Genomic DNA, 72,089 nt, shown 5'->3' with positions numbered 1-72,089 from the left:
AACAAGTCCATTTATCTTTCACTTATATCTCAAGGGTTATAAGTATTTATCATAAAAGTCCTTTCAGTATATACAATCTGCTGTGTAAAATCTAATAACCTATGTTTTTTATGTTAGGCTTGTTAATCTTCACATATATCGCATATAGGGGTGTGTGTTCATATGTGTGTATATATATTTTTCTCTTTCAAGTATAGTATATATATATACATACAGCACATATAAAATTTATATATATATACAGCACATATAAAATTTATTTCCAAGCATCCCATCTTAACATGCTTTTATTTTTGTAAGTATGCATTTATTAGACTTGACTGATGCTCTCACTCAGGAGAGGATGTAGGGTAGCAAAGACCTTAAATACTTAACTCAATAGCAAAATTGCTAGGATGAGTCATTAACTCTAACAAAGAACATTTTTTTCTTTGCTTTTTATAATTTATCCATTCATGTAATAAATAACAGTCATAATAAAACTATAAAAATGATAATGATGATTTAGGTGCTTGTATAATTTCACACTTCCAGAAGGGCTAAAGCATATCCTACCCATGATCAGTCGTTTAAATTATATGTCTAAAAATGGCACTTGGTGTTTTAAAAAAGAAAATGTATTTTTGAAGAACTTAATCCTAAAAATAAATCTGCCTCAATTAGAAAGCTTGAGTCCTCATTCTCCTGCTCATTTAGCTTAATGAATGCCATTAGCATGGGCTGTTGATCATAATGGATAAGATGTGAGTTGCTTTCTCTCTCCCTTATGTTTTCTACTCCAGGAAAAAAATCTTCCATGCAAGCTGAGTTTTTATAAAGTTAGTCCTCCCTCATCACAGGGTAAGGATGATGAGACAAAAATTAATTTGAAGTTATCTTTGATAAGATCAAGGCTGTATTTAAATCCTTGCTTCCAAATTATCCACTGTGGAAATCCAAGTATATTGAAAAATGTGTATGATAATGCTTCATAAAAGTCTGGAAGATTAAAGATATTTAAATAATATATTAAATAACATTTATAATATGGCCATAACAATATAATATAGATTATCATTTACTCTGCCAAACTGATAAAGATATACACACATAAATGCATGTATATGTATATGTATGTGTGTGTATGAGAGTGTGTATTTATTTACGTATGTATGCACGTATAGCTACCAAGATATTGTAACTTCAAAGCTTAACTCCTTTTATTCTCAAAAAGGATAAATTCCCTTTAGGAAATAAAATAGTCTTCACAGAATGTTAAGAAAAACTGATAGTTGATCCATGGCAATATGCCAATGGAAGAGGGCTGGAGGACACTGGCTAGATGGTCAAAGTTAATATATACACCTTTTTATTTTTTTTTATTTTTTTATTTTTTTTTTACATAGGCTCCATACCCAACATGGAGCCCAACATGGGCCCCAGGTCTCCACCCTGAGATCAACAACTGAGCCTAGATCAAGAGTTGTATATCAACTGACTAAGCCACCCAGCCACCTCAACATATGCACTTTTAAGTGGCTTTCTTTTATTATCATTTTATTTATATAGTCAATTTTAAAGGAAAACTTATTCGTAAAAATTTCAGGCCTAGAAGCTGGTCCTATGGTAACACAGAAATGGTACATTATGTCTTGAAAAGGACTTCAAATCAAAGTGTATCTCTGAGATAAAATATGGCTCACAATTTTTGAAATTCCTTTTTTTTTTGCTGCAGAAAAATACTTTAAAAGATGATTCAGAAGTACTTTAGAGACAGAACTGGGGAAATTGTCAACTTGTTAGCAATGCCAAAAAAACAGGAGGGGTTTATAAACAATCTCTATCATGCAGAACCAGAAAAACAGAAATGGAAGCAAACAAGAAAATCATAAAAACAGCCACAAGAAGACTTAAATTTTAATCTTAACAGTAAAAGTGATGTCTGAATGTGGATGAGGGAATGAACCGAACAGATTACAGGAAGTTGAAACAAAAACAGTAAAATATAATACAAAACACAATTTACAAAGAACAGGAGAAATAGATCTATAAAGAAATAAAAGGAGAAAAAAGCAAAATGTCACATAAATGCAAACTTAGAGAAAAAAGAAATCAGGCACATTTGTATTTAGGCCCAACAACAGTTTTATGAAGTTAGCAATAGCTAGATGCTGAAATATTTGCTGTCCCCCCAAATAATATGTACAACCAGAACAGCTATTTTTCTCAAGTTATGAAACAAATATTCCAGCTGGACAGACCATCTGAGGCTTGCTGACTGTCATTTTGAGTTTAGTTGATCCTTTTGTAAACCTAGTTGGGATATTGTGTCTAAATCAAAAAGACACCCACTCCTTGGGAACTGCTGTTACAGTCTATCCCTGTGGCCCCCTGGAGCCAATTTTGGAGGATATTATGGGTAATAGCATAAAGTTCTAGAACCATGGTGTCTAGGATCAAATACTGACCTTGCCTCTTACTCCTGTGTCATCTTTGATAAACACTATAGGCTTTTTTTGTGTGTTCCCATAAAATTGATTTGTGAAAACTTCCTCCTCAATGTCACTGGATTAGGTGGTGGGGCCTTTGAGAAGTGATTAGGTACTGAGGGTGGGCCCTCATAAATGAGATTGATTTCCATATTAAAGAGACCCCAGAGGGCTCCTTTGTTCCTTCTGCCACAGGATAACACAGCAAGAAGTGGGCCATCTAAGAATCAGCAAATGGACCCTTTCCAGACACCAAATCCCCTGTGACTTGATCTTGGATTCTCCAGCCTCCAGGAACCTGAGAGATGCATTTTTATTGTTTATGAGTACCCAGTCTGTTAAAGAATACCCAAATGACTGAGACAATAGGTAACAGTAACTCTTGTGCCTTAATGTCCTCATCTACAAGAAAGGAGCAATAATGCTGTCTTGTAAGGTTGTTATGAGGATTAAATGTGTTCAGTCATGTGAAGTGCTGAGGGCGGTGCATATCGTATGCTAGGCACTATAGGCTTGCTAAAGGGGGAATAAATATTACATGTGCCGAAGAGAAATATTCTCTCATTGATTTAGTATGTACTTATTGAGGATCTGCTATTCACCAGGCACTGTTCTGGGTACTTTAGATTCTTTGTTAACAAAATAGACAAAAATCCTTATATTCTTGAAAATGACATTTTAAGACATGCATTCTAGCACAAATATTCAAGATAAAATGATGATGATAATATCTTGTTAGGCTCTATTCCAACCTCTTGGGATATATTATCAACCCTGACAAGTACATCCTATCTCTAACCCTTTTCACAGATAAAGAAGCTGAGTTACAGGAATATTACCTAAGATATCTAATACCTATATGTTTCTAAATACCTAATACCTATATGCTTCTTATTTATTTATTCACCTGTTCATTCATTCATTCAACATATAGTTATTATTATTTTCTGGCAGATCCTGAGTTCAAAGCCAGAGATTCTGGCTCCAGAATCCCTACTCTTTTTTTTTATTATTATTATTGTATTTTTTTGTATGTTTTTTTATTGGAGTTCGATTTGCCAACACCCAGTTAGCATACCGTTGCTATAGTATAACACCCAGTGTCAAGTGCCCCCCTCAGTGTCCGTCACCCAGTCACCCCAACCCCCCCTCCTACGTCCCTTCCACTACCCCTTGTTCATTTCCCAGAGTTAGGAGTCTTCCATGTTCTGTCTCCCTTTCTGATATTTCCCACTCATTTTCATTCCTTTCCCCTTTTATTCCCTTTCACTATTTTTTATATTCCCCAAATGAATGAGACCATATAATGTTTGTCCTTCTCCAATTGACTGGCTTCACTCAGCATAATACCCTTCAGGTCCATCCACGTTGAAGCAAATGGTGGGTATTGGCTGAGTAATATCCTATTGTATACATAGACCACAGCTTCTCTATCCATTCATCTTTCGATGGGCACCGAGGCTCCTTCCTCAGTTCGGCTATTGTGGACATTGCTGCTATAAACATCGGGGTGCAGGTGTCCTGGCATTTCACTGCATCTGTATCTTTGGGGTAAATCCCCAGTAGTGCAATTGCTGGGTCATAGGGCAGCTCTATTTTTAACTCTTTGAGGAACCTCCACACAGTTTTCCAGAGTGTCTGCACCAGTTCACATTCCCACCAACAGTGAAAGAGGGTTCCCCTTTCTCCACATTCTCTCCAACACTTGTTTCCTGCCTTGTTAATTTTCCCCATTCTCACTAGTGTGAGGTGGTGGCTCATTGTGGTTTTGATTTGTATTTCCCTGATGGCAAGTGATGCGGGGCATTTTCTTATGTGCGTGTTGGCCATGTCTAGGTCTTCCTCTGTGAGATTTCTGTTCATGCCTTTTACACATTTCATGATTGGATTGTTTGTTTCTTTGCAGTTGAGTTTAATAAGTTCTTTATAGATCTTGGATACTAGCCCTTTATCTGATGTGTCATTTGCAAATATCTTCTCCCATTCTGTAGGTTGTCTTTTAGTTTTGTTGACAGTTTCTTTTGCTGTGCAAAAGCTTCTTATCTTGATGAAGTCCCAATAATTCATTTTTGCTTCAGTTTCCCTTGCCTTCATGGATGTATCTTACAAGAATGGCTGTGACCAAGTTCAAACAGGGTGCTGCCCGTGTTCTCCTCTAAGACTTTGGTGGACAGAATCCCTGTTCTTACTCAATTTGTTTTGCTGCCTCAATTCACACTTTGGTAAAACTGGAAACAATTTCATCTGTGTTGAGGTTATTATAAACTTTTAATTCCCATTCAATTTCCAATTCAAGATTTTGAAATAGTTGAATAAATTGATATTATCTAAGTAATTTTCTCTATTCCCTAACATAACACATCAAAATAGTCACAATACCATGTCAACTTTACTTTCTAAATATTTCTTGAACACATTATTTCTGCCTAATTTCCAACCCTATTGCCTTAATTCATGTTCTTATTACTCTGACGTCAAGAGAAGTATGGTTAGATTATATTAATTTCTAAACCAGTTTCATTCTTTCCATATTTCCTTCATTATATTCCTCAAAAGCATATATCCTATTTTGTTTATCTTACACTTACAACTCTTTATGAACTCCTCAGCATGTATTAAATCCCAAACTCATTACATGGAGTACACAAACCCTTTCATTATTTGGCTCTCACCTAGTCCTCTAACAAGGCTCTTGGCTTGGAATGATATTGGTCCTTTAATATATTACCAGTATGTTTCCTTTATTACTTAGGGTTCTCAGGAGGAAAAAATATATATGCATAATTTATAATTAATATACTATACATAATTATATAATTAGCACATGATTTATTAAATATAACTTACTATTATATAGTATGTTATTATAAGTATAAGTTATTATATAACATATCCTATTCTGTCTCTAATATTTGTACGTATCTAAGTACCTATCTTTCCTCCATTTATCTAATTTTATTTATTATTTATTTCTTCACCTATTTATTTGTTCTACCTACAATGAGGTTCATGATATCTTGGAGGCTAACAAGTCCCACAATTGGCTGTCTACAAATTGGAGACCCAGAAAAACTGGTGGTGTACTTTGAAGATTTGAGAACAGGAAAATTAATGATGTAGATTCCAGTCAGAGTCCAAAGTCCTGAGAATCAGGAGCATTGAGGGCTGGAGATGATCAACATTCCAGCTCAACTGTCAGTTAGAGGGCAAAGCTCTGCTTCTTCCACCTGTTTTGCTATTCAGGCTTTCAATGGATTGAATGATACCCATCCATACTGTGGAGGACAATCTGCTTTATTCAGTTTACCATTTAAATGCTAATCTTTTCCGGAATGACTTTACACCCAGAAATAATATTTAACCAGATATCTGGGCATCCTGTGAACTACTCACATTGACATATAAATTAACTATCACATTAGCTCTTCAGAAAACCTTTCCTGGGGGATCCTGGGTGGCGCAGTGGTTTAGCGCCTGCCTTTAGCCCAGGGCGTGATCCTGGAGACCCGGGATCGAGTCCCACGTCGGGCTCCCTGCATGGAACCTGCTTCTCCCTCTGCCTGTGTCTCTGCCTCTCTCTCTCTCTCTCTCTCTGACTATCATAAATGAATAAAAAAAAGAAAAAAAAAAAAGAAAACCTTTCCTGGTTAACCCCTTATACATCCCTCACCGAAATGTACTTCTTTCTCTGGTCGATATTGGCAACTTGCATCTTTCTTAATTACTAAGTATTTAATATTTATTTGTTTATACATATGTCTCCCATATGAATCTAAAGTCCTATAGGGCAAGTTTTGTGCCTTATTCATTATTCTGTCCTTAGGCTGAGCACAACACTTGCCACGGACTAGTTCTTCAATAAATATTTGTTAAATTAAATTAAATAATGTCAAGTCAGGCATTAAGAGAAATTGACATTCTATTATCCAATTGTTCCATTAGCCATTTGCTCCTTTTACTTATTTGATCATCACTCATAATAAAAAATAAGTTGGTGTCAAAAAACAAAAAAAAAGCACTACTTTTCCTGTGAAGGGATTTAATTGCTTTGTTTTCTCAGATTGACAATATAACAAATGGGTATTTGGTAGATCTTCCCATCTGGCAGTTTTCAGACAAATAAATTAGAGAGCAACTGTATAAACTGAAGTCTCATCATCTTTGCCCATCTCACATTTATTTGAAAATTTTGATAACCAGAGCCAATTTATGGAACAAATAACTTTCAGGAAAGTATGTGTGATACTAAATATTGTTATCTCTAGGACTTCACATCCTGTAAAGAGCCCAATCAGGATACCACCTGATGTTATAATCAGAGGGTATTTAATGTAAGGACCTGGTTACACAGGTAATGAAAGAACTGAAACACAAAACAGGAAATCTGTAGGGGTGACTCAGAGATTAAAAACCAAAAAACTATTACCACATAGACCTAGGTCACAAATGCAAAAGGTGGTTCAAGGATCAGAATCAGCTGGGGGAAGTTGGAACCATGGAGGGCCTTTCTGGAGGCATCTGGAGGCTTGGAGGAAGAGGAGTTGTCATTGAAGACACCACATTAGACAGACAGAGATGGAGGCACATACCCTGGATTTTCCCTTTTCATTCATGGTCTACTTTCCTGCCAGTGTCTGCCATCGACCAAACCCAGATGGGAGGAAGCCAGGTGATGTGGAGTGTGAGAAATGCAGCCTGCAGTTATTAACCTTGTTGTGATACATAGCAGGGCACAGAAATTGTGAGTAACAATCTCAGGGCAAAGCTGTCCAGGAATATGATTGTCTATGGGATATGATTCCATTTGAATCTTATACTTCAAAGCTCAAATGACAGGCTATTTCTTTTGGGGCTACTATTTATTTTTAGAGCACGTTAGTAAACAGAATATGTAGCATGAAAATTCTGTGATTTAAAACTTATCACAATCCTTTATGATGGAGTCATGCATGGATCTGACCAAAAAGATAACTCTTTTTTAAGGAAACAGTGGTCACTTGAGAAAAAAGTAACCTTATTCATTTATCTGACCAATAAATCGATGCTTTAGGACCTAATTCTATATGATAGAGGTAATTTCATTAGAGAGATTTTAATAATCTAGGTGGAGGGGGAAAAGTCTAAATGATAAGGAAAAGGAGGGGGGAAGGAAGCCAAGGGAGAGGAGGACAAAAAGGGAAATGAGGACAACTGAAAAACACCTCATGTACTGCAAAATGTGGTCCAGAGCAGTTCCTAGGCGATTCTCAGACATGCTTTCTGTCTGGGCTTGGTGGCAACATCAGGTATTCTCTTTAGGAAGGAAAATCTAACAACAAAGCGTTGAGGGGAAACTGGAGTGCTTGTATGTAAACTATATTTGCATAACAAAATATAAATTCTGTTTATTTTAGTTTGGAACAGAGAATATTGGTGGAAACTGAACAAGGTCAAGAATCTTCTCCAAGTAAACTCTGGGCCCTGCTTCAATCTCTGTTTTTTATGTCTGCATATATAATGCCAAGTCTACATTGGTATATTTTTCCTCATTTGAACCAACTAGGCTTCTTCTTAAATCCATCTCTTATATTATCTTGTATATGTTACTTTTTTTCTAAAATAAAAAAAATTCAATGTTGTTTGTCAAACATCATTAATTTTTAAGGCCCTGATGCAATGCAGTGTAGAAAGGATGGCTTTCTTTTAAAAAATAATAAAAATGATTTAAAAAAATTTCTTACCTAAGCTTTTATGGTCTTTCTTTAATTTATACTCTCATCTGGGTAAATTTAATTTAAAGGTTAGGCATGGAGAAAATGGAAAAAAATAGATATTTATTAATATGTAGCATCTTGATCATGAAGATGAAATTTAATAGAGTACATGTTCATTTTGTATAATGGAAGTACATGGAAATGTATTAATCAAATCAACAAGTTCTAGAAGACAATATAAATACCATATTGCTTTGGTTGAAAATAGTATTGCGAAGAGGATTTCTTGTTCAGTTTGTTGCTGTTATTGAGGATATGAGAGGCTGGGATCTGGATAGGTAATACTGGTGGGGAATTATTTAAGATTCCAAAATGTCTTCTAAATACTCCTCCAATTGTAAACATACTGAAGCTAACAAGATTCCCTTCTAAAATGTAAACAACATATGGGACTATGAAGTCATTTTGCTATTTACACATCATGTAATGATTTTCTTCATGTAAGGTCTTTGGGTTGAAGATTGGAACTTTATTTAGCAGACTCAAGTAATATGAGATTTATGATAAGCATATCCACAAAGAGATGCATAGAAAGTGAACAATTGGGACACAGGAAGAGTAGTAAAGAGGATCCTAGTACAGGCAAATGGACATCTATTTTTTTGTGCTCTCCATTATTACTTACAATCTCTCTACTTTCTGTTTTTCTGTATATCTCGTAGATTTATCTAGCAGGATTGCTGCTTCCTGATCTTATTCATATTCTATTTCCTAATACATTTGGGCCTAGTCACCATGATCCTTTTCAAAATCTTTTAGCTTCAACAATTTCTTTTTTTCTTTCTTTAGGTTTTATTTACTCATTTGAGAGAGAGCGAGAGCATCTCGTGTGAGTGCCAGTGTGAGGTGGGTGAGGGGGTGAGGGGCAGAGGGAGAGGGAGGGGGAGAAGCAGCCTCCTTGCTGAGCAAGGAGTCCAACTCGGGGATACATCCCAGGACCCTGCAATCATATCCTGAGTTGAAGGCAGATGCTTAACCAACTGAGCCACTCAGGCACCCTAGCTTCAAGAATTTCTAATTGTGCCGGTCTCTTGTTATATTCTTAGACAAAAATCAATCCATATAGTTTCTCTTTTTTCTTTGGGCCATCAGGGCCACTGCCACAGATATGGATTGACTGTTCTTGGGTTAGATATCTATCCATGATCCAATCATTTGTGATCAGAAACAAATGTTCCAGAGTGAGAGAGAATTGGCCATACAAACTAAGTTTTATAGCAGCTTTGGTGGCGGCTAGAGGAGTGGGGTAGTTGTGCGTTAAATAACAGTGTGGTTCCCTAGCAAAGGCAGGATTTTCCCTTAGGCCCATCTCACTATAAATTTAGTCACAGAAGAAAAAGAAATGGCTTTCTGCCTCTAAAATTTCGTATCATATATTTTAATCAAGAGGAATATCTCTAATTTGGCATGTGAGAAATGTGAGGGCCAGCAAGGTTAAAGTGGCATGTGCCCTATTATATAATTAGTTACTGGCACAGCTGCAACTAATACCTAGAAGTTCTGTTTCTTATAGCCCACTAAGATATTTTTGATTCTTTAGTCATTTGAGACTGAATATGAACAGGAAAACAACAACAATGACACTTTTTTTGACTGTGAATGAGCAGTCCCCACACTCAGCCTATTGCACATGATTCTGCAGATTGGGACTGACCAGAGTGTTGGGGAAGGTATTCATGGGTAGGCTTGAAGCTTCTGAACAGCTTGTAACCATTTTGGCTCTCAGGGTGCTGACACCCACGAAACAGATTTCTTGCTGAAGGCTTTGTTTTCTTTCTAGATACAGAATATGAAAACAAAGATAGAAAATTTGGCTGGAGCCAAAACTAGCCACTTTCTTTACCTAAGATATTCTACATAACCTAGATACTATTTTTGAGTTATAGTCATACCAAAGACACCACTACTTAGAAAGTAACTCGCATATTTCAAGGAGTAAAACTTACATAGAGATGGTAACTTTTTTTTCTAAGAACAAAGTCTTTGGATTTCAAGAAATAATTAAATAAGTGAGAATAGCTTGGTCAAAGCTAGTGACGGCACACTGAGAAAATCAAGAGGCAGTGAAAACCCCAGACTATCTCCTGTGTTTTCTACCCTCCACATACTACCTAAGAGCCTGTACATTAAAATATATGTATTTGATATATTTCTCCTTAAGGTGACTCCTGAAAGATAAAATTTAGTAATAGGAGAGAAGAACTATTTAATGACCTACTTAACAGAAAAAAGGGATATGTTAGAAAAACATTTAATGGAAGAAATGAGAGAAGGAAGGGAGAAGCAGAGAGAAGAGCAAGGGAAAAAAAATAAGTAAGGTTTTGTTTCAGAAAGGTTCAAGAAATAGATAACAGGTAGTGATGATGTTGGCTGTGTACCCTGGATACTATGTGGTACTGTAGCATTCAACTCATCTTTTATATACATGAAATATTTCCAAAGCAATTTTAATTGAAGCAAATGTATACAAATTTGTACATTCTTTGGCACCTAACAGCATGCGTCCTATTCAAATGCATATTACATAGTTATGTTCTTGATTCTCTGGGAATGAAGAAAATAAATGCAAAGGGAGAAAAATGTTACTGACAATAACATTTCAGAAGAAAATAGTAACTATCCAGCTGAATTATGTTTGTGTTGATGATCATTTATTATATTATGTTAAAATATCATGGGGTAGATATTTCCCATGAAGGAAAAGGAAGAAAAATCATATTATGAGCCATGTACCAGCTCCCTATGTCAAGGCCCAGTTTTTCGTATGATGCTAATTAAAAATTACAAAGGTTCTAGAATTATGGTTCTGGTGTTAGAAGTGGGACAGATACTCTGTAGACAGAGAACCTGAATTATTACTTTTATCAACTTAGGAATTTCAATGTGAGGTCCTAAGAAATCTCCCTTACACACTAAGAAAAGCAAGCCTCCTGCTAGAGAGTATTGCATCTCTAAGTTAACTAACACTTATCAATGACTCATTATTCTGTTTTCTTAATCCTGGATTAAGACAAAAAGAGAAAATGTCATGATGAAATGATATTGTTAATAAATCAATTTTCTCAGAAAATGTCATGATGAAATGATATTGTTAATAAATCAATTTTCTCAGTTGTCTTGATTGATGTAGGCTACAATTCAAATTCCAACTTTTAGAAGCATTTTTAAATCAGAAAGTGAACATTACTGATGTGAACAATCTATCTATAGATAATTTTAGAACATATCAAGTGTTCCTACTGCAAACTTAGAACATCTCAGTCATTTATAATTACTTATCAGTGATTTTAAAATTTTCAAAGCTTAATTGGAAACAACACAAAATTCTGTATTTTCAGTGTCTCAGATTGAGGGGATGAACAAGATGGTTTTGTGATTAAGAGTAAAGAATTCTACATAAGGCGTAAATAGGCTTCAGGTTTGGGTTTTTTTTCCTGTAAATTATTGAACTCTCTTTTTCAAATGGACCATGATGTTTGCCCTTTTGCATTTATGATGGATGCTATACAATTAGCATTATCATGATAACTGAAATGTGGAAGCAGTGGGCCTACAAAAAGTAATTGCAATAAAATAAGCTTGGCATTTTTCAAGTGCAAGAGTGGAAAGTATTTTATCTCAGTATCTGATATATATTTTTTTAACCTTTACTTAATATGTAAATTTGTTTTACTATTACACAGATTTCTTTTTTCTTATTCAAGGTCCATACAATTACATTATTCTGGAAACAGTTTTGTTTTCACTTCTCCATGAGAACAAGTTAGAATAACTTCATAAAAAATAATTGCAGCAAAAAAAATAATTGCAGCAAATATTACTAGGTTTACTTATTCTACATCATATTATTCACCTTTATTCATGATTGTTGTTAATTTTAAAAAACATTTTATTGAACTACCAAATGAGATAATTATGTGCATTACCATTATTCGCTTTCATCCTATATGCTTTTGGGGACTCTTAAAAAATAGGCATTCTTAAATGTCCTTCTATGTTTATGAGTACATATTTATTATTATTATAATTATAATTATTATTATTATTTTGCTTAGTACTTTTATCTTATATAGCATACTGGGATTTTGCATTTCAGCTTTATTTTCTCTAAGTAAATGTTGGCATTTTATGCCTTTCTTTTTAATGTCTAAAAGTTATTTGTGTTGTCAATTAGAATTTGAAGTAATATAATTGAGTTACCCTAGATTTTTTCCTTTCTCTTACTTTTTAATAACAATGATTATAAGTTTCATCAGTTTATGTATATTTCTATTTATAGACAATGAATCTTAGAGGCTAATTTCATAAAAATTTCGATCAGTTTCTCTGATCAGATTTGATGATTAATAGAACTTCTAGTATATATTTAGTAAAGTTATATAATATACTATAAGTGCGTAGAAAAGGAGTATGAAGCATGTTTTGGAAGTCAGTAACAACAAAAGTGAGCATGGAAAATTCTCTGAGCTTTGAGTTATGCCTTCAGGGTACAAACTCCAGTTCTGTTACTACTTACTATTTAGCTGGTAAACTTGATTCCGTTATGGGGCTAATTTGAAAAAACAGTCTAATCCTATATATTTTACGCAATTGCTATAATACTAATTTTAAATAACTTCTTAAAAAACGCTTTGTTCAATCAAAAGAACTACGCAACTGAGAAGTTATATTATTACTATAATGAATATTATTAAGCAGCATAAAAAAGTAAGATAAACTGGAAATAAGAATAGCAAAATATGTCCAATAAAGTAAACTCCAGAGAGAACACCTAGGAAAAATAATGAGTCACTTGTTGATGAGAACTAAGAGGTATCCTTGACACTATTAGGATACAAACCAAAATAATGATGAAGAATATGGGCCATTATTGACATAAATATAGTTGTTAAGAATACCATTTTTCTCCTGTCCAACAAATAATAGTCCTAATAAAAGCTAATCTTTTAAAAAAAGAAATTATTGGGGCGCCTGCAAGGCTCAATCAGTTAAGCCTCCAACTCTTGATTTCAGTTTGTCATGATCTCAGGGTCCTGAGATGGAGTTCCAAGTCAGATTCCATGCTGAGTACAGAGTTTACTTACGATTCTCTCCCTCTCCCTCCGTACCCCCCAGTCCGGCTCATGCATGCTCTCGAAACAAACAAATTAATTAATTAATTAATTAATTGATTGATTGATTGATGTAATAGGAATTTTGCTCCATAGACAGGAAAAACTTTCTATGACAAAAGCAAAAGCAAATTTCCAAAACTCCAGAGATTTCAGGTGTAACATGGACTTCACCTTTCCCTACCTGACAATGACAAAGTACAAGATATTAGTTGCAACCTCTCCAGTTTATTTCAAGTGGGTCTAAAAATAGAATTCACAAGGTTTCTTATCTTTCTTATGTAGACAAAGTACAGATTTTAGGCAATGCTAAAAATATCTGCTTAATACTCTGTAGCAGTTCTCAGCCTCATAAACATTTTTCAGACCGTAAGGTTCTTGACCTGCTCTCTTAGGAGCTTCTAATCAAACAGGTATATTCCTCCATCTTAGCATGTGGTTTTGAATTTAACAAAGAGAGAACCTAAACTTCTAGGAAAAAAACAAAAAAAACACATGGGATTAATAGATGAAACAGAACTTTTAAGAGTATCCAATTGGCAGCACCAGCGTAATAGCACTATCGGGCTGTATTAAGGCAATTGTTCCACACTAATGAGTAGCTGCCATTTCATGGGTGGAATATCTGTTATAAGCTTTGGGACCTATGGGTGGGTAGTAACACTGATTAATTTACCAATTCCTATTCTCTGCATGTTACTAGAAACTGCATTTTTGTTCCTCATTCCAGTAAACAATATTAAGAATTACAGTGTCTCATTGTCAAAATAAGGGGAAACTGGCCTTGGGCCACATTTGTAAATCTACATTCAAGTACGCCATCAATCAAATCTTACCCAAATGCCATGTGCAGCTGGGTATTACAGATGTTCAGTAGAATCACTCATCTTCTTTCTACCGAAACAGATCTAGGGGAGAAAAATAAAACAAAACAAAAGGGGGGGGGGTGGAACAGAAGAAACTTAATCGTATATTAAGATTGTGCTTTCTTTTTCTACCAACTAAAAATATTAGTTGTCGGCAGATACATGAATCTATGTTATTTACAAATTGACTATTATTTATACACATTTAAGGATATTCAGAATTCTGTTTCTCTACACATTTCCATTTCATTACTTTTTCATTTATTCTAAATATTCACATGACTAACCTTGGATGGTTGTTACTTTGAAATTACTGTAAAGTACAACTACATTGCCTTTTATTTTGGCGAGTGTTTTTTGCTCGAATGGGTTAGAATATTTAGAACATTGGTTTTAATGTACAGGCTTGACATGAAGTGACACTAAAATGATATCCCTGAGGCCTTATGTTCATGCAACCAAGTTAAGTTCCTGTTCTTAAAATGAAGAAAATGTACATATACACAATATTCTCTGCAGCTGACTTGCAACCATTTAACTACTTTAGCTAATGCCTACATTATTTTAACTTTATTCACTGTGTTCCTCTTAATTAACATCTATAAGTATTTTTCAATGTCACCTTTAGGTTCAAGAAAGAATGGCAAATATTTTCATTTATCTTTTAGGTATGTTAAATCAATTTAATATTTTAAATCAAATATTACATTTTGATATTAGATGAACTACATTATAGTTTACATTTGCCTAAAATTCTTACATAAATATTATATAAGATAAAGCAGAATTGACTAAATAAATATATTTATGATCTTACATGCACAAATACTGAAAATGAACATGTCGATAAAATATATATAAATTGTTGAATTAGATTATTAACAAATCACATAAAGTCACACTTTTTTTGATTACTAATTTTCCAGGTTAATAAAGAATGAAAAATATTTTATGTTATTAAAAAAATTTCATGGTGAAATATTTCACAAATTTATTTATTTTAACTTCCTACCATGTTTGGTCACTAGCTATCCCTCCACCAACACAATTCATATGATAGTCAGGGATTGTATTACTTCTTACAGTGGCCTGAAAATTTGGGCAGACATTTTAGAGCTGGTGACATGAATGCAGAAAAACAAAAGAAAGAACCATTCTTAGCAGGTTCTTTTTTTTTTTTTAATTTTTATTTATTTATGATAGTCACAGAGAGAGAAAGAGAGAGAGGCAGAGACACAGGCAGAGGGAGAAGCAGGCTCCATGCACCGGGAGCCCGATGTGGGATTCCATCCCAGGTCTCCAGGATCGCGCCCTGGGCCAAAGGCAGGCGCCAAACCGCTGCACCACCCAGGGATCCCATCTTAGCAGGTTTTTAAAGTTAATGTCCTTTGCTATGAATTTTTCTTTAAGATTTTATTTATTTGGCAGAGAGAGATTGAGCACAAACAGGGAGAGTGGGAGAGGGAGAAGCAGACACCCCACTGAGCAGGAAGCCAGACACAGGGCTCAATCCCAAGACCCTGGGATCATGACCTAAGCCAAAGGCAGACACTTAACCAACTGAGCCACCCAGGTGCCCTTGCTGTGAATGTTTTTTAAACTCGGGGACTAGAGAATTTATTATCCAGAATACAAATATAATAAATGCATATCTATTTGCTTAAAGAAATCACTGTTCAGACAAGGTCTTTTACCTACTTGGACCTACCCAGATTTCACAATTTTTTTTTAAATATTTTGTTTTAAATGAAGCAACACTGCTGAGAAGTCCTGTGTTTAATTTCCTAATATGTACAAAAGCCTGTCATTTAAATGGCAGATTCACCAGCCAGAAGCTGGCTCTGAACATGTCAGATATATTGGCACAAGCTGGGCTCAGGTGCCATCAGATGTCCCTGCCAGAGGGTCGGAAGCCCACTAAGAGTTGGAGTCAGAGCCGGGACTCACATCAGAATCACCAGGCAGTGTGAGCAATCATCGGAGCAGGAGCAGGTTTCAGACACAGAGTCAGCCGATGGCCTGTCACTGGCAAGCATGGTAGCCGTGTGTGCGTGGTGGGTGGTGAGAAACATAAAGCAAGTGATCAGTGGTCAATCAACATTGATCTCTTTGTGTTTTCTGTGTCTTTTTCATAAACTCTGACCAATCACAGAAGATGAAACATGGAATCATGGGTCTGTGAACTGCCAAGAGTTGATAAAATGATACATCGTAACAAAAATTGCTTCCAGATTAAGAAAAAAAGAGATATTTTTGTAATACCACAGCTTGCTTCTGATTTTCTGTGCACTGTGATTTTGTACTCTAAACTGCGGTTATTTAAATTTTGATTCCTATCTTGGTGCTTTAAAATCTGTATTATAATTTCAGTCACAGCTATTGTGTTATTTTGTGCATTCTGAAGATAGACCAAAGAATTATCATTTCAGTACTGTAGTTTAGCTCTTTTCATTATAGAATCTATTTTAGATATTCTAACATTTATTTTAACTTTAAATGATGGTTTATTTTAAATTGAGAGTATTTAAACTGCATTGAAGAGTTAAAAAACGGAATTTCAGGGCTGCCTGGGTGGCTCAATCAATTCAGTGTTCAGATTTGATTTTGGCTCAAGTTATGATCTTGGGGTCATGGGATTAAGCTCCACATGGGACTCCATGCTCAGAAAGGAGTCTGCTTATTCTCTCCCTTTCCTTTGTCTTGCCCTCCGCCCCAACTCTTTCTCTCTCTCAAATAAATAAATAAATAAATAAATAAATTAACAAACAAATAAATATTTTTAAAAATGGAATTCCAAATCATCAAGCTAGTTTATAATTGTAGTTGTTCATTAATGCCTGAAGTGCTTTACATGGCATCATATCAGATGATTATCTTTTAGATAGTCTCCATTGTATTAAAGATATACTGGAGGGATCCCTGGGTGGCACAGCGGTTTAGCGCCTGCCTTTGGCCCAGGGCGCGATCCTGGAGACCCGGGATCGAATCCCACGTCAGGCTCCTGGTGCCTGGAGCCTGCTTCTCCCTCTGCCTGTGTCTCTGCCTCTCTCTCTCTCTCTCTCTCTCTCTCTCTCTCACTGTGTGCCTATCATAAATTTAAAAAAAAAAAAGATATACTGGAAACTCATCATAGCATAATGTGGGGACTCAATTTTGTAGGACAATATAACAAACTGAAATTGTCTTTGGATAAAGACCTTTGTCCATGTCAATAACCAAATTCACTTGACAATGATTTAAGATAAACTCACTACACTTCAAACTTTGTCTCTTAGGGTATGATTTGTATTAAAGTTAACTTTCATACTATAAACTTCTAACAATTTAGTTTTCATTCTGAACTAGCCAATATTTCTGGGTAGTTTTTAGTGTCATTCTCTCTAGTGGTTATTAAATAGCTCTGACCGACACGTAACAGAATAAGATCATCTACATAAAGGATATTTATAACTAAAACAAACAAAAAAAAAGAAACTTAAGTTATTTCAAACTAAGGAAACTCCAAGTGAAAAGTCTCAAAATAAAACTGATTAGTGAGATAGTGGGGCTTAATCTAGAAAGTTACCTATTATAACACATGTGTTGCTCAGCAAAAAAAGTAAAATTATATTTAAGTGTATGTTATGATTTTCTAGTATGATCCACATAAAATTAACAATACTCAGTAGTTATAAAAGACAACTGGGCTTATTTGAATGTTTGCTTCAAATGTGATCAAAAGGAAAAATAAATATTGTTTAATAAAAGAAAACAAGTATCAAAAATATTCCTTTTTATAAGACTACAATCTAATTTCCTTTTTTTTAAGATTTTATTTATTCATTCATGTTAGACAGAGAGAGAGAGAGAGAGAGAGACAGGCAGAGGGAGAAGCAGGTTCCACACCAGAAGCCCGATGCGGGACTCGATCCGGGGACTCCAGGATCACGCTCTGGACCAAAGGCAGGCGCTAAACCGCTGAGCCACCCCTCAGCGGTTCCCCTTAATTTCCAGGGATCCCCTTAATTTCCTTTTGTATTCTGATCAGTCTGTATCACTTTGGGAATTACACAGATATTTGATTTTTTAAAAAAAATAAAATATTAAAAAAAAAAAAAAAAAGGGCAGCCCTGGTGGCGCAGCGGTTTGGCGCAGCTTGCAGCCTGGGGTGTGATCCTGGAGACCCGGGATCGAGTCCCACATCGGGCTCCCTGCATGGAGCCTGCTTCTCTCTCTGTCTGTGTCTCTGCCTCTCTCTCTATGTCTATGAATAAATAAATAAAATATTAAAAAAAAAGTGAGTGAAGAGAAATAAACATACAAGCTGAAACTGAAAAAAGAGATTCAAAATGTGATCATAACAAACAGATTGAGGCAGGAAAGGAAAAGCACATCTATATATGAATGCATCTTTTTCCAGACACTAAAAATTTTTCAATGTTTTTACCTCTTGATCCTCAAACTGTCTAACATGATAAACATTATTTTCCCCATTTCACAGGTGCGTTGAGACTTTGAGAATATGTAAGTTGAGGAAAGAATGTCGGTAACAGACAAAACGACAATTTAATTCTAAATTCAATTGCCTTCCAAGACTTCGTTCTTTTCTCTTTGTACCTCAAAATGTTCTGTAATAGCAAATTTTTGCATATTAAGCTTAGTCAATCAACAGTGTTCACTCATGCCCCTAGTTTCCTATATGGTGACTGTATCACTCCCTTCAACCATCCAAGCTGCTGTACTTGCAATTCCTGACCAGGCTATGCAGAGATACTAACAGATTGAAATGGAAAAAGAGAGCTGCATCTGGCAAAATGCTCACTCCACTAAGATTAATGGCCTATTGCACCAGCTCTAACATGCCAATCAGAAGCTGATGATTGCAACTAAACTCTTTTGCCCTTTGAAATACCTCTGAGACTCTCTGGCCAAGGAAAATCAGCGATAGTCCCTCTTTTTCTCACAAATTATAGCTGTTCTAAATGCCCACATTTCCATTAATTGTAGAGTTCCAGGTGATGAACAGAACAACTCTCTACTATGAACATTTGAGAACCACTGACCACAAAACAAGCACATTATTTAACGTATTTCCCTTGTCCAACTTCTTTCTATACTTCCTAAGTATCCACAATTTCCCTAAAATTTTGCCTGTGCACCTACATCACAATCACCTGGAATACATATTAAAATGCAGAATCCTTGGGCGCCTCCAGAACTAATGTATTACCATCTCTGGGCATGGTGCCTAGGAATCAATTTTTCTCTAAACATGGTTCCTTGGGGATTTTTTACATACATTAATATTGCATATTTTATAAGTTTATTTATATTCATTAATATTAATATTTCAGCATAACAAATGCAATTACAGACAAACCAACCACACTGCCCAATAGACCACAGGATTCAAAATTAAGATGAGAGACAATGATGTATATCAAAGATGATCGACAATAATAGTTATCTTGCACCTTTAGGTAGCTAAGAAACCCTTGGTGAAGGGACTTCCAGGAATACAATGGTCAGAAAGTGGTCAATGTAAATATTATTTTCAGCAAGACTACTTAGGAAGAATTTAGTGAATAGTTTTATTTATGTTCTAAGTTTTCATATTTTTTATAAATACTATATGCAAATATTATTTTAAATATATATAAATTCATATAAATAAAACGTTTATATAGATACTATAAATATAAGACAGTAAAACAAGTATCTAAACTGACCTATTTTTCAATAGTCTATGCAATCAGAGCAAAAATTTCAAATGACTAAGTGTTTATGAAACAGTTATAAGTGTTATAACTAAGTGTTATAGTTTGGGGCACCTGGATGGCTCAGTTGGTTAAGCATCTGCCTTGGGCTCAGATCATGACCCTAGGGACCTGGGATCAAGCCCAGCATCAGGCTCTTGGCTTAGTGAGGAGTCTGCTTCTCCCTCTCCTCCCCATTGGTGCTCTCTGTTGTTATCTCTCTTTCTCAAATATATAAATAAAATCTTAAAATAAAAGAAAGTGTTATAATTTGGTCAAAATTCTTACAGGCTATACTAAGAAGTCTTTTCAAATTAGAACTAATCTATCTTCTTCGACATCAGCACTTGCAAATTGAAACAAGTTGAAGTAAATAAGTAAATTGTATTCTGAGGTAATGCCACTATAAATTTATTTAAACCTCAGTTAGTACTTCAAGACAAAATTATAAAATCACTCATTTAAATATTAGCACTTGCTTGCAGTCTCTAATAGAAGGATTAGGAAAAATTCATTAAAGAAAAATGGTATCAATTTTAACGAGGATTGTGAGTTGGGACAATCTGCAATGTAGAAAAATTCCATTTTGCTTCCCCCCCCCCAGTCTACTATCTATAAAAATGCCTATTTCTATAGATTGTTTCTGTTTTTATATATACTGTATTTGATGAATCCACTGCATTCTCTGTAAAATTTATTTAAAACTGTTGGTTGAGAAAATAAAACTGCACTACTTAATAGCAACTAAAGAATATCTTATTTCTCAGGCATATTGCTTGATTGTCTTTATTATTGCCGAATATCAAAATTTAAGTCTTCTCTGTGTCTTATGAAGTAATTCTGTCTTTTATTTAATAATCAAAAACTCTCAAGAGTATGCTGTTTGCTTTTTTATTTTCCCATTTTTTAATTGCTTGTTTGGGAATCATAGGTGACTTCACTTAAAATGGTTTATTTAATAGACATTATAAATCTCATAGGATATGCTATTTTTTAAAATAAAATCTAATTAAATGCATTTTCTGGAGAAGCTACAACCCCATTGGTCTTTTGTCAGTATTCTGTGCAGACATCTTATTAGGCTTCATTTATTGATGCCTAATTCTTTAACTTGAGATAAGTCTTTAAGTTAACAAAGATAAATACTAATTCAGAATCCATCAGAATATAAAGGTAATTTAAATCTTTTCATTTACTGTGGATTAATTAATTAAGCACCAATGGGTTACCCATGGAGTTTTAGTCAGAAGAAAAAAAGTGTATGATTTTCAAATGTTTGCTACAAACATAACTGAACTCACAAAATTTGTTCTCTAAGTATATTTTTACAGATTTTCACTAGTTAGATAACTTCCATTCTTATGTTTCAGTTTTATTCACCTTTGAAGAAAATATTGGATTTTCCTCTAAATGATAATATATTTGCTCTTAAACACCACTGAGGTTATCTAAATCCACAAAATTAATCAAGAAATTAAAATTTATACCTTCATATATGCACAATTTAAGTGATTTTATATACATTGATATTGTTAATATGACCCCAGTTTCTTTTAAAAGATTTTGTTTACTTATTTGATAGAGAGAGACACACAGTCTGGAGGAGTAGCAGAGGGAGAGGGAGAAGCAGGCTCCCCACTGAGCATGGCGCCCCATGTGGGGCACAATCCCAGGACCTCAAGATCATGACCCCAACCAAAGGCTTAACTGACTGTACCACCCAGGTGCCTTTATATAACCCCAGTTTTGAGAAAATTTGAGAATTATCAGGAAGTTGAAGAAGACTAGTTAAAATTGGTGAAGGTTTGGGAGAGAAAAGGAAACCAGAAATTCAAATCTTCAACACTTCCTCAAATCACTTCCCACTGTGGATCAAACAAATGAAACCTGGTGATTAGGCATCTGGGAGCTGAATGTCTCATCCACCAGATGTCAGTATGACAAATCAAAATGATGGAGGCAGAAAGGCTAAGAAGAATTAGAAATGGAAACAGAGTGCTCAGCAAACTGGACAAAAGTCCCCAGCTGTACTGAATTAGCAGGGAACTTGGATTTGGTCTGAAAGACAGCACAATGACTACAAAAAGTCCAAGGTAAGTGACGTCCGCAGACTGACCTCTCATTGTGTGTTCCAAAGGCTAAAGTTGACATATAAAGTTTTTAACAGACCTAACAAGCAGAACAAACTTTCAGTGGAATGTCTAGTGGCTTAGGATCAGCTCTAAGACACAAAACCCACGGGGATGAACAGCTGCTGGTGCTTCACCAACACATTACAGTATTTCAAGGGTGATGTTCTTCTGGAATAGAGGTTAACTTTCTTAAAATTCGAAGCAAACACAGTATTCATTCACTTTGCTGTCTCATTCAAAAATTAGGGAATAACTCAGTCTCAGTTACATCATAATGTTTGCCAGAAAATTACTCTTCCTTATTGATTTTGTTCAATGTTCAGACATTTGTCACAATTTACCTGCTAGGTTTTTGTCATTAAATGAGTATATCTCTCTCCCTGTCTATATCTACATCTCTCTTTGTAATTGATTGATTCATCAACTGATGCATGGGTAAATAAAATGTGGTATATAGATAACTTTATGGATAAAAGGTTTTTTCTTTTTTTTTAAGCAGCTGGTATTTGGAGTTCTTTAGGAGGTAAATTTATCCTTATAATATCTGCTGATTCTCACTCATGATGGCTTAATTTTTTATATTCTTGTTATATTTGTTGAGACCCTATTGCTGATTTTAATTTGAGGGTATCTTAGGACTGGAGGATTCACTGCTTGAACTAGGAATCTTCAAAGTGGCTAAAGTTTTGCCAGGTTAGTGGTATCCCTACAAATCCTCTCCAGGGGAAAGCATTTCCAATAAATTCTCTGTTCTCTCTCTCCATCCATGAACAGAGCATAGAATAGCTACATATAAAAATGTGTAATCATACAGATAGGGTTTGGCAAACTTTAGCCCATGTACCAGAATTGGAAGACATACACAATAAAGATACAGAAAAAGACAATAATATGAATGAAAGTTTAAAGATATTGAAAATAAATAACATGTATGGAGTTCAATGGAGACACTAGTGGAAATGGAAGGGAGAAAATATTTAAAAAAAACAGTGGGTTAGTTAAATAGAACTGATGCCAGAACTGAACCTACAGATATAAGGAACTAACAAACATGGTAAAAATTATATGTTCAGTCACATGATATAGCAGTTGCAGCGTACTAAAACTAAAGAAAAAAATTAAAATAAAAATCAATAACTGAAAAACTCATAAAAAAAAGACTAATCATTGCAAAGTAAAAAAGAAAAAATAGACCAAGGAAAGACTTCTCACAGCAATAAATGAAACCAATAATTCAGAATAGTATCTCTAGAATATTAAAAGGAAATAATCACTAACCAAAACTTTTTACCTAGCAAAATCAGTCTTACATGAGTCAATAAACTTTAAAACAAAAGCATTCTAAGACATAGATAGGTTCCCTGCAAGCACTCCTTAGGAAAGATATTCTAAATCTATAGACCTAACATTATAATATTAAGTATGAATTAATACACTCATCTCAAATATGTTAATAATTAAGATTAATGAAATAATAGGGCAAACTTGGAAAAATCTATCATAGTGAGAGATTTCAATATATCTTTTAATTATTGATAGGTTAATTAGTAAAAAAAATTAGTAAAGGTAGAAAACGTGAACAATACAAGTAACAAGCATGCCTAATGGTGTGATATAAAATTCTGCCCCCAATGATATAAGTAGTTCTCTAGCATGCATAGAATATCAAAACATTTGTATTATATAGATAAACTAAAAATATAAAAGTCAAAAAGAAAAAATGCAAAATGTTATTTTTTTCACATAATATGATTGTCTACATAGAATGCTTGGTTAAATATACAGACAGGAAGCCTAAGTTAAAGTACCAATTACATTTCTATATATGAACATCAATTTCATATTTTTATGAACTTCATCTGGTTAACCTCTCTGGGCTTCAAGTCCCTCATACATAGAAATATGAAAAATAGGGCTCTTAGAACATTAAATGAACCAATTTTTATGATATGAAACTCTTAGAATAGTGTCTGGCATATTGCAAGTTCTAAGTAGGTATTAGATAAATAATGTAGTATTTATCATTTTTAGGTTAAGATAAATATTTAAGCTATTATGCACAATTTTTCATGATCTTCCACTATAACCTAATATATATAACCTATATTCTAGGAACCAAAGAATTATACCACATTTATAAGGTCTTTTTTTCTTTCTTTATAGATTGATTCCAATAAAAGCCACTCTTATCATAAACATCCTCAGTTGAGCACTTCTTGAACAAATACTGATGGTAGCAATAAGATATAGGTCAATTTATGTAGTTTGCAAAATTTCTGAGACAAAATAGTACATAATATGGTCTTGGGAATAATATTTTTTCACAAAAATATTATGGTATGCTGAATGTCCCTGAAATATTTTCTGTTTAGGAAAAATCAAAAGATCTTCCTGAAGATTTTGCAACAATTATATAAAACTGGACAAAATTTGCATTTTCCCCATAGATTATGACTGTGCTCTGGCCACAAAGATAATCTTGTAGGCAAATCTCCTTTTAATAGAGCAATATTCAGACATATTTTAGTGTCTAAGACTAATGTGATTTTTTAATATTAAGAATAACTTTAAAAATATGAAATTATCAATATCCATCTGCAAAATATTTAAAATAAGGTGAATCTAAAATTTTCATTCACTGCCAGATTCTAGAACATAATGATTAATCTACACAGAGGTTTCTTGAAAAGTGATTTGAATCAGTCTGGTATCATTCCTCTGCCAAAGGAAAAGAAACATACCTTCAGCCTCATACCTTCAGAACTTAAAAATGAATACTGAAGGAAAATAAAGCCACTATATATGAAAACTTGAATAGTACAAGTAAAAAAGAAAACATATAATAAATATACTTCCTAAAAATACTAAATATAAATAGGCAATTTAGCAATATAAAAATGTAGAGAAGGAAAATATTAACTCAATGAAATCAGATGTCTTTCCCCAAAAAACATAAAGCAGGAATTAACAATGTAGGGGCACATGGGTGTCTCAGTGGTTAAGCATCTGCCTTCAGCTCAGGTTGTGATCCCGGGGTCCTGGGATCGAGTCTGAAAGCCCGCTTCTCCCTCTGCCTGTGTCTCTGCCTCTCTCTGTGTCATATAAATAAATAAATGAAATATTTTTTGAAAAAGGAATTAACAAAGTAGATAATAAAACTAAACTAAAAAATATTGATATAAACAATGTTTGCCTAAAAAATAGACAAAACCTTGGCAGGAAAATTTCATAGAACAGAAAGACAAAGATAATTAACTCAGTATTTAGTACAAGGAAGTAGAAAACGAACAAAATAATCATAGAAAAATAGAAACAATGTAGGTAAGTGCAGAAATTTACAAATGGCAAACTATAAAACTAATAAAAAACTGAAAAATGAGGGTGCCTGGGTGGTTCAGTCAGTTAATTCTCCAACTCTTGCTTTCAGCTTAGGTCCTAGGATCCAGCCCCATGTCGAGCTCCTTGCTCAGCACAGAAGTCTGCTTGTCCCTCTCCCTGTGCCCTTCATCCCCCAATTGGCTCTTTCTCTAAAATAAATAAATAAAAATATTTAAAAAAATACTGAAATATGTTTCCTTAGTAGAGTCCAGTAAGAAACAAATTGTTAATTGAGGTAAATCAAGCTAATAAAAATAAAAAAATACAGAAAAGTAGAAATTGTATATACTAAACAGAAATTATTTTAACAAAAATCAAAGAATACTATGCAAACCTATTTCAGTTATATGAAAGAGTTTTGGGGGAAATAAAATAAGCGATTCAAGACAAAATAATCAAGGAAAACAATAAAATGAGTTTTTAAAAATATTTTATTTGTTTATTTGAGAGAGAGCATGAGAAAGAGCAGGAGAGAGAAAGAGCAGGAGAGAAAGTGCGCACAAGCCCAGGGGGAGGGGCAGACAGAGACACAGACTTCCTGCGAAGCACGGAACAGACAAAGGACTCAATTCCAGGACCCCAGGATCATGACCCCAGGGAAAGGCAGACACTCAACTGACTGAGCCACCCAGGTGCTCAAAAATAAAATGTTTTAAAACACATTTTAAAATATACTCTTAGAAAGATTTTCATCTCATAAAAATTTAAGGATATCAAAGAAAAAAAAGTACATCCCAAGGAAAAAAAATTTCCCAGTTATGTGAAGGAGGGGAAGTGACCTAATTTATTCCAAAATGCCATAAATCTCTAAATCTATTTTGATCATGATGGATTTACTAGGATCAAATGTGCCACCTGACGTAAGTAGAAATCTGGCAGGATACACAAAACAGCAGTTTTTACACATTGAAAAAAAAAAAGTGACTCAGGACTCTGACTTTGAGAGAAGAAACTAATAGCATAATGTTTACTATTGCCTTGGCTTCCTGAGAAAATTTTTAGACAGTACAATGGTATGTGGGTTGAGAGCAACTCAAGTAGAGCACAGGCTTCTAGCTAAGTTGTCGAATGGGAGATCAGAGTTCAAGACTAACATAGATAGAATTTTTGGTGTAGAGTACCAGAATTTTTGGTGTAGAGTACTAACATAGATAAAATTTTGGTGTAGAGTACAGCAGACAGAATTTTTAGTGCAGAGTACTAGATCTGAATTCAGAGAGGAAAGTAGAAAGAATTTTTGGTGCAGAAAATCAGAAAAGGAGCCATAAGAAGAAAGAGTTCCTGAAGCCTGCATAGGATTCCCCCTGAATAAACAATAAGGAGTGCATGCATGCTGATTCTTCCTCATGAGAGTAAAGAGTTACCAGGATGCTATAAGCCAAATGATTCCCAGATCAAACACAGGGCTAAGAGACTTTTAGTTCTGATCAGCAAAATAAGACCACATTGGACATCTGGGATATTCAATAGAGACCTCAGAAGGTCTAAACCTTTCTCATTAAAAGCTACTCTAATCCTACCTAAACAATCATAATCAAAACAAAACGGAGACTCCTGTCCACAGTTAGCCATGTGAGTGAGCCACCCCGGAAATGGATTTTCTATCTCCAAACAAACTTTAAATGACTGTAATCCTGGCCAGTAACTGTTGGGAATTCCATGAGAGACACTGAGCCAGAATTCCTGATCCACAAAAACAGAGACATAAGAAATGTTTATTGTTGTTTTAGCCGCAGAAATTTGGGCTAAACATTAAATATACAACAAAAGATCACTGCAATACCAAGATTAATCCAGCTATCTTCACTGCTGAATGCCCAATCTGCAACACCAGAAGCCAATGCTAAGTCCCAATTTGTATCATCCCCCGGGTGCACCGACCATCTACCTCAGAGGTGGTTGATTTCATTGGACCCCTTTCCCAGATGGAAGGTAATTCTTTGTCCTCTTACAAAATACAAAACCTAGGTTTGGATTTGCCCTTCCTGCTTGAAGGACCTGTGTAAGCATCACCATTATAAAATACTTATTCCAACACCAGGGCATCCCCACAATATCTGTTTCACCTGCTTGTCCAGTTCCTGGCTAAAAGTGTAGTATTGACGTCATGTACAAAGAGATTGGTCTGTTATCATTATTCATCTATAGAAGCAGCTATTCTGATAAAACAGTAAAATAGTCTGTTAAGTCTCCTATATGTTCCCAACTGGGAAACGACACACTGTGAGAAGGGAAAACAAATTTACAGGATGAAGTATATACTTTAAACCCACAATCAATGTATATTGCCACTTCCCTATATAAGTAGGGGGGATGGGTGTGCCCTTACTATCATACGAGGTTTCCTTCACTACCTGAAAGTAAAGTATGCTTATGAAACCTTTCACAAGCCAACATAGCATGGAGCCAAGAAGCAACTACCATTAATTTATTAATGAGAGGGTGCCACTCTCCCTTCTTGGGGTGTGTGCTGTCTCTATACAGCTCACTGAAAAACAAATGCTGAAGGCTATTTTCCCTTTTGCCTTTTTTTCATGAAAGTGAAAATCTTCTTTGGATTTCTTTCATTAGTGAAAACAGGTACATGCTAATGTAAGTCTTTCCTAAAAACAAAGTGGCATTAACACAAATTTTCAAAAATTAGATACCAGTACTTAATAATAACATACTGAAAAAAAATGTTTGCTGCACTTTTCCACAACCTTGGAATGATAGATTTAGAAGTTCTAGTGGACAAGAGAGATATGTTTCCAAAGTAGACACTCTAAAATTCCTGATGAATTGGAAGCTGAGTCTAACCCATATCCAGTTTACTCTCATCATGTCTATGAAATGACGGTTAGTGGGGGAGGGTATCATTGAACCAGAAGGTGATGACTGATCATGGTTACCAGGGGCATCTCTCAACTCATTTTTACGACAGACCTGGTCTGTGGAAAACCAACATAGACTGGCCTCCCAAGACTTACATTTGTGGGAATGAAGGTTTGGGTCATCCCACAAGAAAAACATCTTTTTTAACCCACTAGAGGAAAAAAAAATTCTGACAGAGAAGGAAACATGGAAGGGATAGTGTTGAACTGCAATTCAAAACATTCCTATTGGGGATCCCTGGGTGGCGCAGCGGTTTGGCGCCTGCCTTTGGCCCAGGGCGCAATCCTGGAGACCCGGGATCGAATCCCACATCGGGCTCCCGGTGCATGGAGCCTGCTTCTCCCTCTGCCTGTGTCTCTGCCTCTCTCTCTCTCTCTCTCTCTCTCTCTCTCTCTCTCTCTCTCACTGTATGACTATCATAAATAAATAAATAAATAAAAAAACAAAAACAAACATTCCTATTTCATCCTTATTTTGTGGACCTTTTTTTTAATCCTGTGACAGGAATTTGTGAGCAGAGAAAGATACGGGGAATGCGGTAGGAATGTTATGTTACCTAAGTGCTTCTTTTATTACCGTTTCCAAACTATCTGAAGAATAACTTCATGAAGAATATGAAAGCTGATGTTTACAGTTTCAGGTGAGATTATGTCCAGACATATTCTGGGACTCCATAATTATATGGAGGGTGCTGAGATTTTGTGCATTTGCTATGTTAGGGAAGTGTAACTCTTATGCAGGCAAAGAACAAGCGTGCCTATGGAGGAGCAAAATGTTCTGCTGTATTCTGCTCTGTTCTGCTTACAAGAGGCCAACACATACGGAATTTGCTTTCAGTTGGTTTTAGCCAATGGGAAACTGTGTAGAAGATCTATGGGAAAGAGTAGACTGAGATGAGGATATTTCTTCCCCTGATGTCTGCCTTTTTTTTTTTAAGATTTTATTTATTTATTCATGAGAGAGGCAGAGACATAGACAGAGGGAAAAGCAGGCTCTCGCCATTGGAAGTCAATGCAGAATTTGATCTCAGGACCCCAGGATCACGTCCTGAGCCCAAGGCAGACACTCAAGCACTGAGCCACCCAGGTATCCCTGATGTCTGCCTTTTAAGATCATCTTGGAAGAACATCATCTTGATCAAATGTCACTACTCTTCTTAATATGGCCAACTCTACACAATTCTCTCCAAGTTCTATTAACAGCTTCTTTTTTTATCCGTCCTAGACTAGCAGCTTAGCTATTGTGCTCCAAATTACTCCTGATTTTTGTTCTACATCCACCGCTCTCCCAGTTGCAGGGATGATTTTTCATTTTGCTTTTGGTGTCCTTAAAATTCACACTTCCCTTTCCCCTAAGCCATTTTCCAGGATGGATTCAGTGTATCATTAAGCCCCAATCTCATTTCTCTAGATTAACAATCTATATTTGTCCTTTTTTCATTAAAATTTTGATTTTTTTCGTGGCAGAAAATTATTCATGAGGAAATGTCATCATCTTAGCTACCAAGTTCAGGCACTTTAATTTGAAGTCAAAGACAATTATAGTCAATAGTAAGTTTACACTTTCAAATGAAGGTAGCTGACCACAGGGATATTTCCAGGTATGTTAATTCAACATGTATAGAGCACCTAAAGTAATTAGGAGTGGTAATTTTTAATAATTTGCTACTGTTACAAATATCAGATTTTTTTTTGCTAAGAATAAGAATAAGACAGTTTCTGCCTCTAAGGCTCTCACAAGCTAATAGAGTCATGTTGAGAAGTAAAATCTCTGGGGGAATCTGACAAGGATTCATTACATTTAGAAATCCTCCTACTAAGTCTCTGTATTTTGATATATGGCCTTCTTTCAATGTCAGAATAATTTCACACTGTCTATCCAACTTAAATTGAAGCTACCATTTTACTGAAAATGATTTAGATCATATTTTATTTTATTTTTATTTTCAATACTTAGGAATTTGATCATGTCTTGAGTTATACTGACACAATTCCATCCACACCAAACAAACCAATAATAAATGGTTATAAACCAACATAATTTTTACCAACATTATTGCTACAGCCATGAAATCTTTGAATTTCTTAGGTTTGAGAATAATTATTCTGAAGAGCTTGTTCTGTTGAAATGCTGTTAATTTGTGATAAAAATTACCTAGTAATCAAGCAGTGAATCATGTTTAGACCCTGTTCAAAAATAAAGAGAGATAACATGGTGGCGGATCAGTTAAGCATCCAACTCCTAGTCTTGGCTCAGATCCTGATTAGGGGTTGTGAGATCAGGTCCTGCCTCAGGCTCCATGCACAGCAAGGAGTCTGCTGGAGATTCTCACTCCTTTTCCCTCTGCTCCTCCTGCCTCTCTCTTTCTCAAATAAATAAAATCTTTAAAAAAATAAATAAATAAAGGCCAAAAGAGACAAAGAAGGGAAAGATGAAGAACATGGGAGGGAAGTGAAAAGCAAGAAACAACCCATGTCATGACTTTTAAACTTTTTATGTTTTAAAACACAACATGGAAGTTACTACAATTCATTTTAGTGGGTAATACTAAACACATTTATTGCAATTTAATACTTGACTCCTTAATTTGATAATTTGGGGGATGAGGTAGTATTGTAATGGAGATGTACTAAAGTAATTAGTAAGAGGGGCAGGATAAATCAATCAGGTCAAATAGATTATCTACAAGATAGATAATTTTTGATAGCCCAGATAAAGTTTAGCAAATATCATTTATCTAAGGTTAATTATCTATAAACTGAAAATATTCATAATCTTGTCAAGACATCATAAGTGCCCACTTCACTAAGACAAAAAAATATTTTAAGAAGCCAAAATCGTAGAAACACACAACACTGAAAGTCTATCCTTAAATGTTCCTAGTTTAAGGGTAAGGGTAAAATTTGAAAGTTTCTTTATATGGATCTCTCCATGCCTAACAGTGCCAAATGAATAAAATATGACTATATTTATAAAATGATTAAGTTGAAAAAATTTAATATTCTTAAGATGGCATGTAATATAAATGACTATGATAAAATAAAGTTGATGATATGCAGACTATACTATTTTAATTGAATAATGCATAAATGATAAAGGACAGTACACTTAAAATAATTTCAGACATATCATATACTTTAATTATATTATCAATCTTGAATTCATGTAGGAACAATAGTATAGATAGCAACATACTCTATGTTGTTCATATTCAAGTAAATAAAGACACTCAAGAAGTAATTGGCCTCATGAGTATATCTATATGTACAAAGTTTCTGGAACAGGTAAAGACAAAGAGGGTAATATGACCAGGGATAATTCAATAATGAAAGTTGTTCAATACATGGAAAGCAGACTTTATCAAATTGTAGAAGAATGAAAGAATAAGTCATAAGGTTAAAAAAAATCCACAATTTCACCTTATGACATACACTGAAGACATGATGTATGCTGAGAGTAGAAAACTGTTTGCATCACAGGCTTGAAACCTTCCTAGGCACAAGTCCTTGGCCTTCAGTTCTACAGGGATGTGGCTCAAAGACTTGCAATTAGATTAGACTTTGTTTTTTTTTTTTTTTTTAATTGAAAGGCTACAGACTAAAATATATTTTCAGGCCATGCAAAGACTTTATTATGTTAATGTTAAATTGAAATCCAAATCATTTCTTATTCCATCCTTATTCCATGACACTTTTTAAGATCCTATAAAAATGTCTAACATGTTTTCTATTTTCCTTTAGTAAGTACATCATTGATGGATATATTTCTGAATATATACACCATGCACTTTTCTTAATATAGTTCAAAAGTTATAAGAAAGCCAGGGGTCATTTAATCTATGGAAGGTATTGAAAGAAAGCAAATTGTGTTTGCAAATCTACACTCTTACTATGATTTTCATCAACATACTCTTTGTTGCAGATAAAAATCTAACTTGAAAGTACAATGAACTTAATTCAGCAAGATGTTTCCTATGTTCTAAGAAACTTCCTTTAACATGATACTTTTTGGAATTGTTATAATTTGGAGGCAATTTAGAGATTGTTTAATTGAATTATGACATCTGATTCTTAGGATTATATTTTTCCAATTAACAATATTTAGAGACTAAAGAGAACAAGAGTATTTTCAGAGAGATATATGAACAATAGAGAGCGCAGAGCCATACCCAGTGCTCAATCTAACCTTCTAGTTGTGACTGTTAAGACATCCATATATTCTAGGAGTCCCCTAAAGTCTCTGTGTGTGTGTGCACGTTTGTGTGTACATATGAAACATGTATGTTGCTGTTTAACATGGGTGAATGAAAAGCGCTGTGAATTAAATTTTTTAAAGAACTGCTTCTCCAAAAATCCAACTGATAAAAAGATTACATAATGGGACTACATTACACATGGTTTATTTCAAAGACATTTTTTAATGAGTATGAAAATTCCTTTTCTGCCTAAACTAACTTGAATTTTAATGAATATATTGAAGTAGAATATATACCCTACAAACAGCTCATTTATGAAATTACTTATTCATTGGGAACATGGAAATTCATTCATTCATTCATAAACTTCTTCTTCATTGGGAACATGGGACTCACAAGTGTACAGGGCTTTAGCCTGGTATTATTGATTTTAAAAAGCTGGGGCAGGGGGCAAGCTTCAATACAAAGGAGACCTAATATTTTTCTATTTTCTAGTATCATCCACTGTACCAGATTATGATTTATCTCATTTAAATCATACAATAATGCTATCAAGTAAATTCTCACTTCATTTTTCACAGATTAGGAAATCTCAGTTTAGAGTAACTAAGCAATATTCTTAATCATAAGCTATCAGCAAGTAAACATAAATAATAATGAAATCCAAGTGTGTTTGAATCCAAAGATCTCATTCCAGAAATAACATATTGCTTTGTACATACACGGTATGTTTTAATATGTCCTTAGCATAATATATTTATATATTTAGCTCTTTTTATATTTCAAATTTGTCTTTTTTTTTCCAAATCTGTGTTTCTTTACACTTCTGAAAACAATACTCCTAACAATACAATTATCTTAGGAGCTTGCTTAATTTAAAAACCACGTGACATTCAGGTGGAAAAAATTAACTTATAACAAGTATAACTAAAATCTGAACTTTTTCTTTCCCCTTATTCACCAGTGTGAAAAATAGGACAAATTCACTATGATACTGAGAAGTGCTATTAGATATCTTACAGTTAAATTGCATTATGTGAAATATTTTATATTTAAAGTGATAATTTGTGAAGTATACTTTAGGGTATGTTATACCTGGAGAGAATAACACCTACAAATCACAGCATTCTGCTTTAAAATAATGACTTAGTTTAAGTCTAGATGGGAAACTTATAATGCATTCTAAGTATAGATGTATAAGAATTTATAGGCATATAAAGCTATACAAATAATTGCTTTTATGGAAATGCTGCTGCTGAAATATTTGCTCTGATCATTCACTGTGAACAATTTAGATATCCACAGATGTTAAGGCAAAGCAAGTTATTTAACGGCAAGTTCTGAAGAAAAAGTCATTTTTAAATCTCCCTAGACCTTCACATTATCTCAAATGTTCTGTACTTATTATTAGACCCTCAATTTCAACAAGATTATATTCACCTAAAAATATTTTAAAAAATTTTAAATTACATGCTTCAGAAAGATAGCACAGAATGGGTTATATGTAATTTGCAAATGGGCACTTATATGAATACCGTCAAGTTCTTCCTGGATAAGTTATTGTGATTTCTCTTTTGTCTTCTCACCAGAGAAAACTGTTATCAATGGTCCTTTGGTTTACCATCTAAGTTGTAGAAATGAAAATTCTCCAAGGAACCATTTATTATTAAGTAACTTAAATAATTGAATCACAACCATTCAGCTCTTGGAAATTATAGTTACTTAGGGAGTTTCTGTTTCTAACTTCAACTTCGTTTGTGAAAAAATAAAGAAAACCTTAACAGGAATATGCATTTTCAAATTATAATTTCAACTAATGCAGAAGGTCATCTATTTTTTTTAGGATTGTCAATCATTTCCTCATAAAGAAAACTATATTTTATAATTTTATATGCAAAGACCCAGTATTCGTGACAGGGCAAAATGGTTTGTAGTTTATATTGTATTTGGGTCATTCTATGGCCTTTTCTTGCCTTTCAGAGTCACCTATAGTGATTGAAGGGAAAAATGCATAAATGTATCTGAATTCATTTTATTTTTTATAATATTAAAATATATCTACAAATTATCACATTCATAAATTGAAAAATGTCCAAGTATTTGCTTTAAGTAATTAAATTCATAGATTGCTACAAGTTCTGAGTATCATAATATAAAATAAAACAACCTATTTTACATTTTTCCTATTCTAATGTGCTTTACAGATTTTAAAAGTAATACATGTTGCTGCTCTTTTGGTAATGAATGCATACACTCCCACGGATAACAATTATAAATTCAATTCAAAATATGTAAGGACAACTATTTGAAGCTCCGATAAGTGGCCAAACATAGGCAGAAACTGCACATGTGTAGACCCTCAAAATAGACTAAAACTCTGTTTGTTATTTGTGTTGATGTGAAACTTCTTCCTGAGCATACTTACCAGTCCACAAGGCAAAAATAGCTGAAATTCAAACAAAACCCCATAATTCTACTGGCTTGAGGCACCAGAGGATAGTTATGGGCTGTCAGAGCAGCTGAAAAGCGAGTGAAAAAAAAAAAAAAAAAACAAAAAACTTGGAAAGTAGGGAGTTACAGGGAAATAAGTCCCAATTTCTGTGCTTAAACATTACCAAAAACTGAGGCACCTGGGTGGCTCAGTGGTTGAGCGTCTGTCTGCCTTCCACTCAGGGTGTGATCCTGGGTCTAGGGATCAAGTCCCACATCAGGCTCCTTGCAGGGAGCCTGCTTCTCCCTCTGCCTTGTGTCTCTGCCTCTCTCTCTGGTCTCTCATGATACATAAATAAAATATTAAAAAAATAAAAAATAAATAGACTTTACCAAAACTCTGGAACAAGAGTACCACGACTGCACTTCCCACTTGTATTCAAATTTTAACAAAGATCCTAATACAGTAATAAAGGGAAACCATGTACACTAGTTTACAGAGTTTAAAGATGGTAATGAATATTCTGAACATTTTATGACAACACATTTGACTTAGATAATATGGACAAGTTCTTTGAAAAATGCAAGCCAGTAAAGCTCACTCAGGAAGAAATAGATAATTTGAATAGTACTATTCTTGTTAAATAGTACTATTCTTGTTAAATATAAACTTGTCATTAAAAAACCTTCTCAGTTCAGAAAGAAAGGAAGACAGGAAAGGGTTGTTCCTGGATTTTCTTAAAAGTCACTTGTAGACATAATTTAATCCTTACAGGGAGGTGAACTGCTGGGATCCCTAAAACAGCCAGAGGAGATGCAAGCATCTATATGAAGAGAACTGTGAGCAAGGTACTAGGGGCAATGGTTAAATCTCGGGGAAAAAAGCCAGTAATGTGTCCCATGAAGAAAAAGGTCAGCTTTAAACACCTGCCAAATCTGGAGATGGTTCTAAACCTGTCAATAGCACTGGTCAAGTCAGAGTTTTGCTGTTTCCTTTTCTCCCTCCACTTCCTCTGATCCAGTGAAGGGATCACACTTGGTTAACAAAACAGGGGTTGGAGACAGGAAAAAGTAGATGTGGGAGAGAGAAGGAGCCACGCATTCAATCTTTCTACTTCAGTGACTGTCCGGTGTTCAGAGATGGGAAAGAGGAGAAGCATAGAAGGAGAGAAGTAACGACATTTAAACTTTCTATTACCCTAGACTGGACTTAAAAACTGAACATTCATTACCTATAATGGTCTGAAAATTCATGAGACTTTCCCTAAATTTCATCCAGCAGAATTAGAAGACCCATCACAATAGGATAAACAGAAACAGAAACTATTTGTATAATGCTAGAGATAGGCACATTTATTATTTTCAGTGTTTTATTCACCAGTTTCCTGATATAAAATAAGAGAATTTACTTGGTTTTAGTATAATTTTGTGATCTGCTGCTGACTTTTATTTATTACATTTATTTGCATAATTAATATCTATATAATTATTTGGAAGTTTTATATTAATAAAGTTTGTTCTATTCATCTCTTTCTCCGTCTCTCTCTCTCTCTCTCTTTTTTTTTTTTTTTTTTTTTTGCTATATGATCCAAGGAATATCCCTTCCAGCTCTTTGCATCCTGGAGATGAAATCTCTTCTTAACTTTTTGAAGTTTTTGGAAAATTCTCAAAAAGAAATTTTTCTCTTTAAAATTAGGGTACATAGAGTAGTATACTGGAGCTAGCTAGTACCAACGCAAAAGAGTTGCTTGTTATATTTTCAAGAATTTTAGAAGCTGACTACATCATCAATGGTAGGACCATTCCATCATAAAAATCAACAAATGCTACAAAGTTGTTTCTTTTTCTCTTTTTTTTTCTGAGATATAGTTTTTAAAAATTGATCAGCATATCATAGGTGCTAAAGCATATCATAGGTGCTAAATCATTGAAATATAGATAAGATTCTTAGGTGAAACCCAGGAAATCATAAGTCAAAACTATAAAAGAGTTATGAACTAGTTTTTCTGTGCAATTGTGAATAGTTATCAAGCATCATTTATGACAGTAGGGAAATTCCAGAAAGTGGATATACACGGAGTGAAAGAGACAAACAAGGATCTTATTCTTTTTTATTTTTATTTTTTTATTTATTCATGAAAACAGAGAGAGAGAGAGAGAGAGAGAGAGAGAGAGAGGCAGAGACACAGGCAGAGGGAGAAGCAGGCTCCATGCAGGGACCCCCAACATGGGACTCGATCCAGGGTCTCCAGGATCATGCCCTGGACTGAAGGGAGGCGCTAAACCTCTGAGCCACCCAGGCTGCCCAGGGTTCTTATTCTTATAAAACTGGGAGAATCAGACTAAAAGATGAGTAGATGAATGAATGTATGAATGAATGAATGACTATCAATAGTAGGTGGGGATAAGAGTGCCGTCAGAAAGCAAGATATTATTAGATATAGGGCATTTTCAATTCTAGTGATTTATACAATAAAATGGTCCTAAAATTTATCCAGGGTATTGCTAAGATCCTTTTTCACTATATGGCACAAAGGTAAGCATAAGATTATTTTATTTAAGGTTATATACCAAATCTTAACTTTAAAAATATACTTGAAAATACTATGAACAAACTTCCTGGCTGTTTATTATACCTCACTGAGGAATAAGAGGTGAATTTCAAACTCTTTTTAGCTTTAATCATACATATGGATGAACTTGCCTTTAGCAATAGTGTTTTTGAAATTATTATTGATCAATAGTTTTTACTTTCAGAGAATCCTGCCCTAATCTTGTATAGTTATAATGATTTAATCAGCAGTTGGCTCTTCAAAATTTATTTTCCCATAATTCAGGCCAGAAGTGAAGGTTCTGTTCACTGAACTATTCTTTTATTCCTTCAAAGTAAAAATTGTGCTCTTCATAAAAAGGTTAATATGGAGAAGTACATTTATGTGGTACTAAATTGAATTTGAAAGAAGTTGTAAAATTAAACCATAAACTCCTCCTGTATTAGTGAGGATTTAATTTGACTCCAGTGAATAAAAACCAGGGTTAACAATTTAAATAATTCTAATTTTGATGCTTACCAATGATTATAAATAACTCTTGAAGAAATTGTGTTGTGCCCTTTTAATCTCCCCTTCTCAATAAATGGTTTCTCTAGAAAATAGCCAGTAAATTACTGTCAATAACATTTTGAATTTAGTATATTTTCAAATATCAAATAACTGTTGAAGTTAAAAATGTTTGGATTTAGTTATATTGTCCATCTATATTGATATTAATGCTTATAAATTAGAGATGATATGAATATCAGAAAAGTGATGAAGTAATATTAATTCTCTAAAAAGAAAGGTACGTCTTTTTTGCTCTTTCATGTCAGAGCAGCCTTCTATAATCTATAGTATCAGATTTCCTTTAGAGCAGATTCAGCTTAGGAAGGTACTTTTTTTTCTGCCTTTTCTATAGTTATAAAAATATATTTTTATATTATAAAAATTATAAAAATAATTTTAGTAGATATAAAATCATGTAATCAGGTGACCACTGTCTTAGATGGCTAAGGCATAAAAACAGAATTATATACATTTATATGTACTTTTTATATGTGATTTTTCCTACCAATAACATTCTCATTTATGCATTTGTACAGATAATTTTCTTTTAGCACTCTTGGTAAGATTTAAAAGCAGAAATTCATTTGGTTAAAAACTATCGGTGTTTTATTGTTGCTGTGATTCTCTGCTGATGTCATCATTATTGGCCTAATGTCTACATTTATCACTTTCCTTATGTAGTGTAAATTTAAACAACTGTTTTATTTTCCTATTTTCTATAAAACATTTAGTAGCATATATAGTAGCAGTTATACTATTTCCTTTCAGTTGTCTTCTTTTAGTCCAACCTCCAAAAGTTAAACCTTTAACAATAGTTCTTCATCACCCTGTATTACAAATTCAGGTACATTTCTACATCTGTTTTAATATTAAGGCCTTGGAACACATGGATGGCTCAGTGGTTGAGCATCTGCCTTCAGTTCAGGGTGTGATCCAGGGGTCCAGGATCAAGTCCTGCAGCAGGCTCCCTGCAGGGGGACTGCTTCTCCCTCTGCCTATGTCTTGGCCTCCCTCTGTGTCTCTCATGAATAAATAAATAAAATCTTTAAAAAATAATAATATCAGGGCCTTATTTGAATAGCTTGAACTCTCAAAGTACACCAAGGATAGTTTCCAAGCTACAGAAAAAGGAATTATCACCATTTTCCCCTTTTCAAATTATTAGTTTTCTCCAAGAGTTGATCAACCTCTTCTATCATTCTATAGTATTTGTCATGCTTACATCTTTCCAACAAAGTCATTAGTCTCACTAAAACATAGCTGAATATAAAGCATATTCAGGCGAACATAACACAGAGGAAGTGATTTATAAAAGTGTTGGAAGTTGGCTTGAGCTGTTGAAGTCAGTGGTCATGCCTTATCTTATATCCTTTCTGAAGTAACTTTAAATACCAAAAACTTAAGGACATTAGGTTTACTTCTCTTAATTTTTCCATATTTATTATTTTTAATTGAATTGCCCTTTTAAAAATGTCTCTTCTTTTTTTGTTATAAAAAGTAAGGAGATGTGTTCTCACATCCTGATATATATAACCATGCTTAAAAGTTTTCTTTAATGGTGTTTAAGGCCTACACTGAAAGGCTGTATGTATGCATTCATTCATTTTAATGTGGTTCCCCTGCTGGCACTTTGTCAGCAAGATTTCCCTCCCTCAATCAAAGAAATGATTTTTAATTTCTATTCATTATTTTAAAAATATTCATGGGAAAGTGTGTTCAAATAAACATTAAAAAGGTAACTAAGAAGTAGTTGCTGGCCTCTAGGAACTCCTCCTCATGGCATTAGGTACCACCAGTTGGTGCCTAGAAGAAGAAATAAAAAGACTTGAAACTAGATTGAACAGTGGCTGATTTTATTTTTCTATTTACAATTTTATCTCATCTAAATTCATGGCATTCTTAAAAGCAATGTTTATATTAATAAAGAATTCTTGGTTCACACAATATTTACCATGATCTTATTAGGCTTTTGGGAAGGAAAAAAAAAGTAGAAGTTTCCTGGCAGTAAAGGATAAAATGTCACTCTCATAGAGAAAAATGCATAACACACTCATGTACCAGAGGTAGATTACTGTGGTCCCAATTTTTTCATATTGGATCTATTTTTAGTTTTAAAGTACTTTATGCTTCCAGAGTTCACTAGTAATAAGCATTAGTCCTCTCAGACTCTCATTTTCTTTTGTAAGACTGTTGTATCCCATGTGTTAATATTCCTTAGGAGGTCAGGGTTTGGTTCCTTCTTGCTCTTATAAGTAAATAACAAGGAAGACTGGCATACAGTAACCTGGTTTGGATCTAATTTTTAAAAATCTGACTTGGACACAAGCCAAGTCACTAAGTTCTCAGAATTAAAATGAAAAAAAATATTATTTTCCCAGATATCTTCTCTACACCAGATGGGACAGCTCCTTAAACAATGAGTTCAGTACAATTGTCACATTTTAGCCAGTTTCCTACAGTCACAGGGAAGAAAAATGATACCACAATATTAAGAAACGCTACTAATTATTTCTGCAATTTACACATGCTGCTAATAATATTTTCATTAAAATTTGTGTTATTCCCCAAAGACTGTGTTATTTAAAATAAAGTAGATTTGCCAGTCTCAGGCATTAGTAAGAACATTCTATTTAGACAAAGGCAACAAAAGCAAAATGTGTAATTCCTCAGATAAGACATTGTGTCTCATGTTTAACAATAAATTAGTTTTTGTTTTTAAATGATATAGAGCAATATTAACATTGATGATATTAATGTTGATGACCAATGACAATCCTTTGGTATTACTTTATTATTAGAATTTTTTAAAGAACAGACATTACTTTGGATTGCCTTAAAACAAACAAATAAACAACAAACAAAATACTTTTTGTATAAGATTGGCAGTCTCAGAGAATCCAAGACTTAAAATGCCTTAGAAAGTTTTTTACCAAGAAGAGCTCCAGAAATCTCAGTGGTAGGTTTTAGCCAACACTTACTCAAAAGCTCAGCTGTTACTGAGATTAACCTCCCAATGCCACTCAACGTTTCCATATCTCAGATCAACATTCCAATTCTAAGGAAATCATAGAGCATGAACATAGCTATAGGGTGCTATAGACTGAATGTTGTGTTCTCCAAAAATTCATGTTGAAACCAACCCCACAATGTGTTGGTATCTGGAGGTGAAGCTTTTGGGAAGTGATTAGGTCATCAGAGTGGAACCCTCATACCCTCATGAATGGGATTAGTGCCTTTATAAAAGTAACCCCATAGAGCTCCTTTATCCCTCTGCCATGTGAGGACACAGCAAGAAAATACTGCCTATGAACCAGGAAGTGGCCTCTTACTGGATGATGAAACTACTAACTCCCATCTTGGACTTCCCAGCCCCCAGAACTGTATAAGAGAAAAAAAAATCTGTTGTCCATAAGCCACTAATTCTATGGTGTTCTGTTACAGCAGTCCGAATATACTATGACAGAATTTGGTACCAGGAGTGGGATACTGCTGTAAAAATGTACTGGAAGTGTAGAGGCAGCTTTGGAGCTGTGTAATGAATCCAGGCTAGAGGAGTTTTGAAGTGCATGCTTTTTAAAAAAGACTATGTTGCTGTGACTGGACCTTTAAAATTGATTCTGGTGAGAGCTTAAAAAATGCAAATGTATAGAGAAAGCCTCAATCTTAGAAACTACCCAAGTAATCCTGAATAGAATGTTAGTAGAAATAGAGACAGTTAAGATCATTCTGATAAGATCTCAGAAAGAAATGAGGGACTTCTTAAAGAAAAGGTGATCTTTGTTCTGAACTGACAAAAAAAAAATTGGCTGAATTGTGTTCATGCTCTACTGTTTTGTAGAAGGTAAAACTTGCAAGAGATGAAATTGGATATTTAGCGGAAGCTATTTCTAAACAAAAGTGTTGAAGAGGTGGCTTGGCTCCTCCTGACTGCTTATAGCAAAATGATAGAACAATGAAATGACTTGAAGATAGAATTGGTAAGCAAAAAAGGGAAAAAAAATTAGGATTAGGTAATTCCTCAGCCTATCCATATTGCAAAAAATGAGAAGGCTGTGGCCAAGCAACTATTTGATAAAATTAGTATGAATCTGACCTCTCAAAAGAAATAAGAGCTCCCCTAGAGAAGGCAATGACCCTGAAGACAACTCAGAGATCATCAGAGCTGCTACTCCTCTCACAGGCCCAGAGTGCAAGATCTGGGATGGGAGTGGGGGTACCCAGTGGTTTCAAAGGAAGAGTCACTGGCACTTGCAGAATTTGGGTGTTCACACCTTAAAACTCAAAGTGATGATGATACAAAAGAGCTTGGTTCTTGTCTCACAGAGTTGAAGAATTAATCTCAGGGACACAGAAGAGTGAGTAAAGGAATAAAAGTTTATTAAGTAAAGATACAGAGAAAGCTCTCAGAAGTGAGAGAGGGGTCCCCACAGGATTGCCACTGGGGACTTGTAGGGTTTGTCTTTTATTAGGAGTCTAATCAGGGAACCTTAATCCTTTTAACACCTCCTTTGATACCACCATTGAATAAGGACCAGTGATAACATATTTAATGTCTTACTTCTTCTTGGGGGTCTGGTTATTCTTTGTTGGTCACAAGTAGCTATTACAAGACACCCTCCCCACCTACACCTTAGGGCAGGGTGGTCTGGCTTGTTCCTTTCTCTCTGGTTTCCATACACCTCAGCATTTTTGAGATTTTTGTGAGCCTACTTCCATGGCCCCTACATAGCTCTGCCTAGCCCTGTTTGTCCCTAACTCAATGGTATTTGGAGTATGTGATTAGGTCATGAGGGTAGATTATTGCCTTTAGGGAAAAGATCCCACAGAGTTCCCTTGACCCTTTGGCCCTGTGAGGACCCAGAAAGAAGACCGCCATCCATGATATCCCACTATAGCAGTCCAAATGGACTAAGATGCAAGAGTACCATCTCTGTGACAGTGAGGTAAGACCTAGCAAAGAGATGTCAGATACTATACCATGGTTTATTATTTTTCTAGAAATTTCTGAAATTTTCAAGCAAAGAAAAAAATTAAGCCTAAAACTAAAAAGTACTGCTCAAAATCCAGGTGTGCTTATGCACACGTACATACAACTGTTTTAGAAGAAACTTTAAGCTATTGAGCAAACTGTTACAATGTGTAATGTTGACTACCTTTAACACAGGTGGAAATAGTGGATCTTACATTATGGAAAACTCACTTAGCCTCCTTGACTAAACTGTGGTGTGGTATATACCCAAGTATAGGCTCTCAAAGAAAGAATTTTGGGGGTTAGAAAAAATTAAAAGTCTGTCAGCCCAATAGCCAGGAAAATGAGAAATATGAAGTTTATTTGAGGCATTTTGAATAGGCTAGTCCTCCAAGTATAGGCTCACCCACATTAATACCATACCCAATTACATAAACTCATCTGGCTTTTGTTTTTTGCCTCCAGAGGAAATCTACTTTGCAACAGCAGGTTATTTTTAATATGAATCCATTAAATATATTGCCAATATACTTTGTTCTTTAATTCATCAGTAGGCCATTCATAAATTTGTCAATTATGTCAGAATTAATTAGCTTGCTAAATTCAAATATTTTGCAACAACACCCCTGAAGACCATATTTTGTCTTGAACTTTGCATTTAACATATGTTCTTGACTTTAGATTTCTATAGATCATAAGACATTAAATAATAAGCTTTCTCCTTGGCTGATATTTAGAAACATCAAAACATTCTATCTTGAAGTCAGAAAAAGCTGTGAGAATAAGTTTATTCAGGGCATAAATTCTCCCTGTGGTTTAATTAAAGATTGGTAATTAGGATGATTATGTGTTGTGGCTTATCCTGAATTCTGATCACTGTGCTTTGTTCCCAGTTGGCCCTTTTGATCTTTTCTTTCATGCTCCAAATAGTTTTACCAATCTGAGTTTGAAAAAAAAAATCCTTTGTGACTCGATTTATAAAATAAATGCGCTACAACAGTTCAGGAGAATATTAATGAAGATATAATAGAAATTTTATGATGAAAGTATTTCCTGTGAAGTGTGCTCTGCTCAAATTTTTTTCTGTATCAAGTTTTGCTTTAAAATTCAATTACTATACACGTATTTTAAAATAGTTGTTATTTTAATAATTAATATATATTACCATGTATGTGTGTGTGTATAAATGATGAAGTTTCAGAATACAAGTGAGGTCCGGAGCCAGAGATCAAGAAAGAATTCTTGAGGTGTCTTTGGTGCAAATGGTGGTTTTATTACAGCCGGAGGACAGGACCCGTGGGCAGGGAGGGGTGGCTGATTATATACCTGGAGTTGGGGAGGTAAGCAAAAAGGGAGATTTCAAGAGGATTTTCATATGCTAAGGAGGACCTACAGGCTTCTGGAGGCCTTGCCATTGTCAAGTTAAACATTGTTTTTCCCTCAAGCAAGGCATTAACGTTAAGACAACTGGAAGCTTCCTGAAGAATGTCACACCCATCCCACCCTGGGTGAGGGTCCTTTGTGGGATATCAGCTGTGCTTTGTCCTCAGCTAGCCCTGCTCCCTCATCATATATGTGTATACTTGTATAACTTACTCCTTTTCCTGTGATTTTTAAAAAAATATGTGTACTGGGCGCCCCTGGGTGGCTAAGTTGATTGAGCGTCTGCCTTTGGCTCAGGTCGTGATCCCGAGGTCCTGGAATCGAGCCCCACATATAGCTCCTAGTGGAGTGCTGCTTCTCCCTCTGCCTTTGTCTCTGCCTCTCTGTGGCTGTCATGAATAAATAAATAAAATCTTTAAATATATATATATATATATATATGTGTACTTTTAATAATTTCTAAATGGAAAACACACTATAATCCTTTATATAAACAGAGAAAAGGATGCAGGAGATGTTTCCTCAGGACTTTTCAAGTGTCAGAATTTAAATTTTTTACTTTCATCAACCGTTACTATTTCCATTTATCTAAGAGTCTAGAAACTTAGTTGAAATGATAAGCTATGAATCCAGAATTTAAATGTTTGAAAAATTTGCCAGATTCACAAATGATGGTTTAGCTGTTTGGGGAGAATAAGATTATATACTGGAGAGATCTGGTCAAACCACCTTCAAACATTCAGAGTGACATGACAAAGAAATTTTCCACATTATCGCAACGTCTCCCTCATGGAAACATGTAAACTTTATCATTGTTAAATAATGAACTACTGACATAGTCAATTTGCTGTTTTACCTAGTACAAATGGTAATGAGGAAAAAAAGTATAGTATTATGAAAAGCAGGGTTTTGTCGTAAACTAAGAGAGGGATAAATAGCTGATAATTTAAACTGCATTATGTCAAACCTTTATTTTTTATGATATTCATCTAATTTTAATTCATATTTTTTTCCTATGACTATAATTCTTTGACACACTTTTTTTTTTAAGATTTTATTTATTCATGAGAGACACACAGAGAGAGGCAGAGACACAGGTAGAGGGAAAAGCAGGCTCCATGCAGGGAGCCCAATGTGGGACTCAGTCCTGGGACTAAAAAGGCAGATGCTCAACTGCTGAGCCACCCTGGCGTCCCTTTGACATGCTGTCTTAATTCTGTAATGATTTGCCACTCTAAAATGTGTTGGTATGGAAGTACTAGTACGAATGCATATGTATGTCTAGCCCTTAAAATTTTAGCACCATTTAAAATAACACTCATGAGCTTGAAACCATTTCAGCTTCAACTGTCCTGCAAGGGCACATTTTGCATAGAGACCCCAAGTCCCACCCCAGCCCACACCCACTTATCTTTAGCTGTCCTGCCAGGGTCTGCCTTGTGTGGAGAACCCCAGGACCTCTTAGCCTGTGCTCCTCAGCTCCACCCATCCTTTCAGAGTACCCTCCATGTAGAGAGTCCTGAAACACCCTGGTTTACAGCCACTTCATCCTCAGCTCTCCTAGCAAGGTTCCCTCTGCATGTAGAGCCTCAAAACACCCCCTGCTTACACCCACTTTAGCTTTGGCTGTCCTGCCAGGGTGCCCATGCACAGAGAGCTCAGGGATTTTCAGCCTTCACCAGCCCACAGCTCCAGTCTGCCATCAAAAGTCACCAAGCACATACGGTCTATATAAAGAATGACCACACAGAAGACCATTCCTTCAAGTTTAGGAGAAGTAGTTCCACCAAATTGGCAGTAACAAACAAAAAAGTCAAGCAAAATGGGGAGACAGAGGAAAGAATAAGACAACACCTCAGAAAGAATAAGACCTCAGAAAAAGAACTAAATGAAAGGGAGATAAGTGATTTGCCTGACAAAGACTTTAAAGATTGCATGGATGCTCACAGGGCTGCAGAGAGGAGTGTAAAAACTCATTGAGACTTTCAACAAAGAGACAGGAAATAAAAAACAAAACAAAACAAAAAAGAATCAGTAAGAGCTGAAGAATACAATAACTGAAATAAGATAGTATTCACAAATTCCATTGAGGAAGTCTATTCTATACCTGTCATGTTCATGCTCTGTAGGCAGTTGAAGAAATGGTTTCCTGGTATTTTGCTGTGAATGTGTTAAATATTAATGCATGGTAAAAAGAAAGTTACTCTTTGTATCAGTCGTAATGGGGAAAAAATTATGATAATAAACAGTCCCAAATCACAGTGGCTTAAAACATCAAAGATTTTCTCTCTTTCTCTCATACAGTTTCTGCTAGGTGTAATCAGCCTTTCAGGCACTTGTCCTACGAGGTGGGGCTATACTTCCCTGTAATCCCAGGCTACACCTTCACACCATCAGCTCATAATAACTACAGCAGAAGAATGAAAGAAAACACGAAACACACACATCTTCAAGCTAATATTTCAACCAGGAAGTGATTCATGACACTCCTGTTCACATTTTATTGCCAAGGCAAGTCGTTATGGCCGTACCTGAGTTCAAGGCGTCAAGAAAGTGAAAGTCTTCTGAATGCCTAAGTGGAAAGGAGAACTAGAAATATTGGTGGGGAATAGTAATATCTACTATACCCTCTGAGATTTTCATTTACTTATTTGGTGTTTTCTTGATTTGTTTTCATGATTGCAGTGTACTTTGGGCAGGGGTTGGCAAACCTTTGCTGTCTAAGGTAATACCATAAAAATTCTTCAGCCTTGGAAACCCTACCTTCACAAATACTCAGCTCTTTCATTGCAGCGTAATAGCAACAATAGATAAGAGATAAACAGATGAGCATCTTATGTTCTAAGAAAACTTTTTTACAAAATGTGGTGTGTGTGACTTGGCCTGTAAGTCATAATTTACTGAATCCTGACCTTGAGTAATAACCATCCTTTCTGATACAGAGGTAAAATGCTGATATCAAGAGATCCCCCTGAATCCTCCTCTTTTTTTTTTTTTTTTTTTTTTTTTTTTTTTTATCACATCTTGATCTCTCACCAAGGCTTCCCCATATAGCCATGCAGTGGGGCTGTATACTAATAAGCTGCTTTTTAATATCCCTCAGGAAAATCAATCTTGTTACTGTGTGCTACATCATTACATTATTTATGAGCTTGTATCTTATTGCTCGAGTAGTCTGCATGCATTCTTATTCTTTCAAGCTGAAAGGGGGAAATCCAGTTCGTCACAGAAATGGGAGAAATGTAGTGATGATGGAGAAGGGGTGTATTTGAGGTCATTTATCTAAGAAGAAAAATAGGACATGGAAACAAGTTAGAAGCATTTTATTTCATTGGAGGCAGGAAGGGTTAGGAGTCCTTATGTTCTGCTATTCTTGTGTTTTTCATACTTTTCAAGTTTTCTCAAGCTGCTTTATCCTGTTTCAAGTATACTCCCAAAAGTCCTCTCAAATAATTTTTTCTTGTCTACTAGTAGATTGATTGAGAACAAATTTACATGAGATTGCTTTAGTTTTTTTCAAGGAATATATGAAAAGTTGTTTACTATAGTTGTACAGTTGTTAACTATAATATTATAGTTAACTATAATAATTATAATACTTAGGGCTATTTTGTAAGTTTTTTTTTATCATTTTTGAAATGTTATCCATTACCAATACTGCTATTTTATGTAGTAGACATGTGCTAAAAATGTAGTAATAGAAAGATAGAAGGAGCAAGAAAGAAAAAATGGGCAAGATTTAGGGAAGAGAGTTTTGAATTTTAGGGTAATACCAGTATTAGTGGCCTATTCGTAATAGAAACTATACTACATTTTTATTGTTATTACATGAGTCATTTAAAAAGATTAAATATTAGTACTGCATCTGAGTGTTGTCCTGCAAATAACCAAATGACAATATGTCAGCAATGTTAGTATTGCAGACTTTCTTTAACCTCTAAATCTAAGAAATTTTTAGATCACATCATCAGCCAAAATGATTAGTGTTCTCACTTTCTCATAGGGAAAGGAATTAGAAATTGTATTTGCTATGTCTTATCATTGGACACCAGGATGGTAAAATAGGAGTAAATTCAGCTGCAGCAGACACTGTCAGTTATCCCACATTTCCAGTCTCACCCTCTCAATGTTAAGTTTCGTGACAGCTAATATTATTTCCTTCTTCCCCTGCATCTAGGTAATGGCCGTGTGACCAAATTGTAGTCCATGTGACCAAATTCTAGTCCATGTGACTAAGTTCTAGGATGTGAAAGAATGTTATGGAGATAACTTTCAGGCCACATCCTGAAAGGCTAAGTGCAGGCAAAACATTTTTGCCTGTATCAGTCTTGTTAGCTGGAATGCTGATATCAAAAAGGGGTAGCTGTCTCAGATAGAAGCATCTGAGAATAGCAGACCAGCAAGACTAAAGGAGACTCGGCCCTAGTGCTATGCAGTCATAATACCACACCTGGAATACTTTTGCTCTGACTGTATATAGGAGAGAATGATTTTTTTACTATTATTATTTATTTTAGATAGGGGGTTGATGACGAGAAAGAGACAGAGAGAAAATCTCAAGTAGACTCTGCACTGAGTGTGGAGCCTGACTCAGGGCTCAATGTCATGACCTATGAAACCATGATGTGAGCCCAAACCAAGAGTTGGTAGCTTAACGAACTGAGCCATCCAGATGCCCCAAGAATTAGATTTCTATGTGGATTAGTCTATTTTTATTTTGTTCTCTGTTATTGCAAACAAAACTTTGCTCAATTAATCAACCAACTAAACACACACACACACAAAAAAATGTAGACGGGCTGGGATAAGTAAGAATAAGGGATTAACATTTTCTTGCAGTTTGTGGCTGTGACAATAAGATTGAGCACTATGGAGATATTAAATAGTCACAGTTGTAGGGTAAAATATTTGTTCCTAAAGTTTAGATAGATAAATAAGCCTGGTTAGGAACAAACTCAAAAGATTCTGTGAACATATACATGAGAAAATTTGAATAAAATATGCAATATAATCCAATAGATTTTACATGTTGACTATAATCACTGCAGTTGGGGAAGCAAAGGCAGGCATAACTAATGGTGATAGATCACAACAAGTACAATTGTATTTGTGTGAACAAAATATTTGAGATCACATAGGAGTGAGTTTATATACTGCACTGCTTCTATAGTCATAAAATCTATTATATTGTGTTGCCTACTTTGTTCAAATTTTCTCATATAAGACACTAATATAAAAATGTCTTTCATTTGTTTGGAAGATTGTAAAATTTAATCTACCTTCAACAAAGATTTATTGACTGCCTCCTATTTGTTCTTCTGCTAGACACTAGGAAGCAAAAGTTAATGCAAAGTACCCATCTTTAAGAAACTCAGATTCAGGTTCAAGAATGGAGGCAAGCAAAACTAACTGTTATAGATCATAATAAGTGCAATAATATTAGTATGAAGAAAGCACTTTGGGAGCATATATGGGTAAGTGATTAATTTTCTTCTAGAAGTCAGAATGGTTTTCATAGAAAAAGTGATATATGAGCTAGACCTTAGAGAATGAGTTGTATTTTTCCAGCCTTGTCCTTTCAGGAGTTTCAAAAGTCAAATTTATCACAATGTGAAATGAGCTGCTTCAAGAAGTGGTACACTTTATATCACTGAGGATGATAGAGCACATGCTGGACAAAGCTCGTATGGAATGTTGTGGTAGGAAGTCAATATCTATGTTGGGGTGTTTGGCAGATAAACCTTGCTTCTCTGGGTCCCTTCTTCTCTGAGATGGGGGAGAAATTCCGAGCTGGGGTAAGTATTGAGATGAAGAGAGAGTGGGGGGATAAATGAATTCCAGGCAAAGGAACAACATACACAAAACTCTAAAAGTAATTCATATGTTTGAAAAATGTGAAATAGGCCTGCATAACCAGGGTGAATAGTGGCAAGAATGCACTGGGGGGAGGAGAAGTCAAATAGGCAAGACAGGAGATGAAACCTATGAAGGGCAGGGATTAAGCTAATAATTAACGAAGTCTACACAGAAATGCCAGAAAATGTCTTCAAGTGTGGATAAGCTGTCCCCATTACAGAATATTATAATGCTATGTCATTTAAGAGTTTTTTTTAGTAAAGTTCTGGAACCATGGAATTTGTGTCTTGCAATCATTGGCTAGACAGCATGAAAAAAGGGACTTTCATTTAGTAAGCATAAGTGGGCTGAGGCCATGTGGCAGCAAAGTAGAAAACCTGTAAGGAAAACTCTATTTATGAACAGATGTAGCCAATGGATGCTGAAATCAGAAATATCTAATATTTATCTGTATGTTCCTTTTCGGTATTTGGGTTCACCTAGGTTATCTGTAAACCTCAGTAAATCCTATTAAGTGGAAGCCCAGAGGTGTGTATCAGAGGCAGAGGTGAGGGGCCCTTACCAGGAATCGTGAAACATATAACTGTGCCCTTAGGAGCGACTGGAGAAGAAACTGGATTCCGGCATTTATAAGTGGTGGTGGGATGGCACTATTGCTGTTTGGATACTAAAGTTAAAGCTGACTTTTACTTATGGCTCGTGCCCCACATAGATGTACAAATTAATCAATTTTGGGAGAAGCTAATAGAATGAATTTCTAGGTGCTTCATTCTGCCTGTGGCTCTTGTAGCCTCTTTTCCCTTAGAAAAGCACCAATCTGGGAACTAGCAGAATGTTCCTTCTACTGCAAATCTACTAATGGAGGGTTATAAATGTGTCTCCACACTAAAGAAGTCTAATTTTTTTTATAGCTAATGATGATCCCCCTTTGTCTCACTCCTAGGGGCACATGTGCCTCTCTCGGATATGGCAGGGCCTTGTTTCTTGCTTGTTCCCTACTGAGTTGGATTAATCCTCAGCATCATTAGGCCAGACAGTCATATTCATTCCATGACAAGAGCTTGCAAGTCCACAGGCATTCAGGAGGGCAGAGAGGGGGCAAAAGTGATGGCATCGTTTCAAGTGTCTGGGAAAAAGATTGTTTGGTGCATGATCACATCTGGAAGCTCTGTTACTTCTGTGCATGGACTTCTTCATAATTTTCCCAGTAACTCCATCTGATTTTTTTTTTCTTAAAGAGAGCATGAGCACATGAGTAGGGGTGGGGGGGTGGGGGGCAGAAGACAAGAGACAATCCTAAGCAGGCTCCATGCGGGGCTCAATCTCTCAACCCTGAGATCATGCCCTGAGCCAAAATCAATAGTCACATGCTTAACACACTGAGCCACCCGGATGCCCTGCCATTTTAATTTTTAATATCATGTTTACTTTCATTTCATTTTTTTGTTAGGAAATTTATATATTTTGGCCAATTATAATATTGTTATTATCCTGAGGATTGAGTCAGATTGTATTTATTTCACTTATTCTTTCTCTCATTCAACAGCTATTTATTTGGTACCTTTTACCAGGTACTTTGCCAAATATTGGACATAGTAGTGATAGTAACAAATAATATCTGCCTCCATGGAGCTGGAATTCCAGGAATTCTAGTAACGGAGAATTATCATTAAGTTCAGTATATATATATTTATGATAATATTACTCATGCCCTCAATTTATTAAATTATCTGCTCAAATGTCACCACTCAGGACAGGCATTTCCAGGCCAGCCTGTCTGGATTCTTAAATAAAGGTGACAATGTATCTTATTTTATATGTAGTCATCTGACAGTATTTATACATGTATGTACTATATATATAAACATATATTACATGAATTTTATATATGTAAAATATTATATATCAACTTTTAAACTATAATGCATAACATATTCTAGTGAACATACGTTACTTTCACACACACATGTATTTTGAGGAACAGAGTGCTCAGAACAGAATATACAACAGGAAGACAAAGAAAGTATAACATAAAAGAGTTCTTTTTTCCTTGTAACACAGAATAATAAAAAAACACACTTTAAAAAGGTTAAGTGTTTTATTTACCTCTTTTTTGTTGTTGAGCATGAAATGACTATGAAAGTTAGAAAAAATAATAGTTTTCTTCAAGAAGTACATAGTTAAAAATATGCTCTTCTCAAAATGAAAAATATTTTTGTTAGTTATTATATATTGAAAACGAGGTAGGTGTGTATTAAAAGTGTGATATTAATATACAATGCAGAAAGGAAGGCAGAAACTACTCTCCAAAAAGAATTACTGGGGCACCTGGGGGGCTCAGCGGCTTAGTCAATTGAGCAGCTTAGTCTTGGTTTCAGCTCAGGTTCTGATTTCAGGATCCTGAGATCGAGGGCCACAGGGGGGTCTCCTCTCTGTGCTGGGTCAAAAAAGACTCTCTAGCCCACTCTCTCTGCCTCTCTCCTTGTTCTTTCTCTCTCTTAAGTAAATACATAAATTAAAAAAAAATTACCAGTGGTCTTAAAGCTTCTAAAACAATTTCAGTATTTTAATAAAGTATTAGTAAACACATTTTGAGTTCTTTAGAATCTGTTCAAACTGTTGGTTCTGAGCTAATTAATTTCTATCAAAATTTAATGAGAGGTTATTTTGTATTTTTGCTTTTTCTATTAATGCATCTTTCCTTTTCCACTCCTCACCTGCCTAAGTCTTTTTTTTTTTTTTTTTGGTTCTGTTTATTTTTTTTAATTAAATCTGAATTACTAATCCTAACGTATTTTTTTGTTTTTGAATTATAGCTGGCACACAATGTTATATTAGTTTCAGGTATACAAAATAGTGATTCAGGAACTTTACACGTTATGCCAAGTTCACCACAAGTGTAACTAACCATCTGCCACCATGCACATTATTACAGTCCCGCTAACTGTATTCCCTATGTCGTACCCTTTATTCTCTTTTGTTCCATAACTGGAAGGCTGTATCTCCCTCTCTCTTTCGCCCTTTATGCCCATCTTCCCTGCGACCATCATTTTCTTCTCTGTATTTATGGGTCTGTTTCTGCATTTTGTCTATTTGTTGTTGTTTAGATTCCACATATGAGTGAAATCATATAGTATGTCTTTCTCTGACTTATTTAATTAAGCATAATACACTCTAGGTTCATCCATGTTATCGCAAATGGAAAGATTCCTTCCTTTTATATGACCTTTCTTTTTTAAACCTCCCCTTTATCCATTCATCTGTTAATGAACACGAGTTGTTTCCATATTTTGACTATTATAAATAATGCTGCAAAAAAATAATGCTGCAATAAATGTAGGTGTATATGTTATCTTTTTGAATTAATGTTTAAATTCTAACTTATTAAGACCTATTTTTCCTATTTTTCTCTTCTATGCATTTCTGAAACTTATTAATACCCCGTATTTTTCCACAAACAAAATTATTAATTTAGTTTTTCCTTCCTTTACTGTTGAAATTCTATCACCTAACTACGAAGGCGTGTTCTGCATTTTAAGGAGAGTTTAAAATATGTTGTCATGGATTTTTTAGACAATGATATATTTTGGTAAATGATTTGTTGCTTCCATTTTTCATGGGTCTTGCTGAATCTTGGACTGCTTCCATGAAGAGAGTTCTCAAGGCAGGCTTTAGGCTATAACACTTTTGAGGGTTTTTATACCCAGGACTATCTTTATTCCTATCTCATATTGAAAATATTTAGATGCACATGATATTCTTGGTTCAAATTTTTTACTTTAGTGTTTTGAAAATATTATTCCACTGTATTCTTGCTACCAGAGCCAGCATTGAGAAGTTTGGTGTCAATCTGATTTTTGTTGGTAATGATCTGATTATTCTCTTCAGATTTTACAATTTTATCGTGGTCTTTAATCTTTTGAGATGTCTTCTTAAATTCATGTTTAAATGTATGAAAATAGCAATATACCCATGCACAAGTCAGTGTATTAAAGGAGTAATGTCATGATCAAATAAATTTTACTTGAGATATTCAAGACATTTTCAACACTAGCAGTCTCCTAAGGTTTATTTCATTAATATAATTAAAGAGAATATCTACCTAGTTATTTGGATTATGAAAAAACATTTTGTAAAATTCAAAATGAGTAACAAATAAAATTCCTTACCAGGCTACAATTAGAAAAACAAATTGCTTAGCATTGTTAATGTTATCCACCAGAAACCTACCAAAAAAAAATGTATTTCACTCGGTGTTATTCTGTATGTTGGCAAATTGAACACCAATAAAAAATAAATTTATTATTTAAAAAAGGCATATCCATGAATAAGATAAAAAATGCCTGCATTAAAAATGAAAAAAAAAAAGTAAAACAAAAGAATAGTCCCCATTGAAACCAGACTCTAGACAAATCTATTAATGTATCATCTAGGATATTTTCAACTGCAAATAATTAAATGGAGATTAAACTTGTTTAAATGATAAATTTATTGACTTACAAAACTAGAAGACCAGATATAAGTAAGCTTCAGAATTGGCTTGATCCAGTGGCTGTATCTCTGCTTTTATATAATTCACTCATATGTGATATCTGTGTTTGCTCAGGCTCAATATTTTTCATGGTGGAAAAAATGGATGTAGCAGTTTTCAGATATCTGACCCCCCCACACACTAAGATGTCCTAAAGAAGATAATGTATCTCTTCTGGTGGATATCTTTTAAGAGATAAGAAACCATGCATAGAATCCTCCAGCAATTCAGTGTTCATGTTTGTTGACTCCAAATTGGTTCATATGCTCAACTTCTCTCTATCACTGTGGCTAAGAGTAATGTCTTATGATAGCTGGCTTTGGCCTGAGTTATTGAATCATTCATTGTGGCAATGTGATGGATTTCTCTTGACCAATAACTTAATTCTGATACTAAGGTTGGATCAGTTGTCTCTGAAGCAAATGGGGTGCTTTGGAGAATCTTAGATATCTAATTTTAAAAATCAAGTCATTGATTAAAAGAAAGAACAGGGAAACAGCTACCAACAATGGCCACTGCATTCGCTATCACCACAAATATTTTAAATGATACTAACAATTTAAAAGAACAATAAAAAAGAAGTAGGAGATATAAATATTGGAGAGAAATAATTGGAAGAGGATGCAAAGCTGTCATTTGATAATATCTTGCAAGAAATAAAATAGAGCCAACTGAAAATCTAGACTATTGAGGAAAATGACTTTGTTCAAGAGCAGCACTAGAAAATTACTGTCCCTTACGCCTGACAGCGGTTCAATGTCTGCCTTTGGCTCAGCTCAGGGCGTGTTCCCAGAGTCACAGGGTTGACCACATCGGGCTCCCCTCGAGGAGCCTGCTTCTCCTTTTATGTCTCTGCTTCTCTCTCTGAATGTCTCATGAATAAATAAATAAAATCTTTAAAAAAGAAAATTACTTTCCTATGGAAAGCATTAACTGATTAAAAATTGTAAAAGCTTTTTAAAAATATCCCCCTCACACATTCATAATAGCCATGAATTTCTGTTATAATGTTGAAATTAGTCAAATATATAATGTGCAGGACCCATGTGTTTAAAGTATAAAACTTTACTAAAGCACCTAACAAGGATAAAGGACTTGGTGTTAGATGGCATGATTAAAATACTAACATTTTTACAAAATAAAATATAAAGAGCACGGAAAAATGAGCCAAAGCATTCCATAGCAAAATTTCTTCAAAATGGTATTTTGTTATGGCTTTTTTTGCATAAAAGTCTTAAATAATAGTACAAGCCACAGCTCTGTTCCTGGTTTAAGGTTGTACATTTTTAGTTATTTAACTTGCTTCAGGATAAAGTTTACAGTATCTAAAGAATGGAAGAGTGTCCATTTTTCTGTGGATTTTGGAAATTATTGAGTTAAGTATTCATCAACTCTATCTGAATAGAATCATCTAAAATTTTTAAACGTTATTGATTCCAAGTCTATATGATCATGTTTCTAGGAGTAACACCAGGCCTATGGGATGTTTTAAGGTTTCTCAGGTCATTCCAAAGCAAACTAGGGTTAGCAACTTCTGACTAAATTCTCTGCTGCATGCTTTTTGATAATGATGAGAAGCTGCAGAAAAGAAAGAAAACAAAATATTTGTCTTCAAATTTGGAAATAATATTCATATATTATTGAACTACAAAGAAATCAATGACCAAAGCCTCTTAACTATTTGTAGAGAATATGCTTTAGAAGACCTTAATTGCTTAGAGAAGAGGACAGAATGTTTTGGAATTAAAATATCTTTTCACTCTCATAAAAGTATAACATTGTCTAGGAAATTAATTGTCTTTCTATCAGGCTGAGTGAGTTGCCATGAGAGATTCTATAGAAGATGTGGCTTTGGGACGCCTGGGTAACTCAGCAGTTGAGCATCTGCCTATGGCTCAGGGTATGATCCCAGAGACCAGGGATCGAGTCCCACATCAGACTCCCTGCATGGAGCTTGCCTCTCCCTCTGCCTTTGTCTCTGCCTCTCTCTCTCTCTCTCTCTTTCTCTTTTTGTGTGTGTGTCTCTCTCATGAATACATAAATAAAATCTTAAAAAAAATGTTGCTATATTCAAAGGTTGGAGCAGAAATCCTGTCTCTGAGCAGACTCCAAAGAAAGGGAGAAAGGGGTGCAGACCAGGGAAGATGATGAAACCTTGTGAAGAAGGTCAAATGCAATCTGAGAGCAAGACAGTTCCGCCAATATGAAAAAATCCAAAAGCAGACTGAAAAATAAGTAGGGCCAAAACTGGGATTCATGATATATTGGTTTTTTTGTTTTGTTTTGTTTTGTTTTTTATATATATTGTTTTTCTATATTTCAGCCTTGACCTTGCTGGGGCGCAGAGACAATAAGTGCCATTTCTCAGGACATTAATTAATTCTCCGTGCTAGTTCCTTAAGATATTTTCTGTTTTGCATATATCTAATGTCAACTCTGGAGTAACTGAACACAAGTTAAGATGTTTTACAACCAACAAATTACACTGTCTCTTTCAAGCATACCATTGCATTATTAGAAGGTGACTTCCATAATCCAAAGGAATTCGTTAAAATATATTGAAATACTATTTAAAATAGAGCTCATTTTAAACTCAATCTTTTCAGGTTGCATTTTTGTAGGCAATATTTTCTGTTAGATGAGTCTGAACAAATAATATCTCTACTTATAATTAAATTTGGAAGCATTTTGATATATCATATTTCCCTTTTGGTGATTATTAATTTAGTAATAAATTTTTTCTATTTAATGGCTTTGTCAGTACTAAAAATATTTGTGGGTGGGATGGGATAGGAAAAAGAAAAGATTTGCAAAAAAAAAAGAGAAATAATACTTATTTTAAGTTGAAAATATTATTCAACTTTTTGAGTTTAGTAAAGAAAAAATCTCTTACAAAATTCTATTTTTAATAACCTAAAATTATTCACACAGTATATACTAGAACTTTTTCTAGGATGGCAAGCTACCAATTTCTCTACTTGCTAACGATATAGACAAATATATTGGAAACTAGGAGTTATTTATCTACAATATTAAATCAAGTTTATAAGGAGAGAAATTTCCTCCTGATATATTTGCACCTTTTAACCTGTGATATTCAATCATTAACAGAAACTTCTATGCTTCTTAGTTGTGTTAAGGTCTTAATAAATATAATCACTGTCTCTCATGTTAAAATGTAAGATATTTTTTTATAAAGAATGTTAAAATATTTAAGTACTCAAAAATTCTAGTTTAATTTAGTTGGTGCACCAATCAAAGTTCTATCAATCAAAGTTCTACCAAATCCCTGTTCTACTTAATTGAAGTTCTACTGAATATCCCTAATGGCCTTTGGACAGACCAATCAAATTTTAGCAAACCTGGAATATTAAGTTAGGGAGCACATATAAGTCAAAATTATACAATTGCTCAAATCCCAAAACAACTTACATGAGTGTCAGAAGAATGAATTTAGGCCACTTCCCTGTACCCAGGGAAAAATGTTGATAGCCAAAACTAGAAAATGTTGACTAACATCCACTTACCAATATCATGAAGGAAAATACTATGACAGCAGTAGGCTAGAAGACCTACCTCCATAAGCTATTTAACACTTTGACAAAATTCTTCTCCTTCTAACTTTAACCTTGGTCTTTGACTTAAATCAGTTTAAACTTCTCCCTCAGATCACTCTGTAACATGTTGTTTTGCCTCTAACAGTTCACTTACTTTGCATTATAATATTCGCACATGAGGATGCTCCTTCTTCTTCTTCTTCTTTTTTTTTTTTGAGAATGCTTCTTTATGAAGGTTATGGGAGTGCTGTCTACTGGAACATAAGCCATACATAATCAAACTTTCACTTTGTTTTTGGTCCATCTCTATTTTGTGGTCAGCCGAATATGTTTTTCACTTTCCCCTGAATACAGCTGCCATTTCATGAGGTGTTCTGGATTGAATTGTGTCCCCAGAAAAGAGATATTGAAGTCCTACTCCCCTATACTTGAGAATGTGACCTTATTTGGAAATAGGGTGTTTACAGAATAATCATGTTAAAATAAAGTCATTAAGATGGGCCCTATCCAATATAACTGGTGTCCTTATAAAAAAGGGAAATTTGACACAAATCTGATTGACATTGTACAGAGGGAAGATCATAGGAAGATAAATAGAAGACAGCCACATGACTGGAATTATGCAAATACAGCCACGAATGTCAGCAGCAAAAGAGGATTTTTCTCCTGGGACTATTAGAGACACCAGCATGGCCTTAATGACACTCTGATTCTTAACTTGCAGAATTATGAGACAATAAATTTGTTTTTTTTTTAAGACACCAGTTTTTGGTAGCTTATTATAGCAATTTTAGGATACTAAAGCATGAGATTTTTGTTATCTCTACCCAATCTCAAATTTCCTAGCTTCACAAATTCTATTTTTCAAACTTTACTCTGCACATTAGAATTTTAAAACATTTGTCTCATCCTTTACATCCTTTACCTCTGATCATTGCTACTGCATATGCATGTTAAAAAACATTGTATATATGTTTGTTCTGTCAAAATAATATTCTTCAGCATCATATTTCACTGTTTTTAAAAATGTTATTCATTTATTTCTGAGTGAGAAAGCATGAGCAGGGGGAGGGGCAGAGGGAGAAGGAGAAACAGACTCCCCACTGAGCAAAGAGCTCAGTACAGGTTTTGATACCAGGACCCTGAGATCATGGCCTGAGCTGAAGGCAGATGCTTAATCAGCTGAGCCACCCAACTGCCCCCATATTTCACTGTTTGGAATGAAGTTGTTGCTCATGTGCAGCTGCAACTGATCCTTGACTTTAGTTAGGCTCCTTGTCTCTTTCACACTGAAGGAGATCATTCACCCAAAGCAGCCCAGGTAGGAGTAATGCTCTGAAACACCTGAAAAGATCATTATCATAGAGAAGTAGATGATATGAAAAACATTCCACTGAGAGGTATTCCTAATCAGCCCCTTGAATTTGGGTCATTATTTCTTAATGTGTCTTATTTTTATGATACTGTTATTCTAACCACTGTGTCAAGAAACAACCAAGAATACAAATTGAAAATAATTTATTTAAAACCTCAGTTATCCAGAGATAACTTAGCTTAGTAATCAGAGGTAAGTTCAAAAGTTCTAACAGCAAAAAAACTCTGGACTTAAAATACATTACCCTAAATGCATGCACTCAAGTGGGCTGGACATCCCTTGGTCTAGCATCTGAAGTCTATTTGCTCTTAGTGTATAAACAGCTCTATAAACAAATCCCCTCATTTTCAGATTAGCATATAAAAAAGAAACTCCTTAAATTTAATGTAATCCTTTTTATTTTTGAAGTAATGCAAATACATTATCAAAAACTCTAAATATGCAGAAAACTAATGCCAATAGATTAAAATGTCCATTAGCATTTTTAAATTCTATCTTTATTTTTATCTATGTATACATTTTCAAAATAAATGTTGTACATCTGTAATATGTATTTTTTCTTCTTTATCACTGTATGTTATATCAAAGATAATTTCCATTCCACCACAACCATTCTAATGCCCACACAATATTCCATTGAAATCCTTTATTTCATTCCATTAAAATCTATAAACTAATATAAGGGTGAATATTGCATCAGATATTTAAATAGAGAGCAATAAGCAGCAGCAGATGGAACTGTGGCATAGAAGCCTGAGATGAATGTTTATTAAAAGTTGGTCTATGAACTCTAACATAACCATGTGGTACTCCTCAGTAGCTACTGAATGATTCATTGTAACACCACATAGCTAGAATCATTCAAAAAAATTTTTTTTTCATTCAAAATTTTTAATTCTGTACCTCTAAATCCTCTGTTTAAGAAGTCACAAAAGCATGCAACACACAAAACATTTTGGTTACATCTGTGGCACGTTTAAAATTAAAGTGTGCTATAGCTCAGAGGGGGACATTCAAATTTGGGAAAATGAACTCATGAACTGCAAAGGTGATGTTTGATTAAGACAGACTAATTATATATTATTCCTGGTCATTGCAACTTCCAATGCCATAGCAGGCAAGACCACAACTAGCTAATCCATACAAAGAACCATGCAATGATCTGTTGGGAAAAAAAAAAATCTCTGCTGGTAAGGAATGATTAATATCACTCAAGCCAGAGGATTGCATGAGATGCATCCAGTTGTGGAAACTGCTCCTTTTTGTAATGAAATTAGACTTTAAAACTTCCTTCTCTTATAAAGCAAACAACAACAACAATAAAAATTAGTCAGGGATATATTACTCTAATAATTAAGATATTTCCTAAGCAACATGTTATACCAATTCCCTTTTATATTCTCTTGACCAGACAGATCATTCCGAGTTTCAGAGAACCATGAAGAATCCTTCAAAACTGCGATGGCACCTTCTCTCCCTCCTGATTTAAACTTAACATAAATAGAAACTCAAGCTGGAACTACTTCAGTGGCCTTTGCATGTCTCTCAAACTCATCAAAATACAGTTCTTAATATCTGCATTCTAAGGTCCAGAGGCAAAGAAAAATAAAATAAGAAGAGAAATAGAGGAAAACAGTAAAAATAATAGCACAGTTGAAAAATAAAAAGAATATAGAAGAAGTGGATGAGAAACGAGAGAAATATAGCTCTAATTCCCTACTTCTCAGCTATTCTATTGGAGAAATGCACTTATATCACCACTGCCTGGATCATTGATGATGGAAAACCATGTATGTACCCTTGTATTTCATCTGTGCCATTTTTTAGTGTCCTAGGCTAAGGTTTTGAGTCCTTTGAGATTTCTGAATGCTGACAAAATGAATGAAAGAGTAACTCCAAAATTTAGAGGATGATATGAATCACAGATCGCATATTACAAGTGTCATCTCGGTTTCAATTTTTCTTCAAGACACATCTTCGAGGAAGTCAGCCTGTCTTCATATTCTGACTTCATGATCTCTGTAGTATTTAGTATCATAAAAATAGTTTTTGAAAAGCATCAGAAGGAAAAGCAAGTATGTAACGTGTACTGTCCATGAAATTTATCTTTATTGCCTTTACAATCCCATCACTTTTCAGTACTTGCAAAATCCACTTACGACTGAGAGTCTACTTAGCCCCCAAAGTGATATATTTTATAGTTCATACATAGCCTAAGACATTAACAATACTTTTAAAGCATGGGAACTTAACCTAAAACCAAACGTCAGGACTATTCCCTATATTCCAGCATTTAGGTTTTGTACCCAATTCCAATTCCTGTGTGTGGCTTGGGTGTCAGGGGAGGTTAGGGGGTTTCCTATCTTCAGACAACACTCTAGACACCAGCTGGGTGTCCTAAAATTAAACTCAATTCTGATACTATCTACCCAGAGAGAACATCAGACTCCACAGGTAAAGAGCTTAGACCCACAAGACTGCCCTTCACTTCAGACACCAATTGCAAGCTTAGGCTGAACTAGTCCTTTTGACTAACGGGTAAAAATTCTAAGTTAGAACAATTTCCTCCAGCTCAGGATGCCAATAATAAGTTAGCACTCCTTGGGTTTGATTAATATGTTAGAGTGCTCATAGAACACAAGAAACCCATTTATCCACTAGTTAGCCAGTTTATTATAAAAGGATTTAACTCAGAAGTAGCCAGGTGGAAGACAGGCAGAGGGCAAAGTATGAGAAAAAGGCACAGAGCTCTCCTGCTCTCTCTAAGCTCACCAAGCTCACCAATGCCCATGAGTTCACCAACTCAGAAACTCTTAGAACTGAACCCTCTTGGGTTTTTATAGAGATTTTATTACATAGGCATGATTGATTAAATCATTGGCCATTGAAGATCAATTCATCTTCCAGTCCCTCTCTCTCTCCTGAAGGTGGAGCAGTGAAGCTGAAAGTTCCAGCCTTCCAATCTCTAGATTGGTTCCCCCTGGCAAGCAGCCCTCTCCTGTGATTTAAAGGTATTTCAAAAATCACCTAATTAATATAACAAAAGACTTTGATGGCTCTCACCACTTAGAAAGTTCCAAGGTATGTTTTTAGAAGGTCTATGTTAGAAACTGGGATTGAAGACCAAATAAATATTTTTATTATAAATCACAATATTACATCCAGCAAAGATAAGATTCAAGAACTGTGACACTTCCTCTTGGTTTGCGATATGAGTCAATTCACTTAAACTTTTTGTGTTTGTCTTTTATATGTAAAATAGAGATAATAATACCCACCTCCTAAGATTGTTATGATTAAGGATGATGTTCTTTTATCTTTAGTATAATTTATAATTTATCCTATTATAAAATATATAATATTATATATCCTATGGAGAACACATTCAATAAAATAGTAATACTCTTGAATTTATTTATTACTGGTACCACCAATGTGAAATAACTGATGAAAATGATCTCACATATCCAGAGACATCTAGAAATATACTGCCCTTTTGCTATTTGGTATAGAATTGTCATTACTCCAACTTGTTAATTACCAATTTGGTTCAAAATCACACATGCAGACAAGTTAGATGATGTAAAATGACATTATAAATTATTTGTGAAATATTAAAGTAAAATGTATTTTGCATGTGGTTTCTGGGCATTTGAAAGATTCTAAATTCATGCTCTCAAATAACTTCCTGAATGAATATTCAAAAACAAGATGTTTCAACAATCCTGTACCACAGAGGCTAAGTAAAACCTTAAGCTTTAGGACCATTGGGTGGAACCCTGTCTGTCCCACTTGAACTTTCTATCTCTAGAAATGTATGTAGATACCTAGAATTGCTGCACTTCTGGTTAATTATAATTCATTGTAGATGCAACAAATAAGTGATATACCTACAGTTCCCTTCAAGAAGGAAGGCTTTCATCCTGTAAAATACCATTTAGTAATTCAAAAATTCTCTTGAATAGCTCAATATGAAGCTCAAATTATAAAAATATGAAGTCAAGCCTTCTAGCTCATATCAACAATGCCCTTTTTCATAGTGCAAAGAAAATCAATACACTAGTAACAATGACAAAATATTTGTATGACTATGTAGCCATTAAAAGTTCATGCTACTACTCCATATGTGTCAACCAATTAAAATTTAGCTTAATATATTAAATAAAAATGCATTCTAAGTTTTCTGCCCATGACAAGTCTTGTTATGACAAGGCATGATACAAATCTGTGATAACACAGTTTATCATAGAACTGCTGAGATCCACAAAAGAGAAGATGCCAAAGGGTAATATTGTAAGAATTGGATTGTGGTGCATCCTCCTACAATTACAAGAAATATCTGGAGAAAATCATTATGAGATCATTTGAGAAAGTTCTCCAAAGTGAATTAAAATGTAGTGTGGGTATTATCATTACTTATCATTTATGAAGAATAAGATTGAGGTTTCTTTAGTAAGGTAAAGCTCCACTAGGCATGGTATTACAATAAGAGCAGTAAAACTCTTCATTCAGCAATAGCCATATATTACATATATTGAAGAGAAAAAAATCAGGCACTTGTATCAATTAAGTTTGGATGCCATAAGGAAAAAGAACTCTACTCAAGTGAAAAAGAAAGTATGTCTTTCATTTCAAATTCTCCATTTAAATCTTCCATTTTGTCAGATTTAAAATTCTACTCTTTCAACTGCCTTAGGTATTTTAAGTTGCAAACATTTCTCTTACTTTAAGATGCCATTATCTTTCCAAAATGTTTTTTTAACTTCTGAGCTAGAAAGTTATTATACTAGAAAGAAGTAGAAATTGAAGTCAAATACCACTTTTTTTTTCCCCAAGGAGGCTTTCATAATTCAGGGGTTTAGTTGTTTTAATTTACCATGGCTCAAAAAAAAATCTCTCATATATTTATTAATCCTGTAATAATCCAGCTTAGATAGTCAGAATTAGTAAACTGGACATCACTCTTTCTATTAAAAATTATATCCAAACAAATATAAATAAATCGGATAAATATAAAATATAAGGACATTTTATATTATGAAATTATTTCCATTACTTTATTTCAATAATGCCTCAAATACTCCTATATCTTAAAATGTCAGGGTTAATATTACACATGAGAAAGTTTTAAAATTGCAAATATAAAGTATTATTAACAACATTTATCAAAAACAGGAAGAAACCAAGTGCTCCAATTGTTATTATTTTTAAATATCCTCTAGGTATAATGTGCATCATTATATCATGATTTTACCTCTGCCTCTGTGACTAATTTGTTTCATTTGTTGTAATTTGGTGTTATTAAAATCATGTCTTGGTATCAATTCCAATTTGTGACCTCTAACTTTGCTCTTGCAATGGCCATAGGCTGCAGCAAAATTTTAATTCACCATTCACGAACATGCTCCTTTCGTCACAGAGGGAATTACTCATGAGACTCGGGATAAGTTAGTGTAAAGTCACCATCTATATTACTAAAATAATTTTGAAAGTCAGGTATATAACTATATTCATGATGGACAACACACTATTAGCATCATTATATGTAATTTAGATTCATAGCCTTTAGAACATATTTAAAAAGTAGAAAACACTAGTAGGCATCATCGGCTTTTATCTTTCAGCTTCTAACTATGCATTATAATAAAAGTAATAAAAATCTATTTTTCCTCAGAAGGTGAATCTTGTGATGTATAAAATAAATTATGATATATAAAATAAAATAAATTAAGATCATGCCATACACAGGCTTTCCACTGATCTTTTATAGCAACCTTCAGTTTTCTACTAGGTGACCATTTGCAGTGATTTATCATAAACCAATGGTCCTACGTGCTGAGGATGCTGCCTCACTGCTGTAGGGGAGGTTAGTTTGATGGAATAGAAATGAAAAGTGTAATAGAAAATTCATCCCACAGCATCCCACAGTCCTTCCTGACTATGGGAAGTCTTCTCTCAGGAGGTGAAGTCACTCTCAGACTTGGGCATTCTGAAGGTGAAGCACTGAATATATAGAGAAGAACCCTACTATGCACCCAAAATAATGCAGTGATCATTCTAATCTATTAGCTCAAAGGCTAACCCAAACCTGAAATCGGATGTGCTTGACTGTAGTTAGGGACTTGGAATAGATATTCAGCTTGTTTGCAATACATGGTATCAATTCTGTTTGTTTGGATCCCTCTACAGTTTTAAATTCCAGGAAAGTATTCTGTCCACTATGCATCACAATAGAATTTGAGAGTTAGGTAAGTCTAGCCAAAGTCAAACCCTAGCATCAATTCAGAGTTTTGAGCTTTTAGCTGGGAAATAGTCTTACGTCCTGCAATGAATAAGCATTTACTATGGTTTGAAAGATATGAGTTGTATGCCTGTGAGCTAGAAAATATTACGTGAAATATATACAATGGCTGCAAAGATGCAGGAGATCTTGAACATAGAAGGAGTTTTGAGCACTATCTTTTCCACGTTCCAGGCTGTGGCCCTCTAAGAGCTCTCCAATGCACCATTACTCCTTCTCAGGGATTATAGGCATCCCCTGTGGCCTAAAGAAGAGGGCTGTGGTGTGCTCCTCTTAACCTTTCTCAAGTGTAGAGAGGGGTCAGGCTCACTGAAATCCTTAAAAACCTTAAATGTGCTTATTTGACTTAAATAAGCTTAAAGACCTCATCCTCATCCCCAAGATATTCTAAAATGAAAGAAAAAGTTTATGAGCCCTTAATTGTATATCAGATCTTGTTCAATATGAAACTTTCATAGAGACTTGTACTTGAGAGAAAAAAATAAATCTTGGATGCCAAGAACTAAAGATTTCTCTCCTCTCCCCTCCTTTCTTTTCCTTCTCCTCCCTTTCCTCCTCCATCTTTATCTCCTTTCTTTCATCTCTCTCTCTCTCTCTCTCTTTTGCATCATATTTTGCATTACCATACTTAAATTTTGTACATAGTGAATGGTCCACAGTTTCACACAACACACACAGGCATAAAAGTTGCCTTTGTGTGATTTTGGTAGATTGAACAATAGCCCTCAAAGATACTCAAGTTCTAATCCTTGGGCCTATGAATTGTTATTTTATATGGCAAAGGGATTTACACATATGATTAAAGATTTTGAGAAGGGGAAATTATCATGGATTACTCTTGGAGGCTCTAAACATAATCACAACTGTCCTTATTAGAGGGTGGTCCAGGGAGATTTGACCAGAGAAGTAAGAAAAGTCCACAGGTTGACAAAATCAGAGAAATTTAAAGATGCTATGCTGCTGTTTTTGGAGAGGGAGGAAGAGTCCATGAATCAAGGAGTGCAAGCAATGTAGCTCTGAATGCTAGAAATGGCAAGGAAACGAATTCTCTATAAAGACTGCCTTTTTCAAATAGTATGCATTTAGCAAAGGAATTGTTTTTTGGAAGTCAAGAAACCTAAACCTATACCACTCAAAGTTGTCTCAAAAACTACCCCGAATCAAATGGACTCCGTTCTACAATTATTGATGAAGACACAGCAAAAATATTTTCTATCATGGGATTTTATCTCTACTCTTCCTTCAAACCTTCCCCAGAGTATTGGACCAGAAATGGGCACAATGTATAATTGCAGTCAATCTCTAGGTGGTTAGTGTCTCAAGGCCTTGAATAGAAAGGTGTGAGAAAATAGTGACACATGTATTTCAGATGTAGCTGAGAACTTACGGGAAATCAGAAGAAAATAAGATGATTTTAGGTGTAGGAGGGGAAGAAAAATGTAGCGAGAGAGGCCACAAGCATAAGCAAGTTATAAGGAGCAAGATTTATGAAGCACTAGGAAAAGAAAATAGGCAGAGATAAACGAAGCAGATACTCAGAAACCAAGATACAATTAAACTGAGATCATGTCGCTCCCCCAAAAAAGAGACAAAGAGTTATATATGATCCCCATATCTTTTGGTTCAAGACAATGTGCCAGTCTTAAGCAAATCCATGAGGATTTCTGTACCTGATAACAAAAATGGCCCTGGCTACAACAACATGAATAGTACTCAATATATTTTTTGAATTTTTGAATGTCTTTTTCATTAAGATACCCTACATTTTACTTTTCTTTTTTTTTCTTTTTTAAAAAGACATGTTTAGAATTTGAGTGCCTGAATCCCCCAAATCCTGAACTATCTAGGGTCTGCATGCATCTTTTGAAGCCAAGGCTCTGAAATTGGACACATATGGTATGATCTCAACTTTGGCCTTCAGCATCCATGAGACCGTGGTGTTTAATACACCAACGTAAGCCTCACCTTCCTCAGTGCTAAGACACTCCCAAGAGAAATTGTGTCGATTCATGAAAAAACAGACAAAATATGCTTGGCATACAGTAACACTCAATAAACATCAACCATCCTTTCTCTTACCATTTTGTTAGAAGAAAGGTTAATTGGACAGTACGGTTTGGCAATGCAGGAAGACTGCGGTAGCAAGAATAATTTTTTCATACTATTTTGACAAATTCAATATTTATTTTCACACTAATAATCTCTAAAAATTATACTAATTTTAAGAACTAAATTATTCATTACTAACTAGGAAATTTTCAGAGCCATCCTTTAAAAACAATTAAACACTATTCACAATAAAAAAATTATCACATTGCAATCCTATACAATGTACTTTTCCAGCATAAAAAAAAATTTCTATTAAATAAAACCTTATGTGATACATTTAAATATCTTCTCTTACTATACTCTTTTATATTCCATTCCATTCTATCATATTTTAATTTTTAAGATCTAGGAGACATGTACAATCATGTATATTGCTGAATATTTATAACAATGAGAAAATGTAAAATACCCACCTATCAAGAGAAGAATGGATGTATAGTGAAAATTAATGAAGTAGAGAAAATCACATCAACATAAATAAATCTCAAAAATATATTGAGATACAATCTAACTACACAATGATACTTTTATAGAAAATTTAAAAACATACAAAACAGAGGACCTGGGTTGAGCTTGGGTCATGCATGATCTCACGAGTGTTTGAGCCTCGAGTTGGTTCCATTCTCAGTACAGAGTCCTCTTGAGTTTCTCTCTCCCTCTCTCTTTAACACTCCCCCCTTACTTGTGCTTTCTCCCTCTCTCTAATAGTTAATAAAATATTTAAAAATATACAAACACAAAATTATATACTTTGGGTTGCAAACATATTTACTAAAAATATAAAATATAATGATAAACTTAAAATTTGGGATAGTGGTTACCTCCAGAGAGTAAAGGAATGAGGAGAATGGAATTGAGAATAGAAGTAATTGAATTTGTAGTTTTCTTTCTTAAGTAAAAAGTGGACACTTGGAAATCCACTTAGTATTCTATTTATAGTGTGCTTGAAATATTTCATTATAATAAAAAAAAAGGAATACAAGACGCAGAAATAATTATAAAGAGAAATCACTGAGACTATTGTGATACATGCCATTGCATAATAATTACTCAAGTTAAAATAATTAATTCAAACTTTGGTGCCTTCTTATAGTTAAAAAGGGCATATTTTTCATGACCTCTTGAGTGAATTCTTCATATTTCTACCTGGATTTGAATCTTCAGTAAAGGATCATAAATTGCTCAGTTTTCCTTGCTACTGAAAGTCCAGAACTAAATTTATAAATTTCTTTTTTACATAAGAAAATAACTTTGCATAACTGCAGTGTCTCACCAAAATTCTACTTGTAAACCTATAATGATGAAAGAGTAAATCCTGATTTGCATGTGGATATTACTCATGCTGAATCTGTTTAAATTTTAAGTTTTGCACAGCCAAAAAGATACTTCCATTTTCAGATTTTTTTTAACTGAAATGAAGTATCTCTGAAAATGAATTCAGGGAAGTGAGGAGTGTGAGCTACGTTGCTCACTGTAGAAGAATCATACATCTAGATGGCATTGTAATGGCCCCCTAACAGAATTTAATGTGTAGAACTTTGCTTTGTTTTTATAAGCTCCCAGGCAGATCTGATTTATTTAAATCAATGCTTGGTTTTCAAGGTACACTCCATCTATTTAAAATATAAATCAAATTGATGACAAACATTATCAATGACCTTAAGTTGATCTGCATCTTGGTTAACTGATGTCCACTTGGAAAAGACAGATGACAGGACAGTAGAGGCTATTGATATAATGAAAACTGATAGCTTCTGCCTTTGTAGAGTGAGGCACATTTGCCATCAATTTAAATCCCAGCAGTTCACTTCAGTCAGAACCATACAGAATAATAAAGAAAGTATAAGGAAGGATCTATACTTTCAAAAAGATCTGAATACAGTAACTTAAAATGTCAGCTAGTAGAACTTTTAATGTTAAATACATGTAAGGAATGGAAAAAAAAGAAAGCATATATGAGTTTACTACTACATGAATTCTTAGAATTTCTAAAATATGTGATATTTTGGTGTACAAAAATATGATTCCCGCATAGAAAATATTTAAAAAATTAATTCTTATGATCCACCATCCAGCATCAAAACTAGAACAGCACTCATATCATTGCAAAAATCAGTACATTCTTCAATTAATTTCATCCATTGCCTACTGCCACTCCTACAATCAATAATTTTTGTTTGTTGCTTTTTCATGTATTTCATGCCAGGATTTTTGTAGATGTGTATTTTTCTACACATCTTCTTTACTAACTTTTGTGTGTTCCGAATTGATTATTCCCTTATTATATATTTTCAACTCTCTTATTTGAAAGTTATACACTCTACTTTCTACCTTTTTAATAATCCTAATAATTTTTATGGAATTTTAACAGTTTAAGGTTAATATTTTACATTTTCCTCATAATGGTGATGCTTTAGAATATTTTAATCTTAGAACTATCCTTCTAAGATTCACATATTGGTTTTCTGTATTTTAGGTCTATCCCTCTTTGTAACTCTATAAAGTAAATATTTAAAAAGTTTTTTATATAGACCATTCTTATTTATATTTAACTTAAATGCTTACCTATTTCTTTGCTCATCATTATTTTCACATCTTTTGACTCCTTAAGTATATTTCTTACAATTTTGTAAAATAAAGATATTTTAGTGGTAAAATTTCTCAGTTTTTCATTATTTATAAAAACCCTTATTTCACTCTTTTTAAAATATAATTTTGTTGGGAACACAATTATAAATTAACAGAATATTTTTCCCACGATTCTTTGAAGATAATATTCCAAGATGTTCTAGTTTCCTTTTTGGTCATAAGATATCCATTTACCGTCAGACTAATTGTCATTCTTTTACAGGTGATTTGCCTTTCTCTCTGCCCACTTAGAAGTACTTTCCTTTGTCTTCAATAATGGGTGTTTTCACACTGGCATATCTAGCTATGGATTTTTTGGTATTTATCATGTTAGGATATATTGTGCTTTCTATATCTTTGAATCGCAATGCCCATTTATTCCCCATCAATATGCTCTACTGCCCATACCTGATATATTTTATAAAACATAACTAATATTTTGTTTATATATCTGCTTCCCTGGATTAGAATGTAGGTTCTATGAAGGAATATAAATCAAAATGAGAAATTGTTCATAAATACAGTGAAGGATTTTAGTATTGCCTTTAATAACTGATAGATCAAGGAGAAAACATCAGTAAAAATACAGAAATCTTTTTTTTTTTTAAATACAGAAATCTTAAAAATCATGATTAGTAGACTTATAACAATGACCAGGTCTAGGACACTCCACCCAACTACTGCAGAAAACACACTTTTTATGACAATTGCACAGCAGACATTTACAAACATTGACCATGTGATAAACTAGAAGTAATCTCAACAAATTTCAATAGATATTAATAATAGAATCAAAGAGAATTCTCACGTTTGAAAATTATTTCTAAAAATATTTCCAAATATTCCATTGGTGGAAGATGAAATCCCAATACTAATGAGGACCTATTTTGAATAAAATGTTATAAAAATATCAAATGATGATAAAATATTGTGGAATGCAGATAAAACTCTGTTTAAAGGAAATCAGTAGTAGTTTTAAATATGTATATTGTAAGTGAGAGAAAGATAAAAATAAGTGAACAAAGTATTCATACTAAGAAGCATTTAAGTGACCAAATATCAACATCAAAGACAATTGAAGGAAGTGAATAATAAAGAACAGAACTGAAAAACTATAAAACAAATATCCAATTGAGAGTCAGTTCTTTGAACAAACTAATAAAATTGACAAACCCTTGAAGGAACTTAACAAGAAAATTGTTAAGCCATAATTAATAACAAGAATAAAAAGGAGAGGGCACCTCGGTGGGTTAAGCATCTAACTCTTAATTTTGGCTCAGGTCATGATCTCAGAGTCATGGATATGAGCCCCACACCAAGTCCCATGCAGCTCAGAG

Source organism: Nyctereutes procyonoides, unplaced genomic scaffold (genome assembly GCF_905146905.1).
Source record: "Nyctereutes procyonoides isolate TBG_1078 unplaced genomic scaffold, NYPRO_anot_genome, whole genome shotgun sequence".
Classification (NCBI taxonomy): domain Eukaryota; kingdom Metazoa; phylum Chordata; class Mammalia; order Carnivora; family Canidae; genus Nyctereutes; species Nyctereutes procyonoides.
The sequence above is the reverse complement of the archived record's forward strand: the minus strand, read 5'-3'. Positions refer to the sequence as shown.